Source organism: Anolis sagrei, chromosome 2 (assembly GCF_037176765.1).
Source record: "Anolis sagrei isolate rAnoSag1 chromosome 2, rAnoSag1.mat, whole genome shotgun sequence".
In the NCBI taxonomy this organism is placed as follows: domain Eukaryota; kingdom Metazoa; phylum Chordata; class Lepidosauria; order Squamata; family Dactyloidae; genus Anolis; species Anolis sagrei.
The window spans coordinates 136615269-136676216 of NC_090022.1; the positions used below are offsets into that span (position 1 = coordinate 136615269).

A 60948-nucleotide genomic window follows, 5' to 3' on the forward strand; every position below is an offset into this window, starting at 1 on the left:
TTGCAAAGGGTATTAAGCAGTGTGTTTGAAAACAAACCTTTGTCAGAGCAACTTCTCGCTCAACCAAGCAGCTTGTGCTTATTTTCCTGTGTCCATGGCCTTGGGATTTTGTCATGTTCTCATGGGACTTTGTTTTGTTGGTGTCATTTGGAATTCTGCTTTATAGTGCTACGTTTTATTGATCTGTGGAACACTACTTGCTTTTTAAACTTTTCATCTTTTACTTTTTAATAAACTACAAAGACTTCAGTCCGTGTGCAGTTCTGGTGATTTCAGCAAGGTGAATCTATTCTGAGGTGCGGCATTACTATACCTGTTGAAAGTCTCCATTCAGTTCTGAGAACTCCTTATTATGATGTCCTAAGATATGCACCATATCATCTGCATATTCCTTTCCTTTAAATTCATGCCCTTTTATTTTCACCCCTTTAATGCAGCTGTCTTCCCTAATTCTAATATTCAATATTTCTAGCATCCATATAAACAAGAGTGGTGACAGATGCCATCCTTGTCTGTTTGACATTTGACCATTTATCCTTAATTTAGCTCTTCATCTTAAATAGATAGCACCAACAGCCCTCTTAAAATGCTGACCAACCTCATAATGAGTCAATACTTTTTCCATACATTCCCAGCGAACAGTATTAAAAAGCCTTCTCAACATCTAGGAATAATAATGCAACCTCTCTATTAGGGTCTTGTTCAGAAATCTCTAATATGTTTAACACCATTCTTGCATTCTGGCTTAACTGTCTGCCTGGAGTAGAACTACTTGACATCTATGTAGTATTTTTACTAATATTTGTTTCAGTCTATTTGCTAAAATTTCTACAAATATTTTATAGTCGCACTTTACAGATGAAACTGGTCTAAAATTCTTGTTCCATGTCTCTATCTTGTTTAGGTATAAGGACTGTAGTGGCCTCTGCCCAAGAGTCCAGAATCCCCCCTTTCCGAAGCACTTGATTCAGTACTGAAACCAATAAAGGGCTCCATTCTTCTTTGTACAGCTTATAATACAAGGGAGAAAATCCATCTGGGCCTGGAGCTTTATTTATTTTGGTTTTATCAATAGTCTTACACAGCTCTAGTGTAATTTGTCTGTCCAGCTCTGCTTTCATTTCATCCAAAAGTTTAGTAAGACTAATTTCATTGAAATATTGATCAATCTTCCTTGTGTCTATCTGGGTACTTTTATATAAATTTCTATAATAATCTTAAAATGTCTTTTGAATTCACTGCATATCAGTAATTATTTCTCTTTTATTCCTTATCTTTATTATTAGCTGCTTCTTCTTACACTCTTTCAATTGCCACACTAGCAATTTTCATGGTTTATTTGCATTTTCAAAAATTTTATGTCTGTTATACATAATTTTCCATTCTAACTCATTCATCATTGGCAATTCATGTTGCTGTTGTAATTTGGTCAGCTCTTGCTGTACTTTTAAAAAAAATATTTTTAATATAATTTATTATTTTCTATTTTTTTTCTTTATTTCTAATCTTTGTTAGGATCTCTAGCTTATTTTGTTTTGTTTTTTTTCCTTTGAATCAAATAGCATTTTTCTGAATCTTTAAGCACCTTATTACTGCTTTTTCTGCATTCCAGGCAACCTCGAGAGGCCTCCTTGGAATTAGGTGGAAAGGAGTAGTAGAGCTGTATGTCATCTGCATAGAGGTGGCACCTAGCTCCAAAACTCCGGATGACCTCTCCCAGCGGTTTCATGTAGATGTTAAAGAGCATGGGAGACAGAATAGAGCCTTGCGGGACCCCACAGGATCGACCCTCCAGGAAGGATCGGAGCCACGACAAAACCGTGCCCCCGAGACCAATCCCAGAGAGTCGTCCCAGAAGGATACCATGATCGATGGTATCGAATGCCGCTGAGATGTCCAAGAGATGTCCACAGTTTGGGAGTCCTCTTGGATTCAATGCTTACGCTTGAGGCTCAGGCGTCGGCGGTGTCTGGGAGGGCTTTCGCACAACTGAGACTCGTGCGCCAACTGCGACTGTACCTCGTGAAGGCGGATCTGGCCAGAGTGGTCCATGCCTTGGTCACCTCCAGATTGGACTACTGCAATGCGCTCTACGTGGGGCTGCCCTTGAAGACGGCTCGGAAGCTCCAACTGGTCCAACGATCAGCAGCCAGGATGCTAACTGGGGCCCCTTACAGAGAGAGAGGTCAACCCTCCTGTTCAAGGAGCTCCACTGGCTGCCATTTATTTTCCGAGCCCAATTCAAGGTGCAGGTGCTTACCTACAAAGCCCTGAACAGTTTGGGACCAGCCTACCTGCCTGACCGCATTTCCATCTACGAACCTCCGCATTCTCTTCGGTCATCTGGAGAGGCCCTGCTCGTGATCCCACCGACGTCGCAAGCGCGCTTGGTGGGGATGCGGGACAGGGCCTTTTCCGTGGTGGCCCCCCGACTCTGGTACACCCTCCCCAAAGACCTTAGACAGGCCCCTACATTGGCTGTCTTCAGAAAGAACTTGAAGACCTGGCTTTTCCGATGCGCCTTCCCAGATTAGGAAATCTCCACTACCAAGTCCCATAAGCACTTTATCAGAACCAATGATTGCTGCACATCGCACATCGCACTTGCCCTGGAAGCCCTATATACACCTCCTGTCACATCAGCACTTTTAATCTTGTACCCATTGCTCTGGCCCGGCCCAGTTTTATTGTGTTTAGTGTATTGTGCCTGTTTATTTTGCTTTATTCTGTTTTTAATTGTTTGATTCGCTTAGATTGTATTGTTGTGTTGTGTGTTGAGGCCTCGGCCTGTGTAAGCCGCATCGAATCCTTCGGGAGATGCTAGCGGGGTACAAATAAAGTTTAATAATAATAATAATAATATGCTCTTTTAGATTTTTTTAGATAGTTTTCTATTCCTACTCTGATCTTTTTCTTAATTTTGGAGTCTTTCAATATATAGTCATTTAATTTCCATAACTTCCTTTCCTATTGTTCCTCTTTTAATTTTAAAAGGGGAACCATTTGGATAATGATCTGAAAATACCCTGGGTAATAGTTCCACCTTTTTCAGTTTTTATGAACAACTCCTTTGTTGCAAAGCTATAATCAATATTGGATGATGTTCCGTACCTGTGGGCATAATAGGAGTATTCTCTTCTACCTAAATTATGTATCCTCCACATAATATATAATATAATTCTCACTGCTTTAGTTCTCCTAACAGTGAAACTGGGAGTCTCCCTTCCATTCTTTTACAATTTCTATCTAATTTTGCATCCATTACCCTGGTAACCCCCCCCCCCCCCCCCAGCCATATCATTTTCTTCTCCCCATATTCTGCCAGGATACTTGATAGTTTCCCATATAATGTTTTTTTGCTTTGCATTAGGGACGTAGATCCCACTAATAAAACCTGCTTATGTTGGAATTTCACTTTAACTATTAATATCCTGCTCTCTTGATTTTGATATACATTCTTTGGCTCCAGGTCTTTATTTACATAAAACAATACCCCATTGGTTTTGTTAAAATTGCATGTTGTAAATTACTGTCGTAATTTTTCTTGATTTAAGAAATATTTATCTTTAGACAAAATATGCATCACTTGGATGCATGCTATATCTATTTTAGCCTTGTATAAGAAGTGATAAACTCTCTGCAGTTGTCCAGACTTTTTATATTCAGAGAAATATTTTAAATCTATGTAACTTCATCCAGACAATCTCCCTCCTTTTTCCTCTCCTCTCCACCAACCCAAAAAAATTATGAAATTATAGATCCATTCACGAATTAATCACAAGACAGTCCCTGCTTCTTCCTCCTCCTCCTCTTCTTCTTCTTTTTCTTCTTCTTCTGTCTCCTTCTGTATTTTCTGATCTTCTCCTTTGATGTACTTTTCCAACAAAAGGCCCCAGTTTCAGTTTACAATGATTCAAACCACAGAGCCAATCTGACTTGTTGAATGCCAGATCATCCCTGAGTTTTGGCCCAGCACTGACTCTCTCAGCTGCTATGAAATGGGGTGAGAGTCCACATCGCCCAGCTGCACTTAACAGTTTGACACCACTGCAGAGCTACCCTACCTGCCCCCCCTCCCCATGGCAAATGAGAAAGAGCAGGCAGAACTCATGTCATGGCCAGAGACCACCATGGCATGGGGGTAGGGGGAAGGAGGACTGTCCCAAGCCCAGAAAACATGGGATGACCGTGGTGACAGTTGCTAAAGATTCAATTGGAGAACTGACCCAACTGTCCCCACAGGCAAAAATCATGGGAAAGCCTGAATTCTGAACCAGGATTCAAACTTTCCCCTGACTTTGGTTAATCCAAGGCAAGGCATTAATCTCCATCTACCCTAAGTGGTCAGTATAAATGTGGCCTCAGTTTCTGATATTCCCAGTGGAAATTATCAGATGGTCAGTAGGGGACCTAGATCTCAATTTCTAGCTTAAGAAGTGTTAATCTTCACTAGTTTTTTTTCCTGAAGGAAGCAACAATTAATCCTAGCAATTTTCCTCTCATAGTCAGAAAGTTTTCAAGAATTGTAGCTTTTTGAAGCTTCTTTGCCATTTGAGAGCTATTCTGCACAAAATTCCAGAAACCAGGATCTTTTGATCAGAAATTTAAAAACCACTGTTTTGTGACCAATTGCATGCAACTTTTATGTACAATTAGTCCCAAACTGCAAAGAGTATCAACTGTCCAAATTTCTTCTCATTCAGTTTCTCAACATTTAAAAACATATTTTAATTCATTTTTCAAATATTTCTGAATGTTTTTCCAATTTCTACTCACTTTTCTCTGGTCCTCAGGGCAGGAGCATTGCCTTGAAAAGTATACATATCTTGTTTGTTTGTTTTTTCTATTTAAATGGCATACTCTGGCAATGTCTACTGTATTATGTTTGCTGGCAGTACCAAGAGTGCCCTCTTCAACTACCATTCTTAAGTCACAGAGGACAGAAATGTGGGCCCCTCTCTCCCTATTTTTATTTCCTTTTGTGCCAGTCTGAAGAGTTAAGGCTGCACCAGATGGACAAAGAAAATTTCCACAATTTCCTTCTTTTCACCCATGTGCTAAGAGAATGTAAGGTATGAAATTTCACTCAAAAGCAATGGAAGTGGTGAGCATCTGTTTCAAAGTTGTTGTTGTTGTTGTAATTTATATCAAGCCACTTTGAGGGGACTCAAAGTGGCTTGATATAAAAGCATTAATATACAATTTAAAATATAGAAAAATGCAAACATTAAAACAGAATTAAACACAAGCAGTATTTAAAAATTCAGTTAAAATCAATCAAAATAGTTAAAAACCACAGCACCCCCTGACCCTAGATCTTAGACACCTTCATCTTTAAAAGCCTGCCTGAATAAAAAAGGTTTTAGCCTGCCACCTGAAGGAGCGGGGCCATTCTGGCTTCCCTTGGCAAGGAGTTCGAGAGTCAAGGGACAGACAATGAGAGAGAAGGCCCTCTCATGGACCAGCTGAAGTTTTCAAGCACTCTTCAGAGGCAGCTCCACATAGAGCAAATTATAGTAATCCAGATAGCATGTAACTATGGCATGTACCACCATAGCCAGATCTGCCTTCTCAAGAAACAGGCATTGTTGGCACAAAAGTTTTAATTGTGCAAAGGCCCTCCCACCCACCAAAGATACCTGGGCCTCCAGGTTCAACACTGAATCCAAGATGATCTCCAAACTGCAGACCTGTGTCTTCAGGAGGAGTGTAACCTCATCAATCACAGGATGAATCCCTATTCCCTGGTCTGCTTTCTGACTGATCAGGAATACCTCTGTGTTACCTGGATTAAGTTTCAGTTTTTTTACTCTCATCCAGTCCATGGGACCAAGCTTTCAGATAGAAATTTTCAGTGCAATAAGTGAATACGGAATAGTGCAATGACAACTGGAATGGCCTTGGACTATGATATTGGACTCTGTGGTTTTAATTAGTTGATTTTAATATTTGAGATGTTTTTAACGGTTGGTTTTAATGTATATCTTTATTTGCTGAATGTATGTTTCATGGCATTGAATTGTTGTCTAGATATTTGTGAGCCACTCTGGGCAGGAGCATTGCCTGAGTCCCCTTCGAGTTGAGAAGGGTGGGGTATAAATATAGCAAATAAATGAATAAATAAAATTACTGATGACAGGCACTGGTTCAAGATGAGGGCAGCTTTCTTGGTATTAGGTGGAAAGTAGTAGTAGAGTTGGGTGTCATCTGCATACAGGTGGCACTGTATTCCAAAACTCAGGATGACCTCTCCCAGTGGTTTCATGTATATGTTAAACAGCATGGGGGACAAAACAGAACCTTGAGGAACTCCACAGGTCAATGATCAGGAGTTCAAACAGAAGTCTCCCAGCACCTGATGCTAATCCTCTGTTGGGATAAAGCACAGCCCTAAAAATTAAGTTGCTGTAAGTTTTTCGGGCTGTATGGTCGTATTCCAGAAGCATTCACTTCTGTCATTTTGCCTGCATCTATGCCAGGCATCCTCAGAGGTTGTGAGGTCTGTTGGAAACATTTTCCTAGTTTCCAACAGACCTCACAACTTCTGAGAATGCCTGCTATAGATGCAGAAGAAACATCAGGAAATAATGCTTCTGGAACATGGTCATACAGTCTGAAAAACAGCAACCTAGTGAATCTGACCATGAAAACTTTCAAAAATACATAGCCCTAAAAATTATCGGCAATCATCAGATACAGCAGTAGAAATCTGGTATTTTAGGATTGATAAGGATAACTCATGATTTACAGGGAATGTGATAGTTCATTTGATGACATTTTAACTTTTGTGTGATTTGTTGTTTTAAATACATTTGGGTTTACCTTATATTGTGAGGTTCCTTAGGGCCCAAAATGGGAGAAAGGGAGAAAATGAATACATTTTATTCTTCTTTATTAAAATGACAGTTCATGGAAACTCTATCAGCTGTAAACTTATACCTTATACTAGACCAGAATAATAATCCGTAAGCACACCTGTTATCAATTTCCACCCTTTTCTGGCTTGTCCTGTGTTTCTTTGGGCCTTTTTCTAAGAAAAGAGATTTCTTTTAAGCCCTTATCAAGGAAGGATACGTCAAAGTTTCACAACAACATGATTGGGACATAGGAGATGGAGCCAGACATCAAATTTTGTGAATATGAAAAGAAGGAAAATATTGACTTCAAACTGAAATGCTTTGCAAGTGTCTGCAGTGTTGTTGAGTACACAGACTGAAGTCCTTGATTTTTTTCATTCCAAATACTTCATTAATCAAATTAGATTAGCTAATGTGCTGCCAAAATAAGATGTAATCATCATCCTTACACAAAGGTAAAACAATAAGCAATGACTGACAATTGTCCTGTAGTAACAATAAACTATATTAACACCTAAGAATTGCTGGCACAGCTTCAGACTTGACAAGGCAAATAATGGAAGTAATCTCCTTGACTTCCTTTTGCTTGCCCTGCCTCCTTCTTTGCCACCTTATTAATATTCTCATAGGACTGGAAGTAGATTGATCTAGCCATTTGGCTTGACTTGATGTTATCATTTTCCAACCAAGTTTTATAAGTATGCCATTAATAGCAGTATAGAGGCAATAGTTAGACACAATTCACCTCCTCCACCAGGCCACCAGGTGAGACTTGGAAATAGTTCCAGTTGCAGCTATTTCCAGGAGGGAATGGCTGGCGTAGGCATGCAACCCATCCTTGGAGATCATTCTGAGCTCAAAGCTAACCCATCAACCTTACTTACTTAGGCTATCCCTCGTTGGCCGAGTAGAATAGTCTTCCATGATCAGTATTCTTGTGGATCCGTAGGTGGCTGTGGAGCCCTATTCTTGACCTGCATCTTCTCCCACAGTGAGGGCATTGGTTTCCAGGTGGAAGGTGGTCTTGGTCGGGGTTGGCTTGATACGCCTTCCTCCTGGCATGTTTCTCTCTTTCACCCTCCATTCATGCCTCTTCAAATTCTGCAGCACTGCTGGTCACAGCTGACCTCCAGCTGGAGCGCTCAAAGGCCAGGGCTTCCCAGTTCTCAGTGTCTATGCCAGAGTTTTTAAGGTTGGCTTTGAGCCCATCTTTAAATCTCTTTTCCTCTCCACCAACATTCCATTTTCCGTTCTTGAGTTCGGAGTAGAGCAACTGCTTTGGGAGATGGTGATCGGGCATCTGGACAATGTGGCCAGTCCAGCGGAGTTGTTGGTGGAGGACCATCGCTTCAATGCTGGTGGTCTTTGCTTCTTCCAGCACGCTGACGTTTGTCCGCTTGTCTTCCCAAGAGATTTGCAGGATTTTCTGGAGGCAACGCAGATGGAATTGTTCCAGGAGTTGCATGTGATGTCTGTAGACAGTCCACGTTTCGCAGGCATATCGCAGGGTTAGGAGGACAATAGCTTTATAGACAAGCACCTTGATATCCCTACGGATGTCTCAGTCCTCAAACACTTTCTGCTTCATTTGGAAAAATGCTGCACTCGCAGAGATCATCAACCCCCCCATCAATCCCCCCCCCCAGCACAGGCATGTAGCCAGGGGGGGCTTGAGGGGCTTCAGCCCTCCCCCCCCCCCGAAATTGTCATGGTGGTTCGCAAAAAGGCCTTACTGGTGCATTATTTAAACTGTTATGTTTATTCATATCATGATCTGATCACCATACTCAATATATCCCATATGCATGGGGGTATTGGGGTAACAATACAAAAGGTTTGCTAGGGTAGACCCTCTTTCACTCAGCCCCCCCTCCCCCCCAAATCAAAATCCTGGCTACGGGCCTGCCCCAGCAGTATAATTATTTGGCTGCCTCTGAGGGCAGGTAGTATTTATTTCTCCTCTAGGGGGTAATCTACCCTATACTGTTTTCAAAAGGCAGATTGGGATTGTGGATTTTAAATAGGCCTTGCTGTGGAATACAGCTATTGATTTACACTTTGGTGGACACTTAAGGTACCCCTTTTGATGTAGGCCAGGAATGGAAACTCTCACCCGTGATTTACATAACCAAAGTGAGGGCGAATGGAAATGGCCTTGGAGCAGGAAGAGTTCTAGCCTCAATAAATCCTACTGAGTTGGGTCAGAATTCTCCATGTTCTCCTGATTGGTTACTCTGGAAGCAGTAGAGTTTATTACATCCGGGGACCCAGATGTTTCACCTAAGTGAGCCAAGGAGTAGGTCTTAGATGATCATTACCTCAGCTTAATCCACACCAAGTTCACACCCCATTTTAGAAATGTTTTGCAAGACACAAAATGTTAAATAAGCAACATTAATAAAAGTTACCCATAGTTAAACCCATATTGTTGTGTGGTCTTATTATTTTGGGTATTGGGTGACAAGAAGTTTTTCACTGCCAGAAATACCTTCATCTTTGCAGGAAACATCCAAGACCTCATTTAGATGACTAAACATGGTGGATTCCAAATGCAGTCTTACCATTATATCTTAAAGGGGAGGGCCTCTAAGAAACCATTCAATCCAGCATCTAAGGTTATATAGTTGAGCCATAGCATGAAGAGCATTAGCAACACAACTAGCATCCTATAGATGACATAGGCTTGAATATGTTCCCAAAGGCAGGAGGCTATATTGTTTTAGTCATTTCCCAATGGACATATGTTATGGTTGTACAAGTAGAATTAATCATGTGTAATTGTTGGACAAGCATTTGCACTTTTTAAGCTATCATGGATCGATAAGTGATGGATTAAGAACCATCATGGATTGAGGAAGAAACCGTCATGGATTAAGGACTCCAATCTGTAAGGTTTCTGTCTCCCTCCTTGAAGTGAGAATTTGCTGTTGCATAATGGGACTGTGTATCAGTGTAATTTCAAATATATAATGGGTTGCTCAATATCCTTATCCACTACATGGGTGGTAACTCCATCACTGTTTTATGCTGTACCACCCCATTGTAGAATCACAGCCATAAAGAGCTAATTTCCACAGATCTGCTCTATCAAAGATGGTTACAGAAGCTAATTAAAAAGCTGACCTATTTGCTAGGCAGAGTTGTATCCAAATCCCTGCCATGCAGGAATACACAAACAAAGCACTCCCAAGAGACGTCTATTCAACTTCTGTTTGAAGAAGATATCCAAAAATGGAGATCCCACCATCGTCAAAGGCAGTTATTCCATAGTTGAAATGCTCCCACTGTGGGGAAGTTCTTTCTTGTATTACCCAAGGTTTTAGCTACCCCTACTAAATTGGTTGTTGTCCACCCCTCCTGCAAAGGGATGAGATTTTTTGATGAAGGGCCAATCTATTTTGATCTCCTGTCTTATGATTTTCTGGGTAACTACTTCAGCTTCTTGTTCTCAGCAGTTTGGAGGTTTACAACAGAAGAAAACAGACCAAAGCAACATTTCAACAGTTGTTCTAGGGAGTTCTCACTCCAGCGGTTTGGCACAAGAAGGCAATAAGTGTGTCCTGGGGCCCCTTGCAATGCATCTTATTGATGTGTACCATACTTAGGTTGTGGCTACCACAAATCTTATCATTAACAAATCAGGCTTTTACTTCAAAGGCAGTATGTCCAAATCTTCCTAAGGGCGTGTATGTTTGCTGGAGAAGACTTTATTCCACAATCCTCTTTCTCCCAGGAGATTCACACAGAAAGTTTAGCTTGCATGTAGGTCAGGGCAAAAATTAAAAAAAGAAAAAAAGAATGTGTTTTGCAATATGTATATTGCATCTAAGACCTAGAGACATGGATTCACTTGAGGACAATGGATGAAAGTGGTCTTGGTAAAAATTGATTTTAACCAACTTTATCCATATTTATTTATTATTTATTTACAATATTTATATTCCGGCCTTCTCAACCCGCAGAGGACACAGGGAGGATTACAATGTGCATATACACGGCAAACATTCAATGTCATAGACACACAGCATATATAGACAGACACTAAGAGGCTATTTAACAATCCAGTTTTTTTTTCCTGAGGGTATTCTGGCCACCAGGGGAGCTGTCACTTCACCGTCCATTTGTGACACTGATGAAGTACTTCCTCATTCTTTGCATGCTTACTGGAAATTTTTATGTCCTCATAAATTAGTCAAATTAGTTAAATCTGTATCTTCCAGGCTACTGTCTAGAATAGGAATGAAGTTGGTATTTATCACTTTCTGTGCATCCTAGATATTCTGATCTACTCCAGTAGCAAAAAAATCTGATGCACACAGCCACTTTCTCCATAAAAGTATAGCCAGAAACACAAGAGTTCTAATTCCCAGTCTTAGTTGGGCTGTGAGCAATAGTTGAAATCCCACCATCGTTACACCTCTATATGTCTTGCTTAGGATGAAGTACAAGGGGATATTCACCCTCTGCACCATTCAAAAGCACATCTGTGGAATGGCTGCTACAGATATTTATTGGCAAGGGGAGGTGACAGTGAGGTGGCTAGTTAACAGGACTGTGCTCCATCCCACCTGAAGCTCTCCAAATAGAGGGAGGGAAACAGTTTGTGCACTCCTAGCTGACAAACCATAAGCTAGGGTTGGCTGCAATCCTCTTTCTCAGTCACTTCCCTGCCTCTGGGATTTAGCAAAGGGATATTACAAAGCTTCGCATACAGAACATTTTATTCTCCATGCCATAAGAAAGATCCTTGCCAATATAGTTTAATTGCTGAATGTTTCACTGCCTAAGGCAATGTACACATAGCACTCCACCTCATTCTTTGTTTACAAGTTAGCTGGACTGACAGTACAATCATTCTTCAATCTAGGCAATGGAAGAGCAGTCTTCAGAACACTTAAGTAGCTGGGCATGTTAGGATGCAGAGAGAACATTGCATGGCACACAGTTCTCTCCTCCAATGACTAAGGACCTCATCACATTGATCTTCAGCTCCGTTCTATGATGTTTGCAGGACAGAGCCATGACCGAGCCTGATGGAGTCCAGCACATGTCGCAGGGCTACTTCCAATGGGCTCCTCCTGGCTCTGTCTTGCAAGAGTCATCAGACGAAGCCCAGTGAATGTGTAAGTTCTTGCCTTTTGCCACTCTACTCAGAGAAGGGGATGTTTCCTTCCTTAATAAAAGTTAAGGTACAGCATTACATTGACCTATAAATAAATTAGCACTATTTGGGAAGATCGATTGTTTAAAATTTCTAAATGTATACATAAGTATATGCAGTATCTTCTCTGCCTTGCAGATCAACACCAAAAACATACCTTCCTTGTTTTTCCATAGAGTAGATATTCATGAGAATAACTGTATTTCACTGATTCACACTTTTTAGATGTTACTGTTTACTACAACAACTACTTTATTACTAGTTTTAGACATTCTAATACAGTAATCGAATAATAGAATCCCAGAGTTGGAAGAGACCACAATGGCCAGCACAGCACAGGAAATCTCTAGGGAAGATGTCCATTGATGATTTCACCCCAGTTGGGTGAAGGGCCTCCGTCAGAAATCACACAATGTTGTGTGATGGCCAACATCAGTCTGTGTCCATTAGCTGAGGTGAAAGCAGCCTAGGATGCTAAATTCCTCTGGTCTGATCTTTAAAGATATGAATTGAAAAGGAAGGGAATATAAACTCTATTGACGAGAGATATGGTATAAGGACCAAGAAATACCTATGACCCTGTGTGCAAGAGCCCATTACAAAGTATCACATTGGGCTTATTTTATTTATTTACTTATTTATTTATTTATTTAAAAGTTTTGTATACCAACCTTCTCACCTCTCTTGAGCGACTCAGACCGGTTTCCAACCATAATATCACATACAATCAATAAAACATCATAATACATATTACAGTAAAACAATAAAACAGCAATTACAATCAATAACTATAATGGTCAGTCGTCACACTAAAATCGTTGCTCATCATCCTCCATCCATATCTCAGGGTGTTGGCTCACTCGTCAAATGCCTGTCTCCATAAACAAGTCTTCACCTGTTTCCTAAATGTCAGGATAGAAGGGGCAGTTCTGATCTCCAGTGGGAGAGAGTTCCAGAGTCGAGGGGCCACCACCGAGAAGGCCCTGTCCCTCGTCCCCACCAGACGCGCAGTGGGACCGAGAGCAGGGCCTCTCCAGACGACTCTTCTAGTATAAGTGAAGAGTATCAACTACTGTGTAGAGATAGGAGAGGGTGTGCAAGAAAAAGAAAAGCGATCCACTTTTAGCTTTGGCATCTCCTGCTGCCAGCCACTCCCTGAAAAATTGCTCATGAGGAAAAGCAGCCCTGTGCAGGAAAAGAGTTCCCCAGCCCTGCAATCTACAGGAGAAGAATGTGGTATCATAAGCATCCATAATTAGGCAATCACCACCACAAATGTTAATAGGGGTTGTGAATTCTCCAAACATCCTATAAAACAGAGAGGGTGGGGAAAATGTTTTATATAACCCAATCAATTACAGTTGAAAATATTTATGAACAGCACAAGGGCTGCCAAAGCAGGTGAAGAGATATTCCTGTCAATTCAAGAGGGTGACTAGATCAAAAGGAATTCAGAACCTCAATACATTCAAGAGGTGAGTAGAAGGGGCATTTTGGGAAGTGGTGCTTCTTGACAAATCCTCTTGAATAACCTATTTTACTTTTCATCTGTATCTGGCTGCATCCGTTGTGAACACTGTTAAGCAAGCCCAAGACATATCTTGCACTATTATAGAAGTAAGTCTTACACCAGTAGTGTCAAATTTGTGGCCTTCCGGAAGTTTTGGACTTCAGCTTTCAGAAATCCTTACAATTGGACAAGCTGGCTAGGGTTTCTGGGAGCTGAAGTCCCAAACATCTGGAGGGCCACAAGTTTGACAACCTTGCCTTTACATGGATGTGGCCAAGGTGAGACATCTACAGCCTCTAGGCTTTTCCCATGCTGAATCAATTTTTTTCTTGAATATTTAACTGAGCCTACAAGGTTAGTTTCCAGATGTGCTTCTTTATCCGTCCTGAGTCCCCTCGGGGAGAGAGGGTGGAATATAAATAAAGTTTATTATTATTATTATTGCCTATTGAATCCTGGGGATAATCAGTGTAACAAAAGATGAAAATTTACAAATCAGTATCAAGCTAATGACATTTCATTATGATTTTTGACGGTATGCATTTCATGTGATAACAAACTAGTTATTTGCTTAAGGCCATTCTGAATGGTTGCTTGCATTTTTTGGTTGCTTAACCTGTTTCAGGAGATGTAGCTTTTAATGTAAAGGTTGTTGTGTTACAAGTTAATGATGTTTTAAATGTGTTTTGAAACTGTTTCTAACTTTTTTTAGTTTGCATGGGTTTTTTAAAAAAACAGAACTGTGGTTTTGTGTTTTAACATTTGTACTAAAATTGCACTGTCTTTTCAAATACTAGCAAGTTGCATTGTGAATTCTGTGCGGGAAAAAGGCAGTGAATAATACATATTTTTCAATAGAGCAATCATTTTTTAATAATTCAAGCAACAGTGTGGACCAAGTTTCCAAAGTTCAGTTTTTAAACTGTATTGCAAAGCTAATGAATTATCTTACAAATAACTAACTGCAATAATAACCTTATGCACCCTGTTTTTTGTCTTAGGCACCATATATCGACAGAAGATTATTTTTCCCCTCATTTTTATATGGTTCACTATGTTGGACACCTTAGGAGATCCAAAGTAAATATAATTTACTCTGTTATCTTCCAACATGTCATAGCATGAATAAATGAATTTAGGCATGACATTATTAAAACACAATCAAGCATATGTACATTTCATGTGTTTATATAATTGTCTCTGTGAGGAAAATAGCTGCATCTATGGAAATTGATTAAGGAAACTACAGATTTTTAGTTCAGTGATCCACCAACATTTGGAAACCTGTTTGAGAGAGAAAGTAGCTGAAACTTAAAAATCTCTTGTTCTAATACACTTTTCTAAGAGTAAATATCCCAAATAAACACATTTAAAAAATCTGAATATAGAAGAAAGCAAAATTGACAGATTTTCCTAGCTTTGCCATGAAGAAACAACGACTCCACAAAATAAATTTGAGACACAGTCCACAATTTTTCTTAGTTGCAGAAAATTAAATCTAGTATTCCCCCAACTTGGTTCCCTCTAGAAATGTCTTGGTCTAAAGTTCCACTGTCGCCAGACTGCTTGGCCACCGGGGATGAGAGGAGCCTCAGTCCAACATGTTTGAGGGGCAGTAAGCAAGATGAATTCTTCCTTCTCTCTGCTTCTGAGTATTTTGCTGTCATAAATGTTGGGTGTTTGCTACCTGCAGCCTGAAGTATTCTCAACAAAGATGCACATATTGTGCTGGCGGAGCCTATGTTTTACTTCTGGGATAGCCTGCAATATATAGCTCTTGTTGACACAATATGGTTTATGCCAAGAACCCAAAAGTAAATATATTGTACCAATTGGCTCTGACAATCTTGCAATCATTGCACTGCATAGCAAAGAAGGTGGTATAAACACTCCTCTTCATACCCACCCCCTGAGTCTCTTTACTCCAGATAGATACAAGGCCTTTCTTGAGGACCTGATCGGCCAAGCTTTGCTTCTAGCATGCATTGTCATCTAACAGCACCCTCAACTGGTGAGTCTGATTGTCTGCACTATGGGCACACTTGGCTCCTTTATTCCCTTGCCTGGAACTCAGCCTAAAATGAGGAAAATTAAGACAAAAGTCCTCCTTTCCCTTTAGGCTTTTCCAAGTTGCAACAAGAATCGGTCCAGGAATCTGGTTTTTATTTAATGCTTTAAGTAAGCCCGATATACAAGAACCACATATAATAAATATAGGGGCACCTCAGCATATGCACATATACCTTTTTCCTTATCAGGAGCAACTTGAGAAACTGCAAGTTGCTTCGGTGTGAGATAATTGTCTGTCTTCAAGGACATTGCCCAGGGGATGCCCGGATGTTTTACCATCTTGTGGGAGCTTCTCTCATGTCCCCACATGAGAAGCTGGAGCTGACAGACAGGAGCCCACCCCGCTACCCGGATTCGAACCACCGACCTTTTAGTCAGCAGACTTGCCAGCCCAAAGGTTTAACCCATTGTGCCACCAGGGGCTCCTGCATAGATTACAATGACCAACACACATTTTGGTTCTTCAAAATGTTAGCCCTGTTTCTGGGTATATTTGACCTGCTGATTCCAAAAATTGCACTACTTTCCCCCTAGTTTTTGGGATACAGAACATATGCCATATCCAGTCCCATCTGCTCTCCCATAGAAAACCATGATAACCATATCTAAAAGCTAGAGCTGATGTTGTCTATCCAATCATTTTTTTAAAAAAAATCAGCATCCCAAATAACCCCAGCTTAAAAACCAAGACACCAAGATTATTATTTTTTTATTGGACTGTGTTATCTATTATTTTGCCTTATGCATAATTTAGCTCCCCTCTGGAAGGAGCTAGATACCTTTCTCCAATGAAGAACATCTGCATTTAATTTATGGTTGCAGACTTTGTACATGCAAATGTGTATCTGGCTGTGCATTCTAGTTTACATCCCATTGCCCATACATTATGTACATTTGATTACACTTTCAGTTTTTCAACATTGCCATTCAATCTAAGACTTCTGTAGCCCTTTGCCTTCCTCTATGACTGAGAGTATGTCAGGTATTCAATGGGTTCCCATAGGTAAGCAGGGATTCCTGGTCACCAGAAGTATGGTCCAATACTCAAACCAGTACATCCTGCTGTCTTTCTAAGATCCGAGCTTTTCAACCCCAATGGAGGTTCCCAGCCAAAAACAGTAGCTCTTTCACTGCAGAGATAAGAAAGAGGAAAGTGGAAAAGAATTTTAACAACCATTATATAAGGGCTGCTATAATCAAAACTTGGGAGAAATACAAGTCAAGATTATATAATAAAATACCAACATGGATTTCTCCAATAGAAGCAAGACACAAAAGGGAATTAGGATGTGAAAATTGGCTAACATATAAGCAAATTTTAAAAGTTGCAGATGAGAAAAAATTAACCATCAAATCAATAGAGGAAATAAAACAAATAAATCCCAAATTCACATGGTTACAGTATCACCAATTATATGAAAGTTTTAGAATAGATGAAAGGCTGGGCTTTTGCCAGGAAAAAGGATTTTGGAAAGTAATCATACAAAAAGAAAGGAACCTAATTAAACTGCTATATAAACAACTCCTATGCTGGGAAACTGAAGAAGAACAAATCAAAGACTGCCAGATTAAATGGGCAAAAGACATAGGACATAATATCCTACTGAAACAGTGGGAGGATATTTGGAACAGGAAACTAAAATACACAGTTGCCAATGATCTGAAAGAGAATTGGTATAAAATGTTCTATAGATGGCACTACTACCCAGAAAAAAATCTCCAAATTTAACAGATCTATATCAAACAAATGTTGGAAATGCCAAAAAGAGATAGGGACATACTTCCACCAATGGTGGACTTGCAAAAAAATTAAGAAATATTGGAGAGAAATACATTTAGCAACACAAAAAATCCTAAAAATCATTTTTCCATCATTGCCTGAAATGTATCTTCTGGGCATTTCTTATTCAAAATTTAATGCAAATCAAGATAGGATATTTTTTCAGTTAAGTACAGCCGACAGGATAATTTTAGCCAAAATATGGAAACAAAAAGATACTCCAACAATTGAGGACTGGATCCTAAAAATATTTGATATAATACAGATGAACTGCTTGTCACAACGCCTGAACAACTCATCAAAAAAGATGAACTGGGAGGGTTTCAAAGACTTTATTACAGCAAAAAAGAAGCTGACACTTATGATAGACATATCCAGCATTTGAAGGAGATCCAAATATCGAAGCAACGCTGGAAAGATAATCACAGAACAGCAGATACATCACCAACTACAATACTGGACTTGAAGATGATGGGAAGTCGCAACACTGGGGGGGGGGGAGAGATGGTGCGGTTTATTTGTATGTATGTCTCACTTTTCTTTTTCTTCTTGTTCTCACGTTTATGGTTTTATTGTTTATGTAAAAAGAAAACTTGCACAATAAAAAGTATACATTAAAAAAAGTCAATTATCAATTGGTAGTATACTAAGGGTTTACACACAGTAAATCAGCATGGAGAGGGAAAGCTTTACATCTTCTCTCCCTGCTTTGTGCTCATAGTTTTAATAGATGTGGAGTATGTGGAGCTGAGGGAGGGGGGCACAAGAGAAAGACATTGGAAATACATCATAGAGGTGCAGCTGTTTCATCCTACCAGATTTACCTGGCAGGATGAAACTAAGGTAACTTTCTTCACTCCTGGGGTAATTCTTAGGTGAGGTCCTAAGAATTCTCTGTCAGATAAAACTTTAGTACACTTCATCAAAAAAATCAGTTCTAGGATTCCTTAGGAAGGAGCCATGAGGATTTACATGCTTTAAATTGGATATCAGTGTATCCCATCCAGACACACCTTACACAATTGGCTTCAAACTGATCTAATTAATGTTTTGGGCTCTTAGCCCAGAAATTCTAGCCCTTCCTTAATCTTTCAAAGGGGCAGGAAGTAGACAACTATTGGTTCTCTTGCCTACCAACTTCTTTTGCCCACTGTGAGTTGTTTCAATGGATTTCAGGAATGGTTAGGCAAAGTCAAAGTTGGAGGAATGGGTGATGGATCATAGAATGGGAAAATCTGTAAAGTTTTTCTCTTCCTGATATTTCTGCAAATTTTGATAAATCCAGATTTTTTAAATGAAAAGAAACTGTTCAGTCTTTCCTAGAAGTGAAGCAATTGAACTCAATCCAATTAGATAAGGGCATATGTCTATGCTGTAATCTAATGAGCCACAGAATACTAGCAACTCCCTGAGGTCTGAAACTATTTACTCTTAACTCTGCATAGATCACTGATGACTAATTAGCATAATTTTAAGAAATGTAAGGAAAAGGTAGGAAGGGAGACATAATTTTTATTCCAGATGTAGCCTAACTATATTGTGCTCCAGAATAAACCAGTGGTTTTATTTTACTCATCCTATAAGAATTGTACTTATCCTTATGTATGTGCGGAGTGTTCTCTCACTCAATTGTCTGTAATACAGCCTTATCGTTCGGATTAGGGGCAATCATTCAATGGGTGTATAACTTTGTTTCACCGAAATGGGTGGTGTAATTCTTATTATGCATAATGCCTAAGCAGTATTATGTGATAAATGTAACCATTGCGACTTCATATTAGGCAACTAATAAAAGCAGACGTTCTTGCATTAATGCAAAATATAGTGCATATGTTATTTATTTACATTTGTTTGCAAACGCACCCTATGCTGCAAGCTTCTTCAGCTAGTATGAATGCTAATTTCAAAATATGTGGAAATATCTACCTATATGTATGTATGCATGAAAATTACTTATGGTGCGTAACACAAGCAATCTTTCCTAAATATGCACATAGATAATGGCTATTCTAAATCTAATGATCCCCTTTGAATACTGAAACATTTCTAAATCAGCAGGTTATACGTCATGCAAATGTACATAGCATCACCTTTATGGTTAAATGCAGATGTGATTAAATATAGTAAACACAGACAAAATGGACATCAGCACATAGATCAATCATCTTTTCTCTTTCCTAAACCAATTTTGAGTGACTTATGGTATATTTTATGTGCTTATTAACTGCCTTTTGCCTAACTTTTGATTAAGCTTTCATGACCCCGTTCATGGGTGTATTCCAAATAGTAAGGTAGAGTGCAGCATAAATATCAGTTTACATAATGCTGACAGCGAGTACCCGTTGGCTGAGATCCTTGGACCCTAGAAAAAGAGCTGGTCTCAGCTCAGTTGGTTAGAGGAAGAAATGCTGATGTACTCTTGAATGAAGTAGAGAAGCTGAGAGCAGTTGAATCTCCTAAATCAGCTGCCTGCTCCACCCACTGCTCCCTGGCAAGAAGTAGCAACACACTCCTAGAATTTGACACCTATAAAGTGTGAGATGTTTGGGTGGTGTTTAGTGGTTAAAGAATAATCCCCTGGGTCCCATCTGAAAAACGTGCATGCTGCAAGTCGCTTCTTGTCACTTCTGGAGTGAGATAATCAGCTGTCTATGAAGACGTTGCCCAGGGGATGCCCGGATGTCTTGTAATCCTGCGGCGAGGCTTCTCTCATGTCCCCCAATAATGAAAGGCAGTGACATCCCTGGCCCAGCCCCTGTTTGGATATCAGCTAGCACGCCAATGCCTTAAATCAAGAAATATTTTCTAAGATCTACAAAGATACTCACAGGAACACCTCAGCAAGTGAGAATCCAAAAGTGGCAGGCTAAAACCTAGCACCTCAATCCATGGCTGATACCAAATGAGAAACTCCCTCCTGGACACACATAAGACTGTGTGACTTGGAAAGCACTGAACGGACTGTGCTCTGGCACCACAAGATGCAGAGCCAACCTTAAGAAATGGGGCTACACAGTGGAGTTCACGACATGCAAGTGTGGAGAAGAGCAAACCACAGACCACCTACTACAATGCGGCCTGAACCCTGCCACATGCACAATGCAGGACCGTCTCATAGCAACACCAGAGGCACTCCAAGTGGCCAGCTACAGGTCAAAGGACATTTAATAGAATGCCAAATTTTCAAATTTTGTGTTTTGTTTTTTTTAAAAAAACAAACAATACAACTGCTTGGTAACTCCTGATACGATAAAGCAATAAATCTGAAAAGGGATATATCTGAATGTAAGCAGAATGCCTATGCGTGTAAGCCACTAGCAATATACTGGATGTTACAGGTGGGCAATGAAATGTCCGTTTGGCTACAAAATATCTTAACTTAAAAATTTAGAGAGAGGGATAAGGTGACCAGTCACAAAAGTACGTAGGGCTCTTGCATCACCATTCATTTCCAGGAAAGCAATTGTCCTTTCTGCTTGTGAAAGGGTCATGGTTTCTGTCCTTGGTCTGTATCTGGTCACTCTAAATAGAGGGAATTATTAGCCTGGAGTATTCAAAGAGATGGAAGGCCAGAGGGAGAGGACAACTCAGGAGATGAGCAAGACGGAGCTAGAGGCAAGATGGAAGAAGAAAGATGAGTACCAAGAAAGACGGATCTGAGGGAATACTGGGTATGAAAGCCTGAGAGGAGAAGTGAGAAATAGGAGCCATCAGATTGATGAGAGGAGAGTCAGAGACACACTTCAGCCATGTCAGGTTATCTGTGTTTTTGGGTGGATATTTGTGAAGGCTATGACTAGGGAAGCCAAGCAACTTCCAAAGAGGAAAGAAGTAGGCCTGGGTAACAACGCAAAAATTTGTTTCTAAAATCGTTTTGTAATTGGGGTTTTTTTTGTTTCGATATTTAAAATAATTACAAAATTTTCCAAAAAAAAAGTTCGGTATTTACGAAATTTCGTAAATATTTACAAAACATTTTGTAAAGATGGCGCCCTTTTTTTTTCAATATTTTTTCAATGTTTTTTAAATTTAATTATTAATTTAGTAGAATTAAATTATTATTAAGGAGGGAAGGCAGGCACTCACTCTGGCGGGCCCTCTCGCGAGCCGCTCGCTCGCCCCTCTCCCTTCCAAGGAAAAGTAAGCTCGCCCTCTCAGCAAGCATCGGCAGGCGGCCATCTTATGTATTTCCGAAATGGACGGAAATACAAAATTTTTTGGCGCCTGCCGTTTCGATATTTAAAAACACTTCCAGGTTAAAAAAAAAGTTTTGTAATCGTTTCGTAATTCAAAAATTAACGAATTTTTAACGAATTAACGAATTAACGAAACGAATTGACCAGCCCTAGAAAGAAGCCATTAGGTAGAAGGCATTACACATAGTATCATCAAAGAAAGAGAATGTGTACTTCATTCTCTTGAAGAGAAACTTATTTGGGGGTCCTCCACATATAGATTCCAATTGTTACTGTGGTGCCTCAATCTGTCCTGTACAGTCTAGAACAGAGCTTTCCAATCATTTCTTGTTGGCAACACACTTTTTAGATATGCATCCTTTTGTGACACAGTGATTCAGTTTTATCAGCAAACTGGAGGTTAAACCAATCCCTTATAGGAGGTACAAATGCACACATAAATTGTAATAAAGGAATGATGGGGACAAAACATGCCTCATGGAAACCTTTCATTTATATTTTTCAAAAATATATTCTTTATTGTTTATTTCAATAAAGAGGTTTCTTGTTACATTTGCACAACACACCTAGACACACTAGCCAACATAGTAACATGTCGTGACGCACAGTTTGGAAAGCTCTGTTCTAGAACTTATTAGAAGAAGAACGAAATATGTAAATAACAGGCCAGGGTGCACATAAGTGAACTAATTAACAACTGATTAAATACTAAATGCATTTAATAGTTATAGGAAAAGCATCATAGATATGACATAAAAGAAATGGACACAAGATGGCACCCACTTGCACTCTTCCCTTTTGAGCAGATACCCGCATATGGCATTCTCGACATTCAGGGCCAATTTGACTTTCATGAGCTCCTGAGAATCTTTCAGCAGATGTGCCAGCTCATCCTTGACATATTACAGATCTTTCAGATTTCCTCTGGTATCTTTTGGAGCCAACTTCTCAAATTCAGCATCAGTAATAGGTGCCTAGAGACCAGCAACCTGTGGCTCATTTGAAAAAAAGCTATGTACTCAGTTTTTTTCCTAATAACACAGTTTATATTTTCTCGGTCATATATGTAATTATAGTATAAGATTTTCATTATTCAAGTATTCATGGACTAAGAGGTAATAGGTTCACACATTAACTAAATGATATTTCTCCCATGTTTGCAGTACTGTACATTATCTCTCATTTTGAAAACAGGTTGAAAGAGAGTAGGAGTTTTCTCAGCTGTGCCGCTGCATTAGTGATTGTTCAACAAGTTTTTTCACTATTGACTTGGCCTGAAAAGGGGAGAGTATGGTACTCATGAAACTGATGAATAACAAAAACTTTATAAAACTGCAAATGCTTCACAGGGCAAGTTAAGGTCCTGATACGATTGTTGCTGCCTGTCCTGTCTAGAAATCCAAGCTAACAGAAATGCCATAAATCAGAGTAGTTCATCTTATAAAGTGTTCCTCGGTAAATGTTTATGCTTTCCCTTCCCTTTGTATAAAGCTTGACATTTCCTTGTAGATTAACCCATAACATTTAATTTAGTTTCTTTTTGTAATCTCAGTTGTAATTTTTCAGTTGTCACTGAACTTTTATTTCTAGCACAAACTTTCAAATATGCTGAATTCGGTCATTAGAATTTGTAAGAATTGTTTAAGGAAGGTGCCTAATAGGAAGATACGAATTATCTATTGTTCAGCAAATCTGAGATGCTTCACATATGCTACATTACAAACTTAAACAACAAGATTAGTATTTCTATCCTGCTGTCCCAGGGGAACTGGAAGTGAAGGAGCATCGCTTGCCAAAGCATTTGGATTAGAGTTAGCATTAACTTTGGGGAGTTATGTGTGGCTGTATGGCCATGCTCTAGCAGCATTTTCTCCTGACATTTCACCTGGATTTGTGGTTGCCATCTTCAAAGGACAACCAATGCTTGTTAAGCTATCTGTTGAAGGGAAAAAGCAAATTTTCCACCTATGTGCTAGAGATCAGTACTATATTTGTGCCATAACAATACCATGTGTTGATTTCCTATTTGGAAACTCGGATTGACAGCTGATAACTCAAAGACTACCAATAAGAATAACACTGATTTAAGTAATAGCACACTTAAGAGAGTAAGGTACTATATTTGCAGTGTCATCGGGATCTGCCATGACAGAGGTCTGCTCTGGCTTTCTTGGCAGATCTCAAACCTGGAAATCTAGCTGTGTGAGAATGAGAGCAAGTAAGAAATGAGAGTATGAAAGTAGAGCAAGTAACCCTACCTACAAGCCATAGTGTTAAAATAAGTAGACCTATTACTGTATCTTTTACAACAGTTCTATGTGGAGAAAAAAATGGCTGCTCATCATTCCAAACGTGCATGTATAGGAGCTTACCATTTCTACACAAAATCGTAACTGTCCTTTCAGAATGTCTTCCAATCACAGGGAGAAATTGCCAGCATCCCCAGCTTTATTAAACAATGCTTGGAGACACACTAAATGCTGTTGAACACCCCAACTGCTCTTCAAGGCACTAGGAAAGATGACAGAACATGTACAGTATAGCATTAAACCAGTTTATTAGGACCTCTTTAAGTCTTGTGAAAGAAGCTGGTGATGCTTATTAGGGGCGTGAACGATATTGGCTTGGCATTCTGGATTCGGTGGATTCAGCTAAAATCGGCAATCGAATCCCCAGATACAAGGCAGACAAGCAGGGCAACCAGAGACCGGCAATAATGGGAGACGTGACCACCAATCTTCAGTTGTATTCAGTGTTATTCAACTGCCACAAGAGAAGAGCAGCTGCGAGTGAGTTTTACTTCCCCTCCCCCTTTAGCCTTGCCAGAGTCAATAAAAAAATTAAGTGGATCATGTGTCTTTTTTCAATGCTGGTGTTTGAGAGAGAGAAAGATGTACTAGCTCCATGTCTCAGTGCCACTGTGTAGTGCTTAAGGCATGGATTGCTTTTGGAGAATTCATTTTTTTGCTACACTACATTTTCTTAGTAATTTTGCTAGGGAGAGTGGGTGGGCCACTTCTCACTAGCAAAATAATTACTAAAATAAAAGGACTGAAAGATATTTCTCAGGTCCCCTCCCCCTTTCACCTCTTTGACTCTTAGTCTGTGCTATACCTTCCCCAGCACTACCTTTTGATGTGTGCACTTATACCAGTTCAACAACTCCCCCCAAGCCCTCTTTGAATCTCCCTCTCCTTTAAAAATTTCATGTGGATGGCTCAAATGTTCTGAAACTTAGGAAGCTTGCAGTGGTAAATGTATCCTCCAAGTGTGGTCATTTTTGTCCTATTAGCCATAAATGAAGGAAAGAGGAGTCTAGCCATTTCCCCCTATTAAAATCAATGGGATCTCAGCCAAAAATGGGACCAAAATGGGACAGATTTTTCCTGAATTGCACACCCCGAATGCCTATCAAAAGGCATCTCCAAGTCTTCTGCGAAGGAAGCAGTAGTGTTAAAAACTAAACACTAGCTTTGGAAAAACACCACACAAAAGCACCTGAAGTAATTCCTTGGTTCCTGTAAACCATGCCAGAGCTCTGTGACATTTCATTCAAATAACATGGATTTAATTTATGCATCTTGTCAATGAATGTAACAAACTTGTGGCTGATAGTCTTTATCTGCTCTTTTTCCTGTGCACATAATTTCTGGATCTCAGGGTCAACCCTGAAGTTGGATAGGGACAGGAGGCTGGCATTGACAGAGACTGACTAGATGCCTCCAGGAGGATCAACAGGGATCATTCTTCTATCATCACCACCAAACCCTCCTCCTTTTAATGCAAGTCCATAACCCACAGCTCCGTATCTTCTATCTCCATATTCCCCAGTTCCAAAAACACACATGCACGTAGAAAATAATATCACAATGCAGTTTATTTGCCATAAAAAGTGTGAAGAACAAGTAGCAAGCAAAGGGATAATCATTGTAATTGTATGTACAACAGGTAGTAGTGGACAATTAAAAAACATTAAAGGTTGAATTGGTTGGATTTTTTTTATTCCTTTACAAAAAAAAAGGACTGATAGGTGGTGACTTTCACATCAAGAGAACAATCAATCTACTTTGAATAAGGAGTTCTGGACTATACCACAAATTAGAATAGCTAGACCTCATAATAGAAATACTATGACATCAGTGATTAAAAGGGTCATGAGGGAGAAACATTTATGCAATTGTTCTCAATCAGTCTAATTTGGGAGTCCAGCGTGATTTTTTCTCCATCAGACAGACCAAGACTGAGCTGACCTTCCTCTAATTAATGTCCTCTAAATGTGGTGAAAATTTTCATCACCTCAGCAGCGATGCAAAGTTGAGACAACAGAAATTGTAGCCAACAGAATTGGAGGGCCTTGGGTGGGTCAAGACAGATGTACAGGGATTTCTCATCAGCAGCCAACATGCCTCTCATGTGATCAGGTGTAAAGAAAGGACTACTATATTGGAGCTTTGGCAATTAGAAATAGAAATTTTACCATAATTGTCTGATTGTGGATAGATGTGTGTGGACATTTGCTTTTTATCTAACTATTTTCTTGCTTGATGATGATGCTGTTGAGACATATTTTGTGCTTGAGGAGCTCCCACCTCCCCCTCCTCCAGCAATCAACCCCCCACCAAAGCCCCGGGCACTTCCAGAACTGTAGCTGCTTCCTCCAGTAACAATCCCATTACTCACACCATAGCCTCCACCACCTCCACCACCCATTCCAAAACCAAGACCAAGACCTCCACCTCCTCCTCCACCACCACCACCAGCGCCCAGGCCAAATCCTCCACTGCTCACTCGACCTCCACCACCACCTCCAAGACCTCCTCCGATGCCATAACTGCTTCCACCAATGCTAGAAGAGCTGCTGATCACCGCTAGAAGAAAAACAGGTTGGTTACTGAAATGTAGTCCAGACCAATCTCTAACCTACTTCAAATCAATAAAGCAAAAGAAGTTTCCATGGAGGAGCAAACATTACTGGGACAGGCTAGACAGAGATTTAACACCACTGCATACAAAAAAGGAATATACAGGGAAATGTGAGTGACAGAACAAGGCTGGACAACATCAAACAGCCAGATAATGTAGCATCTATTGCATATGTGCATGGTTTGGTAACTGCACAATGGCATGTAAGAAGGCACTTCAAAGGGTCACCACTACTATATAGAGAATCATTGGGTGCCCTCTCCCCTCTTTGGAAGAACTTTATATGTCCCACAGGCTTAAGAAAGCTCAGAACATTTTTAAGTATCCATCTCACCCAGCATATATATATTTAAATTATTACAATCTGGCAGATAGTACAGGGTGACAAAGACAAGGATGAAAAGATTGAATATAGCTTTTCTCCTAGAGTTGTAACTATACTGGGACATTGGGGACTGTGTGGTGGTGGTTGAAGTGTGGAGGGATGGGTGTGTTGTTTGTGATGTGTTCTGGGAAACACACATCACAAATTTAATTTCATTGTACTATTCTATTCTATCTTCTGACATGGTACTGGATGCAGTTTTCCTCCTGATGATTTAAATAGATTTGTTGTCTGCATTTTACTGTGTATGTGTGTAAAACCAATTTGCTGCCCATAAAACCACTAGTGCAAACAACATGTGGCCTCAGACATATTACTCCTGAAATATGGGAAGGAAGACAATATCACAGGGATCCAGAGTTAGGTAATACCACTGAGATACTTACACATACTGACAGGGGTGGTGAGTTCTCCAGACATCCTATAAAAGAGAAAGGGTGGGATGAAAATGTCTCAGATAAGTCAAGTGAATCAAATATGAAAATGTTTTTGAAGAAAGAGGTCTCAGGACTGACTTCTGATCACAGCACTGCCTGCCTGATTAAGTACTCAAAGTGGTGACAAAACCTGAAGCATGCTTTTAAAAGGTAAATAGAAGAAGGTAGATTTGGGTGTTAAAGCTAACTTATGTGCCTCCTTGATCTCAAATGCCTGTTGGCAGAATCACAAGCATGTCGTTATTGAATAGAGTGGGGTGGAAGAGCAAAATGTAAATGTTGACTCTATTCAGAATTGTTCCCCCTTCCATGAAACTTTCCTGCCTGCAGGTTCCAACCTTTACCATTGCAAAGTGAGGCTTGAGACACCCAACCCATTTATGTTTAGAATACTTACATTTGCTAAGATTGCCTTTCCTTGCAAATTTTGTCTGCCCTTTGTCTTTGGGAGCTTGAACTTATTTCTGAATGTTCAGTTGAAGTTTTAAGTTATGCTTTTGAGGACTGAAGAAAATTGAAGAAGCAGAATTCTTCTTTAGGACCGCTATTTTGCCTTTCAGATACACTCCAGAATAGACCCAATATGTGATTTTTCTACCAATCTCTCCCTGGATGTCTCTTAGTTTTCCCCCCATTACACTGAATCATATTTCCTTTTGTGTGGTGGATAACAAATAGTTTGTTCTTAAACCAAAGTCAAGATGCAGTAGCTGATGGTCTGCTGACAGAACAGCAGTTTCTGGCAGAACTGGGAGGAAATGATTCATCTGATGCAGCTTTCTGTGCACCTCCCAAAAAATAAGTCTAGGACCTCCAGACCCCAAAAACCCTGGATTTGGGTAAATGCAAGTCATTGTAGCAAACAGCCAGAAGGGAAATACTACTGAAAGTTCTAATACCCAGAGGTACAAACATTTTAAAAACAGGGAAACCTTTTGTTTGGTGAGCTGCATTGGATCCCTCACCAGGGAAAAGGCAGATTTTAAAATGCAATAAACAAGTAAATAAGTAAATATGCTTTTCAATTAAGAATATGTTTTCTAACAGAAATATGCCATATTATATCATATCCCATGGAGGATATGTTTCAACACATACACAGTTACCTAACTGTGGATAATAGTTGACCTGTTTTGATTCTACTTAGTCCAGAAACATGCCACAGGGCCTCATCACACTTCAGCATTTATCCGCTTTAATCCACTTTGAATACTGTGACTGCCTCCTGCAGATTTCTGTGGTTTGTAGTTTAGGGATGGGGCCTTTAAACTGCTCATCCAGAGAAACCCTGGGCCTCCCTAAACTACAAGCCACAGAATTTTGCAGGAGGCAGTCACAGCATTTAAAGTGGATTGAAGTGGATAAATGCTCAAGTATGATGAGGCCCTGTGGCATATTTCTGGCCTAAGTAGAATCAAAACACAGGTCAACTATATTCAACACAGTTAGATTTAAGTGGAAAAATGTGCAAGTATGATAAGGCCCCTGGCTCTTCAGACGCAACATTGACTGAGTGGGAAAGTAGAGTAAGATTGGATTGGGTTTCAAAGGAGCAAGCTCACTAAGGAACTCATCACATTGAGGGGTAGGATTTGCCACTGATTATGGCAAATCTGGCAGGGCCCGGTGGGTCATGGGGAACTCATCACCCCACACTCCACATTGCCCGCTTTGCCCCTCACCCCATCCCAAGGGGAGAAACACTGCCGCCCAGCTTCCTCCCAATGTTTCCTATGCAACAGGGAGAGCCTCCAATGTTGCTGACACTGTCACTTACCACACTTGGACTTCACTTGAGACAGGTAGCCCCACCTAAAGTAGATTGACATTGTGTGATGGGAGCCGGTGGGCTCCATGCCTCAAGTGAACTCCTAGTGTCATAAGTGGTCTATTTTGTCTCAGTGCAAGGGGGAGGGCAGGATTAGTTGCAGATCATTTGGAATAATTTTCTCCATTTCACAAATGTCTCTCACCTTTTACTAGTAAATAGCAAAGATTCTTTGCACCACCTTAGAGGGAGTTAATACATTTTGCCTTCCCTACATTTTCTGCCTTCCCTACTGGGGTGCCCACCAGATATGTAGACTGCCTGTAGGTTCCAACCTATCATCCTAAACCAATTTATCATCACTAGAGATTATGGGAAATGTAAAATTAAAACTAAAGATGTGTGGAAATCTCATGTGATATACATATGCGTGTGATGTTATTCATGATGTCTAACAACCTACAATGCTTACTAATATGAACATAGATAATGGTTATTCCAAACCTAAAGATAATCATTACAATTGGGAAATTCCTATAACATCAAGCAATATTCTATGCTAATGTAAAACAAAAACCACCTGCACTGCTAAAATGCATGGCAAATTGTATATAATCTGTGCAATGAAATCAGGGACAATAGACATTATCACTTGAATAATTGTCTTCAATGATCCCAAAATGACTGACTTGAAACACAGTCATTTTGTGCTGGAATTAATTTCAAACGGTTGCCTGAGTCACCAAGATGACATAAAATGTTCATAATTAATCGGCATGTTGCATCAAAAAGGTATTAGCTATCTCTTAAGAGTAGCATCCTCAAAAATATGCAAAGGGATGTCAGCATAGGCTTTTATAAACAAAGTCTACTTCTTCGGGTGCAAATGAAGAAGTAAACATAGTCCCCCATATACACTGATCATTTATTGGAGTTCAAAGCTAGCAGCAGCCAGACAACAAATTCCCACAAAACAAAGTCCTTAATGTCCATCAGTACTTTGTGGTTTGTGTAATCACCATCTAGACTCAAACTGGTTACAGTGTGAAACTGTATTATATGGTGAGTGTAGATGTACACATAATCTGTGAGCATTTATGCTATCAATTTCATTCTCTCAGTTGGTATTCAAGGTGAGTCAAGATCCCTTTGCAGACTGATATTCTAGAGTAACACAACTATAGCTGCATCTACACTGGGCAGGTTACTCTGGGGTTTTTTCTGTCCCAGAACTACCCCAGATACAGCATTTCAACATCAGATGGGAATCACTGGGAGACCTGTGGCCATCAGAGGTGGCAACATGAGGATGAACCATTCCCATCCCTTGCACTGATCAATTCAGGGAAAGGATGATGGCAATGGTTTGGACTGAAATAGACTTGATACAGCTGTCCCGACTATTGCAAAGCCCTAAAACTGGAGGTAAGGACAGACAGCCCAGAATACTCACTGGAAGTCCCCATTCATCATGAAAACGGCAAGTGCTGAATTTGAGTGAATCTACATTTTTGGTTCATGTAGACAAGTCTAAAGTCTTTGAATTCTATCCTCTAAAATTGCCCACGTTTGCTTAACACCCTACCTATTCAAGCTTAAGTTATTGTGAAGATTCTGGCTTAAAGGTTTAAAACCCTTAAAAGCCTGTTTGTCTCAACTCTGAGTAACACTGTATGAAATTTAAGAAACCATCACAAGATGGCACTCACCTGCACTCCTCTCCTTCCAGCAGAGTCCTATAAGTAGCAATCTCAACATCCAGGGCCAATTTGACATTCATCAGTTCCTGATAATCCCGCAACAGACGTGCTAGCTCATCTTTGGCGCTTTGTAGGGCATGTTGCAAATCTGCCAGTTTTACTCTGGCATCTTTCAGGGCCAACTCCCCGCGTTGTTCAGCATCAGCAATAGCTGTCTGGAGACCAGCAATCTGAAGCATGTTTGAGGGAAGTCATACATCAATAGGTTTCTAGTTTTGCAAGTGCTTATATTACATATGTCATAATATGTAGCTTTACATTAAGCAGTATCATCTATCAATAATTCAAGTATCCATTGAGCAAGAGAAAACAGTTGCATACATCTGCTGAAACATTACAAACATATGAGCACATAATTTACAAGGAAGTGCATTTCTTCCAGGTTCATTGGCTGGTTCAAACACTGTTCATTTTTTACTGATTTTAGGAGACAAAATAGTTTTTAAACTCATTTTTATTAATGTTTATACTATTATGTTATTTTGTTGTATTAAGTGATATGTGATTATTGTCTGTGTTATATTATTTGCTGTATTCGTTTGTTTGCTGTAAGCTGCCTTGAGTCCCTTCGGGGAGAGGGGACAGGATACAAATAAATATTATTATTATTATTATTATTATTATTATTTACATAGTTATACATACTCTTTGACTTTGCTATCAAGATGGTAAGATTTGGGATTTTATAGATTTTGGTGTTATACTATTGACTGTTCAAATATCATGCTTAGTGTTGACTTGGACAGAAGAAGTCTTGTAGGACAGTAAATGTTTCAGACAGCAAGCTACAAATTCTAGTGACTGCTGTACCGTGTACAGAATTTCAGACTAATGCTGAAATGAACTGGTCTGGTTTACTTCATTGTCTGTAAATGCTGCTATGCCACTTCCTTTTAGTATGGCTTACTTTACATATACCTACATAGTAAGAGTAGGAGAAACACATAAAAGCATCCAGTCAACCCACCTGCTTTTTCACACTGTCAATTTCTGCTTTCATTCTCTGGATGAGCCGACTGAGCTCTGCAATTTCATTCTTAGTATTTTTTAAATCATCTCCATGATTGATCGCTGTACTCTGAAGTTCCTGGAACTGCAAGACAAAAAGAAATCCTTCCCTTAGTGATGGAGCTATTTGAAGCAGTGCCACTTCCAGAATTTCAGGACAATGGGCAAGTGACCTTACTGAGCCTGGAAGGAGCATATTAAACATAGTCCAACTGTCTCTTGGTTTCTTGAAAAAATTTAAATCTATGAAAGCTGGCCCTATCATTGGACATAGAGAAGTGGGCACCCCAAGCACTACATGCTAAGAGGTGATTTCAGCGTTGGAGGAGTGGAATGTTATCCCATTCTTGTATGACAGATTGAGCCATTTCAGAGATTCTGCCTAAAGGGCAAGATTACAACTTGATTTAAATTTTTTATGTTTTTTACATTTTATAACTTTTTTTGGCAAAAGGAAAATCACTATCTCAAAAAACTTGTTTTCTGTACAGAAAAAAACTTGTTTTGTTTTGGGGGAAAAGTCTAGAGAAAAGTGCCTTTTGCGCAAGATACTCTGGGGTTTTTCTGTTTTGTTTTGTTTTTGCACACATACATGTACACAAAAAAGGTTTTGTGCAAATGAATGTTTCACTAACAGTCCTGGAGCTGCGGTGGTGCAATGGGTTAAACCCTTGTGCTAGCTGAACTGCTGACCTGAAGGTTGGCAGTTCAAATCCAAGAGACAGGGTGAGCTCCCTTCTGTCAGCTCCAGCTTCTCATGCATGGACATGAGAAAAACCTGCCACAGGATGGTAAAACATCCAGGTGTCCCCTGGGCAACATCCTTGCAGTCTGCCAATTATCTCATACCAGAAGTGACTTGCAGTTTCTCAAGTCACTTTTGGCATGAAAAAAAACCTAACAGGCCTGTATTGTGAAAAGAAATGCACAACAGTAGTTTTAGTAAAGACTGAAATGTTGCCTCTTCCAAAAATTTTCTTGCCAATACCAATCTTTTCCTGGCACCCAGCTCCTTGCAATTCATTCTTTCTGTAACTGTCTCACAGAAATATGAGGAGTGGACACCAATAAAGGTTTGATTTCACTGGTACTCTTCTAGACAGTTCACTAGAGAGGAAGAGAAAAAAAAGCGACTACATAAGGCTGTCATTGCCAAGCCCCTTGTTCCTCTCTCACCGCCCAAAAGATGGGTTTCCTGGCAGCCTATGACAGGTGATCCACCTTTATCCTATGAGTTAAGAACCAAAGCACTGCCAAAAAGCCAAGGTTTGAAAAGCAGAACCTAGTTTTTATATGTACATATTATACATACATATACATACATATTCCAATCTGTATCTCTCAGAAATACTGTAATAATTACTATAGAATGTATTCTGAGTATTATGTATTGTGGTACTGTATATAATATATTGTATATTTATTATTTATTATTTATTTACTTTGCTTATATACCGCTGTATCTCAAGCCCGAAGGCGACTCACAGCGGTTCACAAACAGTAAAAACAGTAGAAACAGCAGTGGTTCCATACAACATATAACAATTGACTTAACACATTATCCATAAAATTACCAATAAGCAATTACAATGCACAATTATTACAAAAAACAACCGTACCCAATCTTCTCATCATCCAAGCGTAGTCCAGGTTCGTCGTCCATTGTTCCATTCCTATGTTCCATTACCAGATTGCACTAAATTACTCAAACGCCTGCACAAACATCCAGGTCTTCACCTTTTTGCGGAATACCATTAGAGATGGTGCTAGTCTAATGTCCGTAGGAAGGGCGTTCCACAGCCGAGGAGCCACCACCGAGAAGGCCCTATCTCTCGTCCCCGCCAGCCGAGCTTGAGAAGCAGGCGGGATCGAGAGCAGGGTCTCCCCGGAAGATCTCAAAGTCCTGGTGGGTTCATAGGCAGAGATGCGGTCGGATAGGTAGCTTGGGCCGGAACCGTTTAGGGCTTTAAAGGCCAACGCCAGCACTTTAAATTCAGCCCGGTAGCAGATCGGTAGCCAGTGGAGTTGGCGCAACAGGGGGGTTGTATGCTCCCTGCGCTCCGCTCCTGTTAAAATCATGGCTGCTGAGCGTTGGACTAGTTGGAGCTTCCGAGCTGTCTTCAAAGGCAACCCCACGTAGAGAGCGTTGCAGTAGTCTAAACGGGATGTAACCAGAGCGTGGACTACCGTGGCCAAGTCAGACTTCCCAAGGTATGGGCGCAGCTGGTGCACAAGCTTTAGCTGTGCAAATGCTCCCCTGGTCACCGCCGAAACCTGGGGTTCCAGGCTCAGCGATGAGTCCAGGGTCACAACCAAGCTGCGAACCTGCGTCTTCAGGGGTGTGCGGCCCCATCCAACACAGGCTGTAACCCTATGCCCTGTTCGGCCTTGCGACTGACCAGGAGTACCTCTGTCTTGTCTGGATTCAATTTCAATTTGTTCGCCCTCATCCAGACCGTCACAGCGGCCAAGTTCAGGACCTGGACAGCCTCCTTAGTAGCAGGTGGAAAGGAGTGACAGAGTTGGACATCATCCGCGTACAGATGACACCGTACCCCAAAACTCCGGATGATCTCCCCCAGCGGCTTCATGTAGATGTTAAACAACATGGGAGACAATATTGAGCCCTGAGGAACCCCACAAGACAATGGTTGTGGGGTTGAACAGGTGTCCCCCAACAACACCTATATATTACAGTATGCTACATATTATAAGCACAAATATAAGTACAGTTTGAATACTGTGTTATAAGCACAAATACTGTACAGTAATGTATGAGAGGTGCACTTTCTATCACCTCTAAGCTGCACCATGAAGAACTTTGAACATAGACTGAATAAAACAGATGGTGCCAAGTCTACGGAAGAAAAAAAGCAGGGTGCACATAGACTGGAAGAGAGAAAATAAACAAGAGAGCCAAGTTGGCTGGAGGGGGGGACAGGAGCCTAGCATAGTTCCAAAAACATCAAAAAATGGTTCAGGGTATAAATGTGGAATGGTTGAAAGAGCCTGATATCATAAATCAGGGGATTCCTGTATAAAGGGATCTGCACTGTGTGCACTGAGAGGCGACTAGCTCAAAAATTTCTAAAAGCAATAAATAGAAAAACCACAGCATGTATGAAGAGAAAAATTCTCACCTGTAAAGACCTGAGACCTGTCAGTGTTCTCATGGAATTTACTTCATTACGAGATTTGTTCTCTGTGTATTTTAGGTTTTTGTCCTGCATAAAGTACCCCATGGATGGACCAAAAGCATTTGTGTCATTGTAAAGAATCAGTAGCCAAGTGACATCATATCCTACCTTCCTTTGGTACCAAGTCTCTGCTTCAACTCGACTTCGGTTAGTAATGTCTTCATATTGTGCTTTCACTTCAGAAATGATGCTGTTGAGGTCTAGATCTCTATTGTTGTCCATTTGTAAAACAACATTGGTGTCACTGATCCGCCCTTGCATCTGAGACAGTTCCTTTGAATCAAAAGGAGATCATGTGATCAGTCCGTCCATCTAAGCCCTACTATCAAAAACATAATAATTTGTCTATAAGGGTACAAATAAAAGTAACTTAAGTGAATCAAATGCCATAGCTACTACATACTGGTGATCTTGACATTCACCTGTATGGTAATTTCTGTTGAATGTATGAGAGGATGAATGCTTGGATGAAAAGATAGGCATAAATAAATATAGATTTTGAATAGTCTTATCTTGTATGAACCAGCAGGGGAATTCAAATTCCAAAATAAATAGGAAACATAAATTGTAAAGCAACCACTCATTTTTGGCAGATTCCATGTACCATCCGTTTTATGAAAGACTCAAAGTTTTGGGAGGATAAATCTGCTCATTACATTTTTGAGAGTTTCTATTTTTCCAGACTTTAATTGCTTTCATCCAATTTCTGCATTAGGTTCCAGTTTTGATAGAAGAAAGTCTATATTAAAATCGTGCTTTTTCATGTATGTTTTTGTGCATATGTTCTAATACATACATGTTTATACCCAGAATTTGTTTTTGGTTTCTTGCATTGCAAAATTGAGAAGTGAGAGTTCAGAAGGAAAACAACCTTCGAGTTCACAAATGCATTCAAAAAGTGTGAGTTCATTAAGGTCCTCAATATATATAAGCATCTTTTAAAACCAGAATTTGTCCAGAGCAGGAAATTGGATTACACCCTGATGTGAAAATGCCCCTACTCTCTTCAACAAAAGAATGAGAGGAGAGGGCCTGAAAAGGTGTACAACAGCAATTCCCACCCCCATTTGGGGGCTACAATGGATAATTTCCTCCCTATTTTGGATAGAAATGCTCAGTGGGTGACAATGGGTACATCTATACTTTGACATTAAAGGAGTTTGACATTAACAAACATGACTCAATACTATGGGATCATGGAAGTTGTAGTCTAGTGAGACACTAGCAGTATTGTAACCCACTTCGAGCCATGAGGAGAGGCAGGTAAGAAATAAAATTATTATTATTAGGCAGAGAATGCTCAAGACTTTATAAAACTTCAACTGATGATTTTATAGCATTGAGCTATGGTAGATAAAGTGGTACCAAACTGAATTAATTCTACAGTGTAAGTCCTATGGCAAGTTGAATGCACTCCTCACAAAAAGCTGGCCTCTGTTCACTCCTGAAATAGACTAAACATATATCATTTCAATCATATTAGTTTGGGCATATCAATCTTCATATTCTTGGAGAAAATGGTGTAAAGGAATCCAGTAATATCTTTGAAATGAGTAAACCAGAACTTTAAAAAGATACCTGTCATCATCTCAAGGTATCGACAAGTGATTCCCAGCTCTCTATATAAATAATACTGACTAGTTGTACCCACCACGCGTTGCTGTGGCCAACCTTCCCTCCCTCTTTCTCTTCTTTCTTTCTCTCCTTCCTTCCTTCCTTCTCTCTCTTTTTTCTTCCTTCCTTCCTTCCTTCCTTCCTTTTTTCTTTCTTTCTTTCTCTCATTCCTTCCTTCTCTTCTTCTTCCCTTTTCTTTCCCTTCCTCTTTCTCCCCTTTCTTCCTTCTCTACCTATTTTTGGACTGCAACTTCCAGCAGTCCTCCTGATCTATCTATCTATCTATCTATCTATCTATCTATCTATCTATCATCTATCTATCTATCTAATCAATCTATCTGGAGGATTGCTGGGAGTTGCAGTCCAAGAATAGGAAATTAGAAATATGCAGAGATTGGGATGCTCTCAAAGAAATCAAAGGAGAAGAAAGCTTGGAGCCTGGAAGCAGTGCATTTGGATCATCCTCCTCTCCTAAAGGGCCTGGTCTAGGGAATGCTGGGAGCTAGAGTCCAGAAGAGAGTGTGGATATGCTATTATGTGTTTTGTTTGCCAGGGGGAGTTGTTTTTGCACATGTGCTGTAGTGTCTTTTTGCTTTCCCTTCTGCTGTGTTTTTCAGGGTTTTTATGAGTGATGGTCACTCGTTGGCCTGATAGGTGTATTGTGTCCAAATTTGGTGACAATTTGTCCAGTTGTTTCTGAGTTATGTTAATCCCACAAACAAACATTGCATTTTTATTTATATAGATGATGGTGATGATAGTGATGATGAAGCATCAATGGTCATCATCATCATCATGACCAGCAGATGTATGCAGCTTCGTGACATATTTTCTTGTTTGGGGCCTATGAAAGAGAAAACAATGCTAATTTCCGCCCTGATGCCCATTGATCAGATTCCAGTTTGCAATGGATTTCTCACCACTCACAACTTATCAACAGTTATATGCACTTACTGCTTCATAGAGAGCTTTCATGAAGTTTATATGATCTGTGAGATCATCAGCCTTTGAACTCAGCTCTACCTTGTGCATGAAGCCACCATCAACATTCTGAAAGAAGGGGGGAAAGAGTTCATACATTAAAAGTAAGTAGAACGGGCAAATAATTCAGAGAACTCTATTATAGTAGTTTAAACTATTGGTCTGGCAGAGTACACCTTCTGAACATACTGGATTACAACATCCCCACATCTACTTAATGAAACCTTAATACTGGAAGGGCACCAGATTGCCCTGCTTCAGTCCTCACTTCATAAGTTCTTTATAGAACTTGGGAGAAACTCATTACAAATAATGCTTGTAACTGATGACTCTTTTTACTAATGGATTGAGGAAAACTACAATTCTGGATGTCATATTGAGGAGGGAACAAGCCTGTCTCCTATTGTTCTAGAGACTAGGCCACAGAGCAATGGAGATTCCATCTAAACATTAGCAAACCTTTCTTGATGGTAACTGCTGTTCAAAACTGGAGTATGCTGCCTCAGAATGTGGTGGAGCCTTCTACTCTGAGGGTTTTTAAACAGAGGCAGTATGACCATTTGACAGTAGTGCTTTGATTCCTGAATGACAGATTGTTTGACTGAATAGCTGTTGAGGTCTCTTCCAATTCTATGATTCTAATCATGTAAGGATTGTAATGCTTGTGCAATGCTTGTGGAATTCGATGGTCTTTTTCTACCTGGTAATTGGATATATAATGGCAACACATGTGCCAAAGAATAACGATAAGATCTTCTTTTCAGTAATGTACCACCTTTTCAATTACTGCTTGTTGATAGTTGCAAGTTGAGATACATGATTAGCTGCACTGTTTTCCTTTGCACCCTATGATCAAGTATTTTGAGAATACGTAGATGATCTGGAACTGTATCTGACATCTTGTTCTAATTTATCACCTAAGAGATAACACTTATTCTATTGACCAGAGATCTCCACACTTAGAAATTCAAATGCTTTTTTTAAAAAAATGTCACCTTTTTGATGTCAACAAATTCATTTTCAGCAGCAGTGCGTTTGTTGATTTCATCTTCATACCTGTCAGAGGAAGAATCATATTTGGGTCTCAGCTCTTCTTCAAAGAAGAAGCAAGAGAAAAAAAATTACAAGATATGTTTTCTTCCTGAAAAAGTTCTGATCTATCACTTCAATCAATCTCAGACTAAAAAAGGATGATCAAGATTATGCGCTTAGATTACAACCACCTTGCAAATAGAATCACAAAGAGGGTAAATAATTATTGTGTCCAGAAAGGCATCATACATAGAGTATCCCCATACTGTGTCAGGGTCAGTATGGAAGTATTCTGGTCCAAATGAACAAGTAGCTGTTTACCATTCTGAAATGGCACATGCTGCCACTCAATGTGAAATCACTTGGGGAATCTGAGGAACATTGGGAGAATCAAGACTAAAGACTTCTCAAGATACATTGAGATATTGGGTGGGCAACTGATGGCATTACAAATGTTGCTAGATTACAGCACTACAATCCCTTACCATCTTCACTTACCATTGGCTGGCAATACTATAGGCCCTGAAACTCTTAGTGTTCCCTGTACCTGGCTACAGCCTTTCAGAAAAATAGTTATTATTTTCTGTTGTTGCTGTCTTGATTTATTTTGATCATCCACCAAACTGTTAGATAAACAGTGGTGAGGATTAGAAGGCCCTGAAGGCCAGCACTCTAGGGATGGAAAGCATGTTCAAAATGTTTTTTCAAGTGTTGGGAAACTTTGATAAGGGGAATTCTACACCGATTATGATCTTCATCGTTGGAAGAACTTGGGAGAAACTTTTAGCTTATTCTGCTAAAAATTCGCATGTCGTTGTTTTGCACAGAAAACAGCATTGTTTATGTAGGAAATAGGCTTTTTGGTATGGAGTAATATATTTCACTTATGTACAGAAAATGCCGTGTTCTATGCAAAACATTGATTTGCACAGAAAACAGCATTTTCTACACAGGAATTAATATTTCTGCATTAGATTATTAGTTCCCACATAGAAAAGCTATTTTTCTATACAGACAGAAATTGTATTTTTTTCTGCACAACAATCACATGAAAATTTTATGCAAAGAAAGTGCTGAATTGCTTTGAAAATAGCTTTTCAAATAATATATATTGGGGGGGGGGGGTTGCAAACTTTTTACAGTAATTTTTTTTTGCTGAAATCAGTCATTACTACCTTTTAGAAGAAACAAAGGGTCCATCTGTACTGTAAAATTTAATGCAGTTCGATACTACTTTAACTGCCATGGCCCAATGCTATAGAAAATGCAAAATAGGGCTGGTGCCTTGCCAAACTACAACTTCCATGATTCCATAGCATTGCTCCATAGCAATTAAAGTTATGTCAAACTAAATTCATTCTACAATATACACCAGTCCTCATTATTGTCTGTGAGATAGGACTGATGGGAATTGCAGTGCAACAGGATCTGTAGAGGAGCACAATGAGTAGCCTTGATCTAGAGCAGTGGCTCTCAACTTGTGCTTCTCCAGGTGTTTTGGCCTACAACTCCCAGAAATCCCAACCAGTTTATCAGCTGTTAGGATTTCTGGGAGTTGAAGGCCAAAACACCTGGGGACCCACAGGCTGAGAACCACTGATCTAGACAACAGCAATGTCATCCTGTTGCACATCTGCAATAAACCAATGCTTTGGTGAAATTTTATGGCTCTCATTTTGTGAATCAAAATGTAATTTGGGGTCCTTGTAAATTCTCACTTTAAAAGTCTTCATTTCTCTAATTTGAGATGGAAACTCCTCCAGCCAAAACCACAAGCTGGAATCCATGCCAAAAATCATAAAAGCATTGATCTGAAACAGGCAAGCACCTAAACTAGTACATAGCCTTGGTGAATTCATGGACAATGATGGATCTACACAAAGATCTGAGGTGGTAGAATGGTTGAAACAGCCCTAGAACTAGACTGAATGTAGAACTATACTGGTGAATTAATCTGGAGTAACATGGAAGAAAAGGAAATGATTACTTACTTAAAATATAATCACTGGGGTGTTTTGTCAAGGATTAGGCTGAGAGGTGCTTGTGAAATTTTATATCTAATATGGCAAAACAAATTAGCTGACTTTACAGCTGGATGGATACGAGATGCCATTTTTATATCTTCTCATGCAACGTATTCAACTAGTCCTGTTGTGTGAACACACTTCACACAACAGAGGAAAATTTTCATTTGAGGAAAAAGTCCTGAGACTTATGCATGTGTATGTAGCTAAAGTCTCCTTCAAAGTGGAAAATAAGTCAAATGTCTCCAATCCCTGTTTTTAAAATGTGTTCATTTGATACCTGCTTTATAGAGGGGACTTTAAATACTAATCTCACACTTACATTTTCAAGTGATGTACTAAACCTTCAGGATTCTACTCCATTGTTCTGTTTCATGCCTTCTGACTGGTGTATTCCATGTCATTGGGCTTTTATCCAAATCTTGAAAGAGCTATCTAAGGTGCTAAAATGTATTCCCTGAAATAGGAGCAGTAATATCTGGAAGAGGTGAAATGGAATGCCACTACTTCCATTGATCAGGAAACTGTGTGTTCTTCAAGAAGACAACACACACAATCTCAAATTTAATTTACCTCTTTCTATAATCTTCAACAAGATCTTGTGTGTTTCTTAGTTCTCCATCAAGTCTCCCTCGATCTCCTACCAGACCATCCAGCTGACGCTTGAGGTTACTGATGTAAGCCTCAAACAATGGGTCAGTATTGATTGTTGTGGCTGTGCTGCCTTGTTGCTGTAGAAGGTTCCATTTGGTCTCCAGAACCTTATTCTGCTGTTCCAGAAACCGCACCTGAAAGCCAGCAAGAACATCAAATATTTAAAGTTGAAGCCACAAAAGCATGCAGCTCACAGAATCCTCTTCCAAGTTCACAATGATCAAAGAGAACTAGCTTCGTTCAGGATAGTGTTTCAAGATATTGACAGTAGTATTGTTATGTTGAGACAATTCTCATTTTTAAAAAAAATCCAAATCATTCTCAAATAAACTGGATCAAACAATGACATGTGTTAATACTACATACAGCGGACACTTAGGCTGGAGGCTTCCACTGTGAAACTTTGAATCATGTCATAGGATAGAGTGAATAAACTGGGTAGTTCTTTTGAAGTTAAATCTTGGAGTGTGTCCCCTGCACTGCTGATTAGGAGGGATAGCTAATATTCCAGAAGACAGGATCAGAATTCAAAACAACCTTAACCAATTAGCAAGTTGGGTCAAAACTAACAAAATAATTTCAACAAGGACTAATGTAAGATACATCAAAAGAGATATTGACAAGCTGGAATGTTTCCAGAGAAGGGTGACTAAAATAATCAGAGGTCTGGAGACCATGCCCTATGAGAAGCATCTTAAAGAACTGGGTATGTTTAGCCTGCAGAAGAGAAGGTTGAGATGAGACATGATAGCCATGTATTAATATTTGAAAGGATGTCATAAGGAAGAGGGAACAGGCTTGTTTTCTACTGCCCTGGAGAATAGGACTTGGAGCAACTGCCTCAAAGTGTGGTGGAAGCTCCTTCTTTGGAGGCTTTTAAACAGAGGCCGGATAGCCATCTGTTAGGGGTACTTTGATGGTGTTTTTCCTACATGGCAGGGGTTGAACTAGATGGCCCATGTGGTCTCTTCCAACTCTATGGTTCTATTATTTTATGAAATGTACCTCAAATGGACTACACCTCAGTTTATGGTCTTAAGTATTTCCTGGACATTGCCTGAGTAATTTTGATAACTTCTTTGTTGGTCCAGTAATATTGCTAATCATGAGAGATCTTCTTGGTCAAAAAGTTCTTAGTTCATTGATCAGATACTATCCCTCACTATAATGTGCCACAATAGGTCACTGAATTGTAACCGTGTCTTCATAATATCTTCAGATTGTAATCTTTTCAAGTTTTTTTTAAGTGCTTGAAATTAGGCAAAACTATTGCATAAAGAAAAGAATATGAGTAACAGTGGTGACAAGGAAATTTGCATTAGGAATATAAACATGATTTGCAGGCCTTCTCTTTTCCCATGGGACTCTGACATCTGTAGTCTTATGAATAAAGCTGGGAATACCTATCAATGAGTAGCTCTGTGCATTATGTGAGGAAAGCCATAGCATTAGAAGATATAAGCCTCAGCAAAAATGCCAAGTTTATTTATTCCAGAAAGCTTCTTCTTTCTTTTCTCTGTTCCTGCAAAGTCCATCATAAATCTCCACAGCTTTTTGAGAACCCATATGAAATATATTGATTTAATTGTCTCACCTTGTCAATGAATGAAGCAAACCTGTTGTTGAGGGTCTTGATTTGCTCTCTCTCCTTCACACGTACTTTTTGGATCTCTGGGTCAATCTCTAAGTTGAGTGGGGCCAGAAGGCTGGGATTGACAGAGACTGGCTGGATGCCTCCAGGAGGAACAACAGGAGCCATTCTTCCTCCACCACCTCCAAGTCCACCTCCTCCTAATGCAAGACCATAACCCCCAGGCCCATATCCTCCACTTCCATATCCCCCAGCTCCAAACCCTCCACTGCCAAAACCACCTCCACTATAGCCACCACTTCCACCATAGCCACCACCTCCACCATAACCACCACCACCACCACTACCAAAGCCACCAACCAGAAAGCCTCCTCCTGAACCACCAACAGAGAGGGAGGTTCTCTTATTACCCCCTAGGCTGTAGAGGCTTCTGCTACCAAATCCATCCCCAAGACCTACACCTAGATTCCCTCTCCCACCTTGGGATAAAGAGATTGAACTGAAGCTGCTTTTTGACCTCCCAGGGAGGGCAAGAGCAGAAGATGCGTAGCCATGGGAAATCCTGAGCCCACCACCAGACCGTGAACTAAACTGCCTACTCATTGTTTTTTATGTGAAAAAGATAAATAGAAAAACTACTGGAGAAAGTTTAGGCCAAGATATGAGGGAAATGGGAAAAAGCAGAAGAGCAATAGAGAGAGGTCACCAAAGCCCTCTCTGAGCTACAGATTTATCTCTGCTCTATATATACATGTGTATGTGGAGGTGGACTTGGCAGGAATTAGGCTATTAATTAAGAATAAAAAACGTTATTGGGCTGGGTTAGGTCTGGCAGCAACAAAATCCTTTTAAGCATCCTGAAGTGTTTCTTTGAAGTGAAACAAGACATACAGAAAAATGCTTGGCTTGCAGGTCTTAATGGCACAAAAACTATTTATGCTAGCAAATCATTGTTCTTACCGCCTCTACACATCATCTGAAAATAATTAACCCATTCCAACACAATTTTTAATTTTTTTTAAAAAAACCTACTCTAATTGTGAAATATTAATCTCTTACTTCAAAGCTTTATCAAGCCCTTTCCCTTGTCATGGCTTGATAAAGTGCTTCAGAGGTGCTATAAATCATGTGTTGCTCGAAAGCTATTTTGATGCAGTTGGCTTTCATGCTCTCCCTTCAAGGTGGGCCTGGAACACCACTCATGTTCTTATTTGGAACATGAAAAGTAGAAGTCTTCACCATTGGCCTTGCCTCAGCAGCTTCTCTTGCCACTACAGAGGAAAGGACTCCTGGTAATATTGGCAACTATGGGACTGATAGAGAAAGTGGCACACAACTGCTTTGATAGCTATTGTTTCCTTGCCAATGGTATCACAGAACAACTACATGTCTTTTACCCATCCAAAGTTACACTGGGTAACATGTATTTATTGAACAGGACCTTTGGACTGCAACCCACCATTCCTAGCCAATGATGAAGGAATGGGGAACAAGTTGACCAGTTCTGACTTAAGAAAAAAGTCACGGCTCACTTACATCCTTTGAACTGTCATATGCCATTTTGCCTTACGTATTAACGTATTTATATTTCAGCCAACCTTGAGAGCCAGTATGGTATAGTGGTTTAAACACTGTACTATGACTCTGGAGACCAGGATTCAAATCCCCACTTAGCCATGAAAGATCATTGAGTGGCCTTGGGCAGGTCACTTTCTAAGCCTCAGAGGAAGGCATTTTAAGGCTTTTAAACAGAAGCTGGATGGCTGTCAGGAGCACTTTGATTGTGCTTGGCAGGAGATTGGACCATGTGGTCTCTGTGACTCTATGATGCTATGATTCATAAACAAACTCTAAGCTAAATAGATCTATTAATTAATGACTATTGCCATATTTTATTGATTTTATTGCTCTTGTTCATTTTATATTGTTGGTTTTAAATGTGTTGTTGGTTTTAATGTTGTTATGTTGTATTTTATATGTTGTATGCCACCACAATTATTTGACTGTCTGGCTTTGGATCTATGCACAATAGTTGTCTAATGTTTACATGTGTTGCTTAATCTTGTTTTAAATTGTTGTTTGATTGCTTTTAATTATTGTTGTTGTTTGGGCATGTAATAATGCCAATTATGTAAGTTACCCTGAGTCCCCTTCAGGGTGAGAAGAGCGGGATATAAATGTCATAACTACATAAATAAATTATATGCTTGTAAGCTGCCCCAAGTCTCCATGGGAGATGGTGGTGGTATATCAATAAAAGTTAGTTATTTGTATTAAGAATAAGAATAATAATAATATCTTAACAAAATAACTCCACAATAACTTCACCTTAGGGTCACCAAATGTTTCAAATAACTTGAAGGCACATGGCAACAAGACAACCACCAATGCCACCCAGATCCCAGGGTGGGGTACACAGGCAATCTGACCCTACATTTCTCAAGATACTGATTTGATACATACAAGATACCCAAAGTCGGTTGCAACATCTTTAATGGTACATGCTGACAGGTAGCTATTCCATCTTAATTAACTAACAAATGTGACATTGCCAACTTTAAAAAAACTGGCAAGAAATCTCCTCTTTGACAAAAGATTTCAGGTAATTGATCATATTAAGAAAATCCACCCTGGCCTGAAGAAATATTTTATTTTAGTAGGCAACAGTGTTGCAGCCCAGCACATTCCCAGTCAGAAAAAGCTAAATGCATCAGGGCCGTTATCCAAGCCAGGTGGATTCTATCAGATTTCATCCCGGAGGCCATGTTATTCAGGCATTCCAAACTGGAATGTCTCCAAACTGCCAATTTGCTGAGATAGCAAAGGGAAAACAACTTACTTAAAATGTTATGGCAGCAGAAGAGTAGCAAAATGCCTTTGTAGCCTCATGTTCTGATTCTTATTTTGCTGGCAAGCTCTCCATCCAACATTCATTTCAATCTTTTCCTCAGGAGATGGACTTACTATGGGGTATAGTAGGAAAAGGATGAAGAATATAATGCTTCTCCCATTGACATAAACATTGAATTGAAGTTAACCTGTTGGTATTTTTTTTTCAAGCAGAGTTGGGAATTCCCATAATTCTTTAGGCATAGTTGAACGGCATTTCCTAGTATTCCATTCTGTAGCCTTTGGCAACTGTTGGAAACTGCAGCAATATCTAGAAGGCTGCTCTTGACTTACAACCAAGCTTAGTTATTAATCTGGTGGAGGATTGCCCCCCTCCAAAATCAGGCCATGAGACAACAGAGGTTATCTATCTATTCCATAGAAGAATGTTAGTACATTCTTCCGCCTTTATTAATGCAAAACCAATTTATTACAATCATTTTTCTTTCCTTGTAAGCCTTTTTGGTGAATAGTTTTAACTATAAGTTCAGAGCCTCACACACACACACACACACATATAGTAAGACCAAATCTTGTTCAAAAGTTCATTCATAGTGCTAAAATGGTGCAGTGAAAGGAAGGGGCCTTTGGGAAAAACAATAACAAAGAAAATAATTGATCAGTTCTTGTGGGTTTTTTCGGGCTATATGGCCATGTTCTAGAGGCATTTGCAAATGCCTCTAGAACATGGCCATATAGCCTGAAAAAACCCACAAGAACTGAGTGATTCCAGCCATGAAAGCCTTCGACAATACATTAAAATAATTGATCCTTTTTCATTTTAAAAATAATTGAATCAGGAACAAACCATAGGTGAATTTCAGGGAGAAGGATATGTGCAAAATACAGATAAAGGCAAATGCTTAGTGGTAATGAGAATTTTGATTGGATGCCTTGTTTTGCTGCTGTATTAAAAAGCCTGCATCCATGTCTCAACCATTACAGCATGAAACAGAAAACGAAAAACATACTTGCAAGTTCAACACATACTGTGCATGTACTGCTGAAACTGTTATCTCCTTTTCCATGGTGACTATGGATACTAGCAGAAGTTTCTTCAGTGCACCGTTCTTTGCTATATTTCAAAGGGTTTAGGACAGGGGTCCTCAAACTAAGGCCCGGGGGCCGGATGCGGCCCTCCAAGGTCATTTACCCGGTCCTCGCTCAGGTTCAACCTAAGTATGAAACTACTTGAAAGCACACAATAACAACAACAATCCTATCTCATCAGCCAAAAGCAGGCCCACACTTTCCATAGAAATAGGAATAAGTTTATATTTGTGAAAATTATTCTTAATTTTAATTATTGTACTGTTTTTAAATGTTTTTGCACTATAAATAAGATATGTGCAGTATGCATAGGAATTCATTCGTATTTTTTTCGAATTATAATCTGGCCCGCCAACAGTTTGAGGGACTGTGACCTGGCCCTCTGCTTAAAAAGTTTGTGGACCCCTGGTTTAGGACATATAGGTCCATGACAGTTAAATGGCAGAAATGTTAAATTAAAATGTCCCTCAGACATTATTCTTTCTTGATAATTTGCTAGTTGTTGTTACTGTTGTCCAATTCACTGGCTAAAAGAATGTGATCTCTATGAAGCCATTAAAAACACAATCAATCACACAAAGGGCAAGTTTTTCCACAGCAGACATTTAGTGTTTGCAACCCTCAAATATTTGTAAGTGATCAATTTGATCTTTTAGGGAATTTTGTTTATGGTTCATCTTATTGTTGTCCTTTTGCTTGTAGAAGTTGTCGATATAATTTTCAGGCCAGAACTGCTTCCTCCACCTCCAGAACTATATCCCACAAGACCCTTGCTACTTCCAGAACTTGTACTTCCTCCTCCTCCACTCAGTCTCGCAACACGGCCTAGGCCATTTCCTCCAACCGTGCCACTGTTGTTAACTACAGCTGTAAAAAACAAAGAAAAAAATGCACATATGTAATTATTGTAACTATAATAAAGCATTGCTTTTGGAAGAATCCACATGAGATGCTGGTTTTGTTAAACTCTGGAATATAGACATGGAATGCAGAAGAAAGATATGCAACAAAGGGCTCCTATTCAGGACAGGCTGGTGAGTTGTTTTGAATTATTCTATTCAGTTAGCTTAAAATAGGCTTCCGGTTTTCCATCCCCTCCTCAAGAGTCCTAGAATCACAAAATCACAGAATCATAGAGTTGGGCCATCTAGTCCAACACCTTGCCATGTAAGAAAAGCATATCCAAAGTATGCCTGACGGATGGACATCCAGCCTCTGTTTAAAAGTTTCCAAGTAAGGAGCTTCTACCACACTCTGAGGCAGAGGGTTCAACTGTTGAACAGCTAGTATGGTCAGGAAATTCTTCCTAATGTTCAGGTGGAATCTTCTTTCCTGTAATTTGAACCCATTGCTTCTAGTCCTAGCTTCAAGGGAGGCAGAAAACAAGCCTGTTCCCTCTTCCTTATGACATCCTTTCACATATTTATACATGGCTTTCATGTCTCTTCTCGGCCTTAACTTCTGCAAGCTAAATATGCTCAGTTCTTTAAGATGCCCCTCACAGGGCATGGTTTCCAGACTTTGATCATTTAAGTTGCCCTCCTCTGGAAACCTTCCAGCTTGTCAATATCTCTTTTAAACTGTGATGCCCAGAATTGACACAGTATTTCAGGTGAGGTCTGACCAAAGTATAATACAAAGGCACCATGACTTCCCTCGATATAGACACTATACTCTTTTTGATGCAGCCCAAAATCCCATTGGCTTTTTAAGCTGCTGCACACTGTTCAACTTGTTGTCCACAAATATATTTTTCACATGAAGTGTTGTTGAGCCAGACATCACCCATTCTGTATCATTGCATTTCATTTTTTTTTCTGCCTAAGTGTAGTATCTTACATTTGTTCTCGTTGAAATTAATTTTGTTAGTTTTGGCCCAGCTCTCTAATCTGTCTCAGTCATTTTGAATTCTGATTCTGTCCTCTGGAGTATTAGCTGTTCCTCCTAATTTGGTGTCATCTGCAAACTTGCCCTCTAAACCAGTGGTTCTCAACTGGTGGTCCCCAGATGTTTTTGGCCTACAACTCCCAGAAATCCTAGCCAGTTTACCAGCTCTTAGGATTTCTGGGAGTTGAAGGCCAAAAACATCTGGGGACCCCAGATTGAGAACCACTGCTCTAAACCTTCATCCAAGCAATTAATAAAGATGTTAATAAACAGTACTGTTCAACAGTACTGGCCCCAGGACAGAACCCTGTGGCACTCCACTAGTCACTTCTTTTCAGGATGAAGTGGAACCATTGGTAAGGACCATTGGTAGGTTTGGTCACTTAAACAATTACAGATCCACCTAATAGTAGCATTGCCTGGCCCACATTTGACTAGTTTACTTGTAAGAAGGTCATGGGGGATCTTTTGTCATTTAATATCTAAAATCTAAGAACAGAGCGATAAGAACAACCTAGAAAAATCCCATGCCTACCCTTCTAGTTTTAAAAGGCTGAAAACAAAACAAAAAATGCTGGAAATAACTTAATGTAGCACTTGAGGAAAAGAGCTCCATAACATTGGTGCTACCACTAGAAGACACTATATCTAGTGATAAAAACCTAGATATCCTTTGTGGTGAACACTCAAGGTGGAGCCACGTACATCTTTGCCAGAATTGGAGTTCTACAGTTTTCAAACAAGGGGAGGGTTCAGCAGCATGCAGTTTTGCAAAACCAAAAGTCCAACTCAAAACCTTCAGTTACTTACATATGTTTACAGCACCTCCACATTCTTCTGACATCCTGTTAGAGAAAATAAAAGTGAATGGTTGGGAGCTCCTCATCTTACTCTGTTTTAATATAGTCTTCCATATATTATTACATTAGCCACATCTAATGCACAGTCCTATACAAGTCCTCAAAAAGTTGATACCATCTTGTGCGTGCCAATTCCTAGATTGGGTTTATTATATGTCCTCCACATACCCCTTGACATGTTCAGTTCAATGTGTGTGTGTATATCATTTCCCTATTAGAAAAACTAGTGGTTCAGTATCTGACCACATTGTGAGTACTTTGCAGAATGCATCCTAATCCCAACAAATCTAAGATACTAAAACACTGAATCTGGAAGTAAAAGTAACTGAGAAAACAATTGGTCCTTTGTATCCACAGCTTCTGTATCCAGGGGCCAAGCATCCATGGCTTGAAAATATTTTTAATCCAAAAAGCAAAGCATAATTTTGCCATTTTATGCAAGGGACACCATTTTCCTGTGGTATTGTATATAGAGCACACACAGATTTTGATAGCAACAGTGGGTTCTAGAACTAAACTCCAGCTAAAAGCCCAATGTAGTTAGAACTCAAAAATCTGATTCCAGCTCTTATGTATTCAGCCACACTTGTGGTACACAATTCTTTTTTCCAGCAGGCACCTTTAACAGCTTACATGGAACAGATAGATACAATGCATAAACCACACTTGCCTAGTTTCCAATAAACCTCACAACCACTGAGGATCTCTGCCATAGATGTGGGTGAAACATCAGGAGGGAATGCTTCTGGAACATGGCCATACAACCCAGAAAACTCACAGCAACCCAGATACAATATTCCACCATACTATAGACATATAGAACTTTGATGACACTTTAACTGTCATGGCAACATTCTTTGTAACGTAAGCATTCCTAACTTATGGGTGGGCATTTCTTCTAAGCCAGAAAGTCTTTCAGTGCCTCACCAAACTACAGTGACTGGGATTCCACACAAGCCGCATTGGCATTTAAAAGCAGGTCCTAGCACTATACTTGTGTATCATGACAGAACCCTGGATTTTAGTATTGAAGACAAAGAAGGCTTGCTGACCCATGGTGCTGGTAGAAGACAAGGAAGGGGCCCTTTCACCTCACCATCGGGATCACATTAAGTGCATGAATCCTGATGAATGGATTTTCTTCTACTGTACTTGTACAGTGTCACCCTTAATGCTTTCATACAGTCTCTGCATATGGCAGGGACGCAGCCACTGCCATTTTTGAGCTCCCCCCACAATACGCAGCAACCACAGATTTCCAATCTGGATTGGAAGTTTCAGTACCCACTCTATAAGACTCCCAGCGTATAAGACTACTCCAACATATAAGACGACTCCCATGCATAAGGCTACTCCAGCATATAAGACGAATCCCGCGTATAAGACTACTCCCACTTATAAGATGATCCCTGACTTTTGATAAGATTTTCTTGGATTAAAAAGTAGTCTTATACGCCAGAATACATGGTAGTTTATTATTTCAGGAGACCCCAGTGCTGGTTTTGTTGCAGTGTGAACAATTCAGCCACTTTCCCTTGTTCACATGGCCATCCTCCTTTCCTGGGGATCTGATAGCCCAGGAACAGGAGATGGCATTTTTCTTCCACCTTTTCCCCTGGGCTTAGAAGTGGACATCAGGCATAAAACCGGAAATGGTGATCCCTTGTTGCATCAAAAAAGAGGGCTGATTGGAGAAGACGGGGTGAAAGAAAGGAGGGATTTCTCTTTTCTCTCTACCTTCTCCCACAGCCAGGGAAAGCAGGATAGATATGTGAACAGGCATGAATATGAGAAGAAGGGGAAGGTAATAGTGGCAGACTAGCAGTGTGCAGATGTGACACAGTTGCTGGGCCAGTGTAGACACAAGCTGTCTACACTGAGAAAGCTTGGTGTCTGACTTTGTGGCCTTTGGAGGCGCCTTACTCCAGCTAAGCATTACCATATGTGGTCCATTTAGATTGACTAATAGTCCAAAACTGAAATCACTACCTCTGGCTGGCTGTGAACTGAATGAATACCAGATCAATAGTGCCAGGGACCCAACTGCAACAATCGTCTTGGGTTCCATGGTGCCTACCTGCATTCCTCGCCTTCCAGGAGTGTCCGGTAAGTGGCAATTTCAATGTCAAGTGACAGCTTAATATTCAAAAGTTCCTGGTAATCCCTCAAAAGATGGGTCAACTCTTCCTTAGATTTCTGTATTGCGTTTTCCAATTCAGTCAATTTTTCTCTGGCATCTTTAAGTGCTCTCTCTCCACGTTCTTCAGTGTCAACAATAGATGACTGAAGATAAGCACACTACCAAAGAACAGAAATCAACTCAGATTTTTACATCAGGGCTTTTTGACCATAATATGAAACAAGCTAAGAAAATGTCACAAGTATTTTAAAGATTTAATTCTGCTTTCAAATGATTTGCATAAAGGATTGGGTTCCATGATGATACATTTAACTATCAGGCGTTTTTGTTACAAAACAAGCAAAACAAATCTATGTAATTTAGGAATCCATATGGTTTTCTTAAATGAATGTTTTATTAACAAAAGCTACCATAACTCTATATGTATATTTCATAGGCTAAGGAGTAAGGTGAATATAAATCAGCAGATTTGTTTCTGTGTAAATGTACATAGGACCAAGATGTAAAACAGGATTGGACAGCTTCTGATTCTCCATTGGTTTAGCCATATGGCTCCCAGGGTCCCTTGTCATTCGCCATCATGATTGGGGAGGGGGAGGGGTTAAGTCAAAATATCTGAAAGCTGAAATGTTTCCAACCATATTGAAAGAGTTCAAATAATTGTGAAGCAACCACATATTACAACAGTTTGTAAAACAATAATTATTCTTAAAAGGTAGATGCCAAATTGGGAAAGAATAGTGATTTGGAGGAAAGGGGGAAATAATTTAGAATAATGGCAGGTTAATTGTTTAGCAAAAAGATGGAATTATGAAAGTCACAGAATTTAGAATGGTTAGTTATATTTGGATGGGTGGAGTATGAAGAAAATAATGAAAATGAATAGAATCACTGTTTAGTTTGCAAGTGAGAATGAATGGAATGTGTTCATTCTCATTTTCAAATTAAGGAGTGCTTAGTTTCACTGAGAACATTTTTGTCATTAAAACAGTGCTAGAAAAAACTGACAAGATGTGATGTCTCCACTTAAGTTTCTATTTCATTAATTAGCACCATGATTGCTCTGTTAAAAATCAACTTCCAGACTATTCCAAACATTTTCTAAACATATTCTTGTTGCAACGCAGGAGTGATAACCAAATATAAAAATAGAGCTTTTTATGTATATCTCCACTAGAAGAGTGCACCTTACCTGTTTCTTCACAGTGTCTGCCTCTGCTCTCAGCCTATGGATCAATCGATTCAGTTCCGAAATTTCCATCTTGGAGTTTTTCAAGGCATCATCATGCTTCCCAGCTGTAAGCTGAAGTTCCTGAAACTGATTACAGCTCAAATCAACAACTGCCAGGTCTTATGGCCAAATCCATCACCAAGTCTACCTACCTACCATTTTAAGATTTTATGTTTATATGTCCTAAGTGGCAAGCCTGTATACTCTTTCATGGCAGCATTTTTGATAAGGAAGTATATAACTTTTTCGGGAGGAAAGAACTAATCTGTCATTCCCGGTTTTGAATTTGTGAATTAAAAAGAAAAGGCTTGAAATATTTTGTTGTTTGAAGCACCAGGTCAAAGGCAGAAATATACACACCTTGTTTTGGTACATGGCATCTACTTCGGCTCGACTCCTATTGGCCATATCTTCATACTGAGCTTTGACTTCAGTGATGATATCATCCACATCCAGATCTCGATTGTTGTCCATGGAGAGGATGATGCTTGTGTCATTTACCTGTCTTTGCATCTGTGCCTGCTCCTGCAAGTCACAAGGAATCTTTATTCACTGTTTTGCTTATCCACAGTTTCACTTGCTCAGTAATTAATTTTCTATACAAGCTTCACCCTCATCTCAGTACCACTATCATTTGTCTCATTGAGAATAATATGGTTCATTATTATTCATAATTCCATATATCGTGGGAAGTTCAGTAATGCATCAGTAGTGGGATTGCTTGAGAGAAAAATCCCAAACATGTTGCATACAAATGTTGTGCAAGAAAGGTTGAGAACCACAGATAAAAAGTGGAAACTCCCACATTTGGAAGAAGTATCGGGGAGATGTAAACTGAGATCCTCACATTTGGTTGCAACCATAGGATTCCAGTCCCCTATGCCTAGAGTTATTCTTTGCAGATCAAAAAAGCATTTGTAAACACCCTGTGGCCCTATTGATGTTGGATTGCTCTCATCCCATCTCATTTTAGATGGGGACCAAGAAAGAGGAAACCCAACATCAGGAAATACTGGATTCTAAAGCTCTGCTATAAAAATGGAGATGGTTTCTGAGAATCTATTAGGGATTTTCAGGTGGTCTTTAGGGAACTAGGGACTCATTCTTACCTCCTCATACAAGGATCTCAGGAAATTGACCTCCTTAACCAGAGAAGCTGTCCTGGCCTCCAGCTCCACCTTGTTCATATATGCTAAATCTACATCCTGAGGAAAAACCAAATAAAACTCCAACTCAGTGTATTTTTATATGTATTGTACATGTGCACAAATAACACATATTCCCCATTCTGTCGCCCTCTTCTTCTTCCCAGTGCTACCAACACACCCAGTATTTTCACATTTCACGCTCCTTATTTTAATACACATGTCTAGCCTATGCTCTCAGGTTTAAATCAAAACAAATCTGCATATATCAGAGTCCACCAAATGTTTCGGAACAAGAATTCTGATGGTAACATATCTTGTTTGTCATTAAATATGTTATCTTAGCACATGATTAAAAGTGTGTCTGCATCATACAGTTGTAGCCATTTGATACCATGTTAATTACCAAGACTCTCCCAAAGTGGAAATTTGAGATTTTTAGTTGGTTTCAGCATTTGGAATTTCTTGCTAGAGAGTGCCTACATATTTCCCAGAACTACAGCATTACAAGTTACCAATGAGATGCTAAAGTTCAAATACAACTGTTTTAGAATAACTAGTTAGCGTGATTGGTTTGTATTCTTTAGGAAGAATGTTTACTTCATTTGTTCCAGGAGAAAGAATGGTAATCCATTCTAATTTTTATCATGTTCATTATTACTAGGTTGCTGAGGAGAGATCTGTGCCTTAGGTATATCTACACTATAAAATCACTGCATTTTAGCACCACATTAACTGCAATGGCTCAATTCTATAGAATCAAGGGAGTTGTAGTTTGGTAAGAGACAAATTCTCTTTGGCAGAGAATGCTAAAGGCCGTGTAAAACTATGATTCCTAAGATTTCATATCATTGAGCCATGACAATTAATGTGATTATGAACTTCATTAATTCTAAAGTGCACCCTTCTTACTAATGAAGCATAGAGTATTTTATGCTCAGATCAGCAAAGGATTTTTGTTTAACAGTAACTAATAGGCACACATTGGACACACACTACAAGGCTGCTGTTCAGATCAGAATAATCCTGCAGAGGAACAAGATGTTACATGACATAACATAGCAACACAATGTTAAACAACAAAGGTACGTATCAGGAAGTGCAGCAGCCTTATTTCAAATGCTTAAGTAAAAGTTCCACATGGGAAGTACATCCATAACATTTCCTGCTCAGTCATGTTGCATCATGTTGTCCAGCAAGATATTATGAACCAAAACACTGCACTGAGTTTATTTCTGATTCAAAACACCAACTGTGCCACTCATTGTATTGTTTTAGAAAAGGAATTGCCCTGGAAGATGCAGTTCATTTGAATTATTTCAAAGTTCTGGTTTATGCTTGTGGATTTAATCAGTGGGAGTGAGTAGCAAGACACACCCCACCACCTTGAATCATGTTTACACACTCCAGATTTTGTCCCCAAAATGAACAAATTCATTTGTAGGATCTGGGCCCTGGAACTGTCTAAATTAGCAATCTCAAACAAGGCACCATTGGGCATCCCTGTAATAGGTGTATATTACATGTGCCCAAGGAGCTGCACAAAAAAAAAAAAAAAGAAAGCTCTTATAATTTCTTAAGGAAGAGCAGGATTCAGTCTGGACACATCATCCATGTATTCCCTATAGCAATTCCAAAGCCTTGGTCAACTCAATTCCCATGGTAATTTAGGTTTGAAACTGCATTATATGGTTGGTGTAGACTCGTATAATACAGTTAAACTGGATGATGATATGAGTCTGCACTGATCAGAGAATCAGAGAATCAGAAGAGACCACAGAGGCCATTCAGTCCAACCCCCTGCCATGAAGGAAACAAACTAGCAAAGCACCCCCTAACAGATGGGTATCCAGCCCCTGTTTAAAAGCCTCTCAAAGAGAAACTTCCACCATGGTTTCAAACTGCACTATAGGGCCATGGAGATGGAGCCAAAAGCGCTGGGGCACAAAAACAATAATTTAAGGCGGGTGGGGGTGAAGCAATTTAAAAGTCAATGCAATGTCAGTTCATGTTCCTTAGCTGACTGACACAGGGTTCCTACAATAAATGAAGTGTTGCCCTCAATGGACAATGCGCATGCACACCCTAAAATAGGAGCAATTATCCTGTCTTTCCTGATCTTCAAAGACTCCTTTCTCCCTTGTTCTACAAGGTGCTGACACTTTCTTAGGCAAAGCAGGAGGAAAAATTAATCTGTCCTGACTCTGAGTTTCACAATGCTTTCAGTACAACTGCCACCTACAACACTGTTTCAGCTTTTCAGTGTAAGGAGGACGACCTGCCTCCTTCTACCAGCACCATGGGTCAGCAAGCCCACTTGATGTGTTTTTATGGCCCCATCTACACTGCCATATATCCCTGGATCTGATGCCAGATTATCTGCTTTAAAGTGAATTATATGAGACTCCACTACCAGATAATCTAGGATCAGATCCTAGGATATAGGGCCAGTGTGGAAAGGGCCTTAATAAATGGAGGTCTTCCAAAACTGAATTTGGCTTAGGTGTCCACAAACCTAGTACTGGCTCTTCATATCTAATATCTCTAGACTCTCCAGATTTGCCTATTGTGTCTCTCACACACATTTGCATTCAATTAAATCTACCTTTATTATATGAAGTAAGTAGCTTTAAAAAATCTTGCCTTTTTCAACAGGACAAATTCATTCTCAGCAGTTGTGCGCTTGTTGATTTCTTCCTCATACCTTTTGAAATTTGAAAAAAAGGACAGGGATTATGATGAGCCCATGGATATGGCCTTGGTCCCAGATACCTAAGGCATGCCATCCTTCCTATATACTTTTCACAAGCCTACTAAGATTACATGTCAATATTTACATTGCTTCAGGTACTGTGATTGTTGGCAGGTTGGTTATGCTCAACCAAGGGCCCATCTATACATTATATTTAAAACAACTAGCAGCGTGGGACTCAGGAGATTTAACTCTTTCCTTCTCTGTCACAGTCCTTACAAAAATTCTATTTGTGAAGATGGTGTTTACTTTGAAGCAATTAATGGGATACATGGGATACAGAATCACTTCTGGATTGTCATTTTGAAATGCCTTGTTGATAAAAACAGGCAAAGTGGCATGCTTAGGGGTGGGGGCAGTCCATGGGAAAGTCTGGGTAGGTTTTTGTCCCTGGTCCTCATTAAGGTGTCTTAAACCTTAAACCTCATTTCCTGCAATGAAATCAGAATTTTACTCCAGGTAGGAAGAACTTTGCTATGTTGTTTTCTCAAGTACCGTTTCTTAAAATCTTCGACCACATCCTGCATATGCTTCAGTTCTGAGCCCAGCCTTCCTCTGTCATTGCTCAGAGACTCCAGCTGCTTTCTCAGGCCATGAATGTAGGCTTCAAGGAGATGGCCATCCTTTCTCTTTAGGTGGGTAATGGGCTGTTGTTGCAGAAAGTTCAGCTTGGTTTCTAAGATTTTATTTTGTTGCTCCAGGAATCGAACCTGGGAATCCAAACAATGATAAACAGAGAGGTGAAAATCTCCCATCCCATTCTTGTGGAGTTTTCTCCATTTTCCCCGGCATTTGAAGCCTGCTCTCTGTTTTTCATATTAGGTTATGAGACTTGTCTTCTTTCCCATTCCAATCTGTACACACATACCTATATGCATTTCCCCCACTTCCTGTGTTTGTAAGCATTTTTCTAAAGTATATACATTTGTTGCATTTTATGTCACATTTTTATTTATTTATTTTATTCATTTAAAACTTTTATATCCCGATCTTCTCACCTCCGTAGAGGGACTCAAACTGGCTTACAGCAAAGATTCAATGCTACTAATACAAACTAAAATATCAAACAACAATAATACAAGATTAAAATACATATAGAAAAATACATATAAGCCAAATTGCCAAGATAAAATCAAGTTCAACTCAATCCGCATATGTGGTCACTCACTTTGGTACTTAACCGGTCTCAGCCATTATTCTGGGAACGCTTCGTTCCATAGCCAGGACTTCACTAGCCTCTTGAAGGACAAGAGGGAGGGGGCAGATCTGATCTCACTCGGGAGAGAGTTCCATAGCTGAGGGGCCACCACAGAGAAGGCCCTGTCTCTCATCCCCACCAGACACTCTTGCAAAGTTTGCAGGACTGAGAGTAGGGCCTCTCCAAAAGATCTTAGTGTCCTTGATGGTTCATAGGGGAGAATACGTTCGGACAGGTAAACTGGGCTGGAACCGTATAGGGATTTAAAGGTTAAAACCAGCACTTTGAATTGTGCTCGGAAGCTAATTGGCAGCTACTGGAGCTGGTGTACCCAGCTCCCATCAGCCGCATCGAATCCCTTGGGATATGCTAGCGGGGTACAAATAAAGTTATAATAATAATAATAGCCTGGCTGCCAAGCTCTGGACTAATTGCAGCTTCTGGGCAGTCTTCAAAGGCAACCCCACGTAGAGAGTGTTGCAGTAGTCTATATGGGATGTACCCAGAGCGTGGACCACCATGGCCAAGTCAGACTTCCCAAGGTATGGGCGCAGCTGGCACAAAAGCTCCCCTGGCCACCGCTGAGACCTTTAAGCAATATATTTTTTAAAAAATGTGGATTTGTGTCCTGTTAGTGATCTATGCAGATATAGGTCTATCATATGCCTCTATATGTTTGTTTGTAATCATAAACTTATGATCCAATTAAGCACCCATGTCCGGCCTACTAAAAGTAATACTTCTCATTTTACCCCCTTCTCTGCCATTTAATGGATGATGGGAAGCAACGGGTTTCAGAAGAGTATCTGATTCTGTCCCTTTAGCCAGATGGAGAATAACTAAGGTGTCTTGCAGGACTGACAGAGGTCCTGGAAGATAATGCCATTGTTTTGGATATGGCTTTAACAACCAGAATGCCCTCTCCTTTCTACTTCTACAGACACAGGAAGGGCAATTCTGCTCCTCTTAATAGTACCCAGGCGATGATGTGTTGCAGTTTCGCTCCCCAGATGGATTGGGCAGCTACCCCACTGGATCTCTAGCAAATGAATTCTCGGGTAATTTTGTAAATTACAATATATTTCTTGTGCACATTTTAAAAAAAATCCTAAAATGCAATAAATAAATAAATAAAGTTAGAAAATGCATTCAAATCTGATAATCTCTGCACTTTCAAATTTCTTTCTTCTTGCATATAAAAATAAAATAATACAAGATTTATATCTTTTCTCCCAATCTACAGCATGGCTCTTCATATTTGTGGGAAATACATTCCTAAACTTACTGTGGAAATCGAAAACTGTTGATAATATAAAACACCTATTAAAATGGATGACTTCTGCCAGAAGTTACCACTGACTTTTGCTAGAGGACAAAAAAAAATCCAGAGAGGAGATATTTATCCAGATGCAGGCAGATAACCACATGCATTTTTTAAAATGACTTTGTGAATTCAATATTTTGAATTCTAAAGATTCAAGCTTCAAATATGAATTTGATGGATTGCCTTACGACTTCTAGCTTTTGTTTGACATTATTCTACTGATATAGCTCTTTTATGTCACCACAACAACCCTTAGTGGAATAAAAATGATAATGCATTGGAGAGCAAGCAAAGCTAAAAACATAATAAATAACACCAAATACACAAGTGAACATATCAAAAATAAGGATGCACGGTTATGGGCATGTACATTGAGAAATGTTTCTTCATGGACAATTGAAAAACTATAGTTTTCACAATTTAATAAGCAGATGAGAATAGTTATAAATGTCAATAGCCCACCTTGTCAATAAAAGATGCAAATTTGTCATTAAGGTGTTTGATCTGCTCCCTCTCTTCCTTGCGCACTTGTTGGATTTTTGGATCAATTTCCAGGTTAAGTGGTGCTAGGAGATTCTGGTTAACTGTCACTTCCTGGATATGTCCCGATGGATAAGCAAAAGAACTAAGCCCATTTCTTCCATTGACAAAGCTGCCATTAGCCCGCCCACCAGCAGCAAAGCCACCTAAACTAAGCACACCACCACCACCACCAAATCCACTTCCATGTCGAAGGCCTCCTGGAACCACACTCTGGGAAATACTTTTCATTCCTCCAAGATTATAAAGGCTCTGACTGTTAAGACCATAGCTTCCACTTCCTCCTCCCATACTCCTTTGACTCCTTCCTCCTCCGAAAACAATGGCAGAACCAGCGCTAAACCTCTTCCCACCACCAAAAGCTTTTGCATTCAGTTGTCGACTCATTGCATTCAGTTGTCGACAGCAACCTAGAGACTGAGAGAGAGAGAGAGAGAGATGAGCAGTTCATCATCCACTCCAAGACCCCTTCATTTATATGGCTTTCAGAACCTGGGCTTGGTTGAACAAATGAAATGAAAGATATTTAAACTATGCATGGGTTTGGTTAGTCTTGCACTGGCTCATCCTTTACTGAAACCCACTAAACAATATAATCCACACCTAATGAGCTGGGATGAAACGGTGGGGGTAGGCTTTCATTGGGATTTACAATGGTCCATGCTTAGTATTGTGTAACCATTTCTATTTCAGGAATCAACCCCTATATAATTAACATGTGCCTCTCGAAACTCATACTTCTTCATACTTGCCAATCATGGCTGACATGGGTATTACATTGTCAACTGTGAATGTTTCTGAAATGAATTAGTTTACTTTTTTAAAAAACAGTTCTGTCTTTATCATTTTCAAATACGTCTGCCTTAGTTCAAGTGGACTTTTATGGGAATGGTTGACAATTCATTATAGATCTTGACCACTCTTTCCCACCATAACCACTAAAAATAAAAAAGAAATTTATCTTTGAAACATTTTTTTCAAGTG

At 39.7% G+C, this 60948-nt stretch overlaps 2 protein-coding genes across 3 annotated transcripts; both read right to left on the reverse strand.

Annotated features, from left to right (window-relative positions):
* Positions 1-25433: 25433 nt before the first annotated feature.
* Positions 25434-43675, reverse strand: LOC132768374 (keratin, type II cytoskeletal 5-like). Of its 2 annotated transcripts, none has more exons than XM_060764191.2 (9): positions 42952-43675; positions 41277-41491; positions 38643-38703; positions 37621-37716; positions 35161-35325; positions 31815-31940; positions 30797-31017; positions 27269-27303; positions 25434-26439 (listed from the first exon to the last, which is right to left on the reverse strand). In XM_060764191.2, exons 1-9 carry the CDS (start codon positions 43549-43551, stop codon positions 26096-26098), a joined length of 1863 nt encoding a protein of 620 aa, XP_060620174.2. In that variant the 5' UTR covers positions 43552-43675; the 3' UTR covers positions 25434-26095. The 2 variants fall into 2 exon arrangements, with proteins under 2 accessions (XP_060620174.2, XP_060620173.2); XM_060764190.2 differs by having other exon boundaries at positions 25434-26442.
* A 2850-nt stretch (positions 43676-46525) lies between these two features.
* On the reverse strand, positions 46526-60397 carry LOC132768375 (keratin, type II cytoskeletal 5-like). The gene is made up of 9 exons (XM_060764193.2): positions 59887-60397; positions 57398-57612; positions 56794-56854; positions 54115-54210; positions 53366-53530; positions 52967-53092; positions 51712-51932; positions 49585-49619; positions 46526-47754 (listed from the first exon to the last, which is right to left on the reverse strand). Exons 1-9 carry the CDS (start codon positions 60349-60351, stop codon positions 47561-47563), a joined length of 1578 nt encoding a protein of 525 aa, XP_060620176.2. The 5' UTR covers positions 60352-60397; the 3' UTR covers positions 46526-47560.
* Positions 60398-60948: the final 551 nt, after the last annotated feature.

What these genes read in the sequence shown, in the direction of transcription:
- LOC132768374 (XM_060764190.2), bottom strand. Translation starts at nt 43,551, where the DNA reads ATGAGTAGGCAGTTTAGTTCACGGTCTGGTGGTGGGCTCAGGATTTCC. An exon ending in AGACTTGGTACCAAAGGAAG is followed by an intron (nt 31,941 to 35,160) that starts GTAGGATATGAT and finishes TTTGTCTTGCAG; the next exon opens with TTCCAGGAACTTCAGAGTAC. An exon ending in CTGGAAGGAGAGGAGTGCAG is followed by an intron (nt 27,304 to 30,796) that starts GTGAGTGCCATC and finishes TCTCTTTTATAG; the next exon opens with GATGTCTGGAGAACTCACCA.
- LOC132768375 (XM_060764193.2), bottom strand. Translation starts at nt 60,351, where the DNA reads ATGAGTCGACAACTGAATGCAAAAGCTTTTGGTGGTGGGAAGAGGTTT. An exon ending in TGAGATCCTTGTATGAGGAG is followed by an intron (nt 53,531 to 54,114) that starts GTAAGAATGAGT and finishes TGTGACTTGCAG; the next exon opens with GAGCAGGCACAGATGCAAAG. An exon ending in TGGAGGTGCTGTAAACATAT is followed by an intron (nt 47,755 to 49,584) that starts GTAAGTAACTGA and finishes TGTTTTTTACAG; the next exon opens with CTGTAGTTAACAACAGTGGC.